General features: G+C 37.9%; 1 protein-coding gene across 1 annotated transcript; it reads right to left on the reverse strand.

Annotated features, from left to right (window-relative positions):
- Positions 1 to 14,956: 14,956 nt before the first annotated feature.
- GEFmeso (Guanine nucleotide exchange factor in mesoderm) lies at positions 14,957 to 36,584 on the reverse strand. Its single transcript, XM_017635727.1, has 9 exons — positions 36,563 to 36,584; positions 35,142 to 35,144; positions 32,375 to 34,577; positions 30,248 to 30,442; positions 26,089 to 26,254; positions 25,856 to 26,009; positions 25,029 to 25,171; positions 24,593 to 24,809; positions 14,957 to 18,174 (listed from the first exon to the last, which is right to left on the reverse strand). The coding sequence occupies exons 1-9, from the start codon at positions 36,582 to 36,584 to the stop codon at positions 15,719 to 15,721; spliced, it is 5,559 nt and encodes a 1,852-aa protein (XP_017491216.1). The 3' UTR covers positions 14,957 to 15,718.
- Between the last annotated feature and the right edge of the window lie 35,505 nt (positions 36,585 to 72,089).

Consider the following 72,089-nt stretch of genomic DNA (forward strand, 5'->3'; position numbering starts at 1 on the left):
CCGAAGCGCCCTTTCAGCACTCTGAGATTTTCCTTCGAACTTTGATAAGGAGATTTCGGATGCCATTGATGGTCAGATCATAGAGCTATAGATCCTTTTATATTGCCAAATGGCGCATGGAAAATGAGACCTCCTCTCATAAATACTCAACGCGAAGCTTAGACAGAAGCTCTTCATCTAGAATTACTTTGAAAGAAATCTCCAACCTTCTGCTTCGAGCAAAGATAGCAACTCTATGTAGTATTGCTTGGGTTAACTGAAACCTAATACAAACAACCGAGGAAAATTAATTACCAAATCCGAAATCGGCTCCCTATGAATCCGCAACTCAACGAGTCTGATAAGTATTTAGGCTGAAAACGACAGCAACTAGTTTCGGTATAAATGAAAGTGCAAGCAACGCCTGCATGTAATAAGTAAAATGCCATCCAAACCAGGCGCTGTGAAGCTATCGGAGGATCACATACCATCATATCTCATCTTATCTTTATTCACCACAATTCTAGCAATAAATCAGTGGACATCATTCATAAAAAGTGCACTTAGGCTCCGACTCGGTTTTCAGTACAAAATCTTGAGCTTTAGGTCACTCCACCAGTGCAAAAATTGAGTCTCCTTTACCTTCCCTCTCCTGTCGAGGGAAAGAAATTGGTAACCACCATCCGATTACCAGAGAAGTGAGTCTGCAGAAAAACAGAGAGAGCATCTATTCTTGACACCCGGTAGAAAACTTATGCTATTTGACACTAGGTTTCAATATCGCTGCTCTAAAAGCTTGCTTGAAAAGTGTCAAAGTTTCCACCAAGGCGCACTGTTCGCGGTATCTTTTCTAAAATACTTCCTCTCCCTCATAAATTTAAGAAACTTGAGGAAACGCAGTTCATTCACTACATTTATAATATTTCATTATAATATTTAACTGTTGAATCTTTCTTCCAGGAGTTAGGACCTTGTTTTAAGGGCGTAGCCTTTAGCAAATAAATATGATACATTATTCTCAAGCTTGGTTATGTTTATTGTTTGGATACCATCACATATGTATGTATATTAGGGCGCGTCACTTTATATGAGAGTTTTTCGGATATGCGGGTAAGGTATCCTATACGCCCTCTGGCGGTTGTTTTTAGTAAAAGTAAAGTCCCGTAATTCCTCATCATAAAACCGCCAATATTATAAAAATTCTTCACGACACTGCAACAAAGCTCGAAATTGATTTCAAACCCATGGTTTCTTTGCCAAATATGCTTAAAATTTCACGTAGAATATCCTCTGCCATTTCCGCTTAGTAAAAAAAAAAAATCCTGCCCTAATGTGCAAAAGATCGATTCATTCAGCGCTCAAATTTCAAAAGCTTTTATAATAACTCAGCGACTGCCAATCAAATGCCACTGCTTGTTGCATGTAAAATGTGCATGCGCTTGCGCAAATTGTGCAAAATGCAAATCAAAAATAACATTTGCTTATATCAAGCCATTGAACTGTGTTACACGCGTAATTGTGATTTATCATAAATTGATATGTTTATTGTAAATGCGCATAAAATCGATTTTAGTAAAATTTTATTGAAGGCAATTTTTGGGTTTCCAAAATGCCAGCTCTGTGTACATTGTGTGTGCACATACACACCTACATACATATTTTGCAAGTATTTGATATGTAAACATAAGTTTGCGATGCAAATGCATTTGTATGAATTTAAATTTACATGCCTTCGTAGCGAAAAAGAAGAAAACGCTGATACTTGCAACAATAGTGGAAAAACATGCATGTGAAAAATAAATAAAAACTTTACAAATATGGCAAAATTAAAGGCTAAGTTATATTTATTTTATTGCAAAATTTTATTTCAGTGCTTTCCCGCTTTTGTTTGTGTTCAAAAATAATAATTGCACACAATGAGCATTGGAAAGTGTGTAGCATTGCAATGCGGCATATTAAACGATGCATACAAAAACAAATATAATTTTATAGGCATTTTGCATAACCATTGGCCATTGGTGTCAATATAAGTATTTGTACAACAAGCCGATCAGTGCACAGCTGCTTCGTATTTTGGTGTTGTTGTTGCTAATGTCACAGCTCCGTCATCTTCATGCTCAGCTGGGATTTTTATGCAGTGGTTTTTGTTGCATTGTGCTTGCAAGCCTTATGGATGTCGGCTAAGCTGCGCAACGAACAAAGATTTATTGCCGGAACTGCATTCATACTCATACATAAATATTTACGTAATTATATTGCGAATGAATGAACCCGTTTAGAGAACTTTGTATGTTTAGAAAAAAGGCGCTATGTATTTTAATCGATTTCTGTGTCACCTCACAGTTGGTCCCATTCTAATGTGCTTTAAATCCGATCATTGGATGATGAAGAGATTAACGATAATCTTAAATTTTTATATGAAATTTGAAGTTGGATTTGTTTTTTGATTACAAATTACTTGTTTTTTTTTTTACAAAATTATCTGGGGAGTTGTAATTAGATGAAATCCATCATATATGTAAATCAAAAAGTGAATTTTTGTATTTTTTAAAGTTATGACTTTTTGCATTTCAACGATGCTATTTGTTGCGTCTTTTTGCATTTCAGGAGACGATACGCATATATTTCCAACATTTTCGCTAACTAAATTTCTGAATAAAATAATTTACATTGAATTCTTCTAGCTCTCTTTTAATAGTGTTTTTGTTTTTGTTTTCAATACGCCTTTCTCTTGCTGCCGTTGATGATGTCAGCGGTCAATTTCTCCGCCTACAACACAGCTAAATTTAAGTAAGAAAGCAATTTACTGATCTTAAAATGGAAATGAATTTCGTAATTTACATCTGCTCAGGTTTCTCGAATATTTTAAGCCTTTCTCTTTAGTTTACTTCGTAGTTGGTCATTTGACACACCACATTTGCACAAATTTGGTGATTAATTATAATGTTTGTATTCAAGTTTTAGCTTATTATATAATAAAAATTTTTGCAACATTATTGAGGTGAAAAATATTTAAGTGTTCGGAAAGTAAGTATGTCAATGGGTTCTAGTGATTTCCAGTTCCAGTTTTCCAGTTTTCTCTTAATATAAAGCATGTGCATACCTCTTTAACTTTCAAGAAATCATTTAGAAAATGTTACTCTGCAAATGAACTTAATGTGGGTTAAATAATATTCCCTTAGATCTAAAATCGCTAATTAACTAAAAGTGAAATGAGAAAGCGTTTCCTCATTGCAGTGCGGTGGCTGCATTCAACCGTTTATCTATCAAATTTTCATCGCCTCACCATTTGTTGCCAAATTTAATTCCATATTAAGTGAGTTGATGCATTACATATATTTTTTTGTTAATAGTTTATCTCACCTCCCTTGCAGTAAAAATAAAAAATAAAAAAATTTCATTCAAAAAATCCATTTTCACTTACATTTTCAACAGTGGAAAAGCTAGCAGACAGTTTGTTGTTGCAAATGTATTTGCGGAAAGCACAAAGAAAACACGCTTACCAATTTCCACGCAGATAATTTTCACTCAATCTCAGCTAAGTAACTTATTTCAGACATCTAACCACAGTGGCGTCAATCCATCCAGACAAAGTACAAATGATGATATCATAGTTGTATGCAGGTAATAATGCAGCTGGTAGTTGCGGCGGAGTTGTATTAAAGTCGAAGGCGGAGCAAACACGAAGAGCCGTGGATGGGGTGCCAACCAGCGCTACAAAATGTGATCCGAAACACGTATAAATTTACCTGCATATGTTTTTATGGATACATATATATATATTTCTTTCACCGGTGGATAGTTTTCAACATATTAATTAAAACTTACAACTGATAACATTTAGCGATATACAGTGGATTAACTAAGGAAAATTTCAAATAAAATCTGTTGCATAGGCTATAAATTTACTTCTTAATATTATTATTAATTTCGGCTACAACCATTCGCCGATTTCCCTTTCCCTTTGCAAATTTCATGCAGATATTTGCATTAAAAGTGTAGGCTAATTCCTCTGCTTAGGGTATTATATGAAAAAAAAATATTATTAATTTGTTGTATCTCCATAGAGGCGCATGGCCTTTCACCACGCTGTTACACGCTCTAACCGTCTCCAATCGGGACCAAATTTTATTTATGATATATGCGACTGTGGTATTACCGATTGAGGAGGTGAGACTGAAAAAAAATCGTTCAATTGATTTTTAGGGATCACCCTAACAGAGATATATCGACAGGACCTTTCCAAAATCGAATTTTTCAAAGTATTTTGTATATCGTTATCGTAATGCTAATCGCAATTGTAAGTTTCTGATTCTTCGCAAACATAAATTGTTGCAAAATTAAAAAAAAATATGTATTTTTAAGATTTAAAATTTTAAACAATTAATAAATCTATGGTAATGTAAGTAAATAAAATGGGACACTGTAGACTTATCGAGTGTTATATAATAGCAAAAGCGCGCTGCCACAGAGTGTACATTTCATTTGTTTATCGTACAAAAAGGCACTTCCAAGCACTGAACGTTGTGGGCATTTCCATGCCGGTCTCAAAACATACTCTTGCAAACAAATATTTTCTATCAAAATCGCACAGCTTGAGTACGGGTATATTTCCTTTCAGATCAACGACTTAACGCACATAAGCATGGCGTATGTATGTAAATACAAATACGTACCTATGTGCATGAAAAGAAATATTTCACTCTTACTAGTAGCTCTGCTAATTATTATGTGAACCCAACGAAAAAGTGATGGCAGACATGTATGTACATACATATTTATGTGAGTATGTACGGCTGATTTATGTGCTTAAAACTAAAGCAAACAAACAAAAAGCAAAAAATACAAAACTAACATTTCATGTGATTATTGCTGTTGGCGCCACAGCAGTGTTAGAAGGCCCACAACTGAGGGGGCGTATTCCCCTCTGGCCAAAAAAATCCCGAAAGAAAGTTTACTTGTAAAAGAAATAGTTCGAAATTAATTTATGCAACTAAGTGAAATAGAAGTGTATGATGTGAAAATTTTAACTCTAATTTGTTACCCGAAAATATTGTGAAGCGCTTATGTTTTCACAAGGCATTGGCTTTGTGCTGTTTCATGTCTTTAACAATTCTTTTATTTTAAATTTCAATAAAATAGTACATACCAAAGCGAAAGGAATAGTAATTTGTTTCATCATTTGTCATATTTAAATAACCCAAACGCTTAGGCTAATATACTTATATACATACATAGTTACATGGAAGTATATAGGCACAATGTAAGGTTTACTTAAAATGACTTATTTTCTTTTGTTATTTATACCATTTCCATTAATTTTACAAGATTTTATTATGTTCACCGGTGTGTAATCAAACCTTTCAATCAAGCTAGAGACTTTAAACTTTAAGCTTAGCTCAGAACCCGATGGCAATGCAATATAAAAGATGAATTAATCTTCTAGATGGCGCGTATGTCGAGATATTTAAAAAATCTGTATTTATGGACCGATATTCATTCGGTTCATATTTGAAATGTATGTATATTACCCACATGAAATTTAATAAATCAACAAAAAAATTTAACCGATAGGTAGCGCAGGAGTTGATATATGGAAATAAATAACTCCAAACTAAATTTAACCATCTGATGGTGCGGGGGTGGATTTTTTAATGAACCACTAATAATGTGTGTCTATAGAACGTTTCTTTTTCTCAATCGTTAACTTATAATTAAAATTATTGGCTAACTAAACAGCAATATCCGCAGGCCATCAGTTGAGAATCTATAAGAGCTATATATTTTCAGTTGTGTTCGGGCGTTTTTCAATCAAATTCTGAAATAGGGCGTTTTCGAACCGGCTGCCGAGATAAGTCGTTCTTCCACTCAGCCGTCGATTTACTCACAATAATTTTCCAAATAATTACATGCTATGTACATATATGTACGTTTATTAGCGTGGGCCGAAAATCTGCTTTTTTAGAATTTTGATTGGTAATAGCAAAAATATGGTTCATTATGCTCTAAAAACTACCTGTGTGAAAGATGACAATTTTTGGTCAATATCTTAGACTCGTCCAAGTCCATCAAAGTTCAATGTGCTCAAAACATAAAACGTAATAATTACAATTAATTAATACATTTTTTTTTTTTACTAAAATGGCAAGTACTTTCGAAGTATTAGTCCTACATAATTTGGTATATGGACCTTTTTGTAGAGAATCAAAATAAGCTAAGAATTTTTTTTGCACTTGAAGATATTGACCAAAAATTGTAATCTTTCACACAGATTGTTTTTAGAGCATTATGAACCATATTTCTGCTATTACCAATCAAAGTTCCAAAAAAGCGGATTTTCGGCCCATGCTAATGTTTATGTATAAAACCTTTGGTGATGGAGAATCTCTTAAAATGATAAAATGGACTCATAAAGTGGAAAAATAATATGATCAGTAAATTTTAATTTATCATTTTTACTTCACCATTTCATAGAACGAATATTGGTACCCAGATATGAGTTTTTGTTATATACGTAACTCCTCCAGCTAAGTTCTTAAGGTCACACATATTTCACTTGCATAAAAAAGTCATATTGAAAATCAATTTAGTGATCGCCAGGATGCAATAGTTGGAGATTCAAAACTGTCAGATCCCCGAACTTACATAGCACCAGCATATTTTCTGATGGGATGCAGACATATCCTTAAAAGCAATTGACTAAGCATGTGTTCGAAAGTCATTGCTTCCCGGGTGTCTGTTTGTTGGAAAATATATGTGAATAATAGTCGCACCAGGAAGCGAACTTGTGATCTTGATATTGAAATATACTATAGAAGAATATAATGTATGTTTTTACATACTTTAAACATGTGATTAGCCATTTCATATGCTCAAAAATTTCAGAATAATTAGAGTCAACACGAAAGTGCGACGATTTTATAAGAACTACGTTAAAAATTTCGATTTGAATTTTTTTTCGTTACCATCAACTTAGGTAAAAATCAGCAGCCAATCAATTTTCTGTAAGTACCAAAAAACTTTTTTTTCGGTGAAAGTTGTAAAATAATATACATTTTATGATTCGTTGGGAAAAACAGTAACCCATTTTTATGCGGTGGGTGAGACATTTTAATACTCGTACACATGCACGTACAAATGTACATAAATACATACATACATATGTATGTAAGTATAGTAGCTGCGGGCACTTTTCAACAGTTACTGCTAGCCATTAAATTTCCAAAAATTGCTTGTGGCAATAAATTGCTGCAGCTGTTGATATTTGTTTGTAAGGTGATAAATGTAATTCAAAGTAGTTAAAAAACGATTAATGGCGTTAGCGAATTGTAATGGTCATTTGCAAATATTTACGTTTAAATTTTAAAACTTCTGCATTGGCGCACTCAAGTGCAGCAGCAGCTAGCTGGCCAGAGTTTGCCTTGGCCACACTCACAGGCGGTCATATGTAGCAAATGAACTTGTGCTCCTATTTATAGTTTACGTACATGCATACATACCCCCCACACGGCAGTAGACAAGTGACTTGTAATCATTTGTCAAAATCTTTTTTTGCTTACCATTGCTACACAACTGTAAATACATCTCGCTCATTTACTAAAAGACTGTCCCAACTCAAGAAAGGAGGTTTTTCAGGAAACGCGTTCAGAGTTTTAAATTTGAAACGAAATTATAGAAAAAAAGAGCTGCATATTGCCTTCTTATTTGGAAACGGTTTCAACCTGATTCATAAAAAATTAGCTTAAGTTTTGGCTCAATTTTCATACTGAAGAAGTGGGTTGAAGTGCAAGAATTTCTACTGAAAATCAAGTGGGAGTTTAAGTTCACTTTTTATGCATAAAGCCCGAGAAAAGGCATGACAGAACGAATAATTCTACAATACTTGCTGAAAATTTTCATTTTAGAGTTATGACAGTTTCGTAGCAACTGAGCGATATTTACATAAATATGTAACCGGCTTTTGCCATGAACCCGCATATGCAACCGAAAAAGGGTGATTTGAGTTTATAAACATTTTTGTCGCAACTAGCAATGTCAATGGCAAATTTGGCTGGTGTTGCAATATATATGTACATACAAAAGTACAGTGGCTGTATTTCGTTTTTAATATTTCAATTTTTTTTTTTCAAGCCAAAATTTTTTTTGATATACTTTTATAAAAATGTGGCTAATGCTTTAACAAAAAACATATAAACTACACTTTCGAAATTTATGTATACAGAATTTAGAAAAAATCCCAAAATTTTTGTCTAAATTTCGAGCTTTTTAGCCACAATTTTTATAAATTTTTCGGGTATGCAATTAACAGGCTTAAAAAATTTTAGTAAAAGAAGTGCAAGTCTTTCGCGGCTAAAAAATCGCATTGATTTTTAATAATTTTTTTTTGTTGACGGCTTTTTGCACTTTCTTCCATATAAACATGAATTTCTTGTGGGAGAATATGCGCAAGACTGTTTGCGAAAAAAATAAATAAAGTCAAGGCCAGTTCTCCAAAATTTTGCTATTTATATGAAAAAACCGAAAAAAAGTCAACAAAAAAAAATTTTTTAAATCAATGTAATTTTTTAGCCGCTCTTATTTTACCAAAATTTGATAAGAAAAAATTCAAAAATTCTATTTGAAAAGCCCGAAATTTAGATAAAAACTTGTGGAATTTTTCTAAATTCTGTATAAAGTTTGAAAGTGTCATATTTTTATAAAAAAATATCAAAAAAAAATTTTTAGCTTCAAAAATATTGCAAATATTAAAAACGAAACGCCATTCATCCACTTTTGAGCGCCACTGTATGTGTGTGTTTATCCGCCTACATATTTGTGAATGTATTTGATTGCTAGGAAAGAAAGTGAAATTCCGGCACTTACTAATTGGAACCAGTTGTCACTAAACTGTGTTTTCTATTTTTGTTTTGGATTTTTAATTATTTGATTTGTGCAAGTTGGGTTTAAAAGCTTAATTTGCATTTAGGTCTTGATATAAATATTTTTTATAATGAAGCAGCACAATATTTATATGTAGATAAAATGTATACGATTAAACGACTTTCTTGCAATAATTGCTTTAACCAAAAATTATGAAATGGCAAGCGAGTTTATTAACCTACATATTTTTCAGTTATCTGACCACGCTTTGTCGAGTCGCGTTGTGAGTGAGCCTAATGACTTGAGAATGTGGCAAGACAAGCCATTATGTGAAGAGCGTTCCATAAGCCAGGCTTAGATAAATTTTAATTTAGTTAAATATAAGCAAAATTTTTTTTTTTTAATTTTGTTGCAGTAATTTTTTTGGTTATCAGGCAACCACGTTATTTCCGTTTCAATCTTACAAAATATTAAGTGACATAAGGGTATATGAAATACATTCAAACATTCAAATGTACTCCCACACCAGATTTAATTTAAATAAATACTCTTACAATTTTGGTAGTTTCTGACTCGAAACGAAGCAAATTTATTAATCAACTTGTGCAACATGTGCAACTTGTCAACGAAATATGGTGCGATGTTGACTTACAAACTAATATTGTATATGTATATATGTATGTATAACATACACGCCACGGCTGGTTAATACGCTAAATGGATGTGTGTTGCTTAAATCGTCATCTGGCGATTAAATTTGTAATTTCAGTAAAAGCAAACAAAAAACAGTTAACAACGGCAGCAAAAAGCGTCTTACCATTTCTAAAGAAATGGCTTTGTTTGTCTTTGTAACCAATTCGTTTTGGTTGTTTTACGTAAATTTCGCGTTGACGTTTTTGGAATGCTGCTGACATATATATTTATAATTTTTCACTTCTTTAAGATGGAGTAGGAACAGAGCGAAACTAGCTTAGCGATAACTTAAAACTCTATGTGTATAAAAGTTGCCAATAGTTTGGCTTTTAGTGAGGTATAAATCAGCAGCTCGACGATATGTGTGTATATGTATGAACTTTTTAATTTTTGCAAGACAATTATGGCTTATGATTCGAATAAATCTAATTAATAAAGTGTTAAACAAAACCTGTGAGTGCTCTTCGCAGTCACGAAGTTTTTGGTGTGAAAAAAAGTTTTTTATATAAATTCACAAACTCACCGAGTTATAGCTGGTCGAGGACAAAATAGTGTAGAATTTTTGAGATTTAAGGAGAACTCGATTATTTTAAAGCCTGATAGCGGCCCTAAAAATGGTCTTTAATTTTGAAATTATTGAAGACTATTTCATCCATCATTTATAAAAGCTAATAGGCTTACTTGGCTGTAACTAGAAGTTTCTGGAGACGACTAAAGGTTTTTATTTAATACCCACAATTAAATTATTTTAGCTGTGCAGGAGTTATATCACAAAAACTTGTAAATGAACAATCAGTGATATAGGAGTTATAGCTTATGCAGCACCGATCTTGATGATTTTCTCTGTGAACTTTGTACGATTATTTAAAAATACCCGGCTCGGTTTGGGCCGTCCAAATGAAGGAGTTTTTAAAGTAAAACTCTACATCTGAACAATCTGTTGTATGGAGGCTAGAGGTTATCGCGTGACTCGCCCTTTGCCAATTTCACTGTAATCTTAATGCTGAAAACATGTGAAAACTACGCATAAATTGAATTATAAAAAAATCTCATATACGAACAATCAGTTGTATGTTCGTTGTATGTTTGATCGTTGTGTGCGGGGTGGGCGAATGGAAAGGGGCGTGGCATCTTTCACACCCCATTTTAGAGAGGGCATGAACCGCCGTTTACAAAAATGTAACTCCCGACTGCCCAGGCCCTTTACACATACTAGGTCCCTAGGGAGCTCTTACAAAAATGGGACAAAATAAAATATTTTTACTTCCATTTTTGCATATTTGAGTAGATGAAGACACTGGATTGAGTCCACCACACAGATGGGCATGGCTAAATCTACTCAGCCAGATGATCTGATCATTTTGGCAAAGGGCCACCCCATTTGACAATTTTTTTTATCCCTACACAGGGTTACAACAATATTATTTCTATATATAAATATATAGGGTGTTGTTCTTCATACAAATTCTGAAATGAGGCGTTCTTAAAAAGTTTTCTGAGTAAGGGCGTTTCCGAATTGGATTCCGAGATAGGTCGATCTTCCACTCAGGTAACAATTTGGAATAGTTATTTGATTTTTTTCGCGTTTGCCTTTTCTTGTTTCCTGTATTTTTTCGTTAATTGCAAAATATCAAGCCGACATTACCATATCGCAATCAATCAGTCAGTCAATTATCTTGTTTTAATTAAATCAACATTAATTTGCTGGAAGTGTTGGTTTATCAACTTTAATGAATGCGAAGTGCAAATTTCGACCAATTATCTACGGTCCGAATGTAATCAATATTTGGCTTACATCTGCATATGTAAATCTTTACTAATTGTTAGCGATCAGATGCCAATACGTCAATATCCATCATTACAAATAAGCATAAAAGAAATAAAAAAGAAGAAAAAAAGATGTAGAAGAAGACCACAAATAATCCGCGGCATAACGCATCAACATGTAGCCAAAGTCAGCGTCTGCCAGACGGCTATCAGCACCAAACAAATACCAAGCTTTTGGCTGTGATATACATAGCAATTTCTATAAAAATGATTTTTAATTTGTTTGTTAACTCTTTCACCGAATTTGTTTTGCATTTGTTCATCATCTTTTATTTCATATTTTTTTGTTGTTATCTTACTATATTGATTTTATTAAATGGCGTTGGTGTGGTAAGAGCGCTCCAGCAATGACCGCTGGCGACGTCGTCGTCACCAATATCAGCAGCAGTGATGATTTCCACATCTCGAAGACATCCGACTCGTCGCATAACGGTCTGGCGCCACCAATTAAATACTTACATTTGAACCAGACAATCTGGTATATTAAAAATGTCAGATCTGGCGTGGCGTCAATCTGTAGCTGTCTCTATAGAAACCGGAACTAAGTGGAGTGGCATACCAGCAGGATGGAATTAAGGGCAAATGTCAATGAAATCGCTTTTTTGTCATACCGTTTAATGTAAGGTAGACGTTTTAATTACCAGGTTGCGTTCTTTTACCCAGAGAAGATTGGTAGATAAATATATGAACAAAGAGATTGCTGATACATATATGTATATATGAACTGCAACCAGGAAACCTATTGTGCCGTCTTATTGCTTGCACATTCTCGTTCAGCCTCAACTACTTAAGGAAATCCAATAGCCGTTTATTGACCTTGATTGTACTTATATCATTTGCCCACAAGCTTTATGACCTGAGAATTACAGATCTTGAGTTCGTATGAGTATAGCTGATACGTTAACCTATATTGAGTTGTTATGATATCTGTTAGAAATTTTATCTCAAAAAAGTTAATAGGCTTATCAAGTACATATATTCTTTCTGCAATCCCGTAATACCTCTTCTTCCTTGTCCTTCTTTGAAGCTTGGTTCTAATGCTGTTCTCTATTCTTTCTTATGCTCTTCCGTGATAGTCAGTCATCCGATTGCAAAGAAGTCTTTGGGTTCTTCTAGTGCAGTTTTTTGGCAAGCATATCTACCTCTTGGTTCCCTTTTATGCCCTTATGGGAAGAAATCTAGTGTAAGAAATTGTTTTCCGCCAAGTATTTGGTTTATTCATGCGCTGGAGATTTATGACGATTTCATGCCAAAGAAGAGAGTGCGGAAGAAGTATTGCCAGAACTTTTTGGGCCGACTGGCTCAATTGGCCAAAAAACGGCTAAAATTTTTCAGCTAAAAGTAACTTGTTTTATTTTTATTATAAATTCATTAAATTATTTTTGGGAAAAAAACCAGTAGTTTATATTGAACAAGCCGGTCACTTTTTAAGTTTTCAACAATTTAACTATGTAATTTTATTTTGATGTCCATATATTCGAAACGTTCGCGTTTTTTTAAGACCTGCTCACTCTCTACACATGCTTGTCAGAGAGCAATAATAAGCAACACTAAAGGATGTTAGCACCATAATTCAATTATTCAAAGACAATCATGCCTATTACGATATCCGACGGATGCCATCCGCGCGGATCTAATCTGATTCTCACTGTCATAACAAGCGAGAGTGAAGTATTAGATTCGTGCGAATGGCATCCGTCGGATACCGTAATAGGCATGATTGTCTTCCCAGAGGGTTTTGCTTCACAATGAAATTCGTTAATTTTTGGGAAATTAGCATCCTTAAACTTCGAAATATCGAAGTTTCAAGAATTTCTGAAATTTACCGTTACATAAGTGGGCGTAATTTTAGTCCGATTTCAATACTTTTCAGCGTTTTGTGAGTTTGGTACATATTGGTCGAACGGTTACCAAGGTACATATATGTGATCATAAGTGGGCGGTGCCACGCCCATTTTCCAAAAATTTATAATGTTCTTATTTTTCGCCTGAAAATGATTGTAAATATCTATTTTGAGTGAATAATCTTCATGAGTTAATAAAATATCGCAGTTTTTGTATTTCTGAAAATTACCGTAATATGGGAGGTAGGCGTGGTTATTGTCCGATTTTGACCATTTTCAATACCATCCGTTCTACGCCGAAAAGTAGTACATACACATACCCAGTTTCGTTACGATATCTCAATTTTTGCTCGAGTTATCGTGTGCACAGACTGACGGACAGACAGACTTGGCTTAATCGACTTCTCTTTTAATTCTAATCATTTATGTATGCCTGTTACAAACAACCGCTATTTGAACAGAGTTATAATTCCCTTGTGCACAAGTGCGCTCGGGTATAAAAAAAACAGACCATAACTACGTCAGATATATGACTTTAATATTTTTTTGGTAGACTATCCTATGGAAAAACCCATATATGTGTGTATGTAGTACCAAAGAAAAAAAATCCCCAAGCTTTGCGCAAATTGCAAAACAAACGTTCGGAAATGCATCATCAAAAAAAAAATGGAATAACGAATGGAAGCAAATATTAATCTTCGTGTGCACCCTGCAGCAGTGCCAACGAAAATAGAAAACTTACCATATGAGGCTCCTTGTGTTAGGCATTGTAGTTTGAGAGCAACTGTTTAGCGGAGACATGTTCCTCTATGCACAGTTTGTCATCCACTGTTGTTGCATTTTGAAAGCTGTCGCAATAGTAATAGTAATAGATTTAAAAATTTACTTAGAAATTATCGGAATAAAAAGTACTTAGTTTTATAATTAATTAACTTACGTTATATCGATAAACACTGTTGTGCATGTGAGTATATAATCACATATGATGTACATATGTATCTATGATCATTTGGGTGGTCCAAAAAAACTAAAGTCGGAATATTAATGCTCTCACCCCCTAGGATATTTCTACATGTTTCGAAAAAATATATCCCTTTTTTATTTTATTTTTATTTTTTATCAAAGTGTTTAGAAGTAGAAATGGTATAGAATAGAGATGGGCGCGAGATACCGGGACCCGCAGGAACCACGGTACTTATTTAAAAATGGCCAGTATGGTCGGTATCGGGAATGTCTGTAAAAGCTTTGCGAACGGGACGAGACCAAAATCCTTTGACGCGAATTCACAAAATTTTCCTTAAAAACGCTGAATAAAATATGAACGAAAACGAACAGCAAAGCAATACAAAATAATCGGGAGGTACCAAATATTTCATTATTTTTTTTATTTAAAATTAATATGAAATACGTATGAATTGTTCTTAGTAATATATTTCGGGACCAACGGGACCCGCGGTACAATTGCGAAATACATTGAGGTGGGTGGATTTTCAGGAATTCTATACCATTTATATGAAAGGTTGTTTTTTCCATATAAAATAACTACCTGGAAAACTTTGAGCGCTTTAAACGACTCTAAATATATTTTGATTTCAAAATAAAAAAAAACAGGGGTAAATTTCTTATGACTTTACTTTTCCACTTGCATTTTGGACCATCCTAATGTATTTTGTATTTTGAGAAAATGTATTTTACATTCTCAGTTCTAATCGCCCTTGACCTCCCAAATAAAACAAACGATTTAAACAATTCGCTAAATATGTTTATAAATACATAAGTATGTGAGTTTTTTTTCAATTTTTTTGAATTACAAATCTCTTAAAAACAGCAGATATCAAATACAATCGATATTTTATTAAGTTTATTCATTTTTCGCGGTAAACGCGTATATATATATGAATGTGCGTCAGATATTTCCGTATCGATCGGTTATGTCGAAATTTTTTAGTTATGCGATTTTTTTATATATTCACTTAAAAGCAAATATAAGTTCTGTATCAGACAATAACAAAAAGTATATCAAAATAAGAAAAAGCTTTATAATTAAAATGCATACATATTTTTAGGTATACTATTTAATACTAATGCACAATAAAAGCAGCGAACTCAGAGCGTTTGGCCTTTAAACTCTAATAAAAAATAAAATAATTTAAATGCTATACAAAATGTACAAATGCGAGCGAGTGTATGGATAATATGTAAGTTTTTGTAAAAACGTTCTATCGTTGTTTATTTAAGTATAATTTTTAAATGTGGCTTCAAGTATGTAGAAAATAAAAATATACTGTAAGCATATTGTTATTTAACAGTTAACAAAATGCTTAGTAAAATTTGAATAAGTTTTTGATTTAATACATTTTCCTACTATAGAATTTTTTGCTCTATTCAACTAATGAAATTGTATTTTTCATATTTCTCCAGTATATTTAAATTCAGATCTACCAAATGTTTTAGATTTATTTTATGGCAACGAACTGCACAAGTCTTCAACAGCCAATGGCCGAAATCAGCTCCCTTTACTTATTGAAGTTGTCGATTTGTTGCAACACCCAACTGCGCGACGCTGCGGCGCTCATGTGTGGCGGACAAATTACAACGCTGCTCGGCTTACCGCCAAGGCAGTGCGCCTCAGCCGCACTCAACGGCGATGGTGGCATCTCCTTGCGCGGCGATGTCTTGCTGATGTTCACGCGCGGTATACCAGTCGGCTTTGGTGGCACTTCGGGGTTGGTGCGATAACGTGCGGGTGGCGGTGGTGGAGGTGGACTGTTGGGTCGCTTGACGCCATCGCCCAATTCATAGTCTGTGCGTTTTTCATTGTCATCGCTGTAGATAGCCGAGTCTCGGAAATCATTCTCCAGGCAGGCTTCGACGTTATCCTCGTACACAAAGTCAGAGTTAGCGCCATCGCTGCCGGGCGTTGTACCAGCGGCGCGCTTGTGATCGCACATGCTGTCATTGGATGAAGTGAGCGAGAAGACCGAGTCGCGTTGCAACGATGCGTCCGAAGTGGCGACGCTTACGGTGAATAGCGTGCGCGGGTCTGCGTAGTCAACGTGCGCCATGCGCTCACCCACCGCTTCGCTACCCTGTCGATGCAATATGCTCTGCCGACACATTTCCGTTACATCGGAGACGCGTCGCTCGGGCGGCTTGTTTGATCGTCCGAAACTGAGCGCAATATTGTCGATGGATTTACGCGCGCGTGGCAGCAATGAATTATGCGAGGAGGATATATTTTCGTGAGTGCACTTGTTACCCAAGCCGAGTGGGGTAGCGCTATGAGCGCCGGTGCTGAAAAGGCGCTTCATTAAGTTCTTTGGTATGGGGCGCGCATAAATTGCTTCGCTGTTGGAGTTGCAAGTCGTATAAGAGATCATTGATATATTGCCTGCCGAAGAGCAATCAACATTAATAACAGTGCTCTGACTGTCGCGTTTCAGGGTGCACGTAGAAGAGGAGGAGGTGGAGGTGGAAGTGGACGAACTCGTGCTGTCACGTTGTTCTTGTGCCGCGTCCGGGATGTCGCGACGCAGTTGTGTCTCGCCACAGCTAGCACGCTCAGCGACCATCTCGCCGCCCACCTGCTGTAGTGCGCCCTCTGGTGAGTACACCAATGTAACATAGTCCGACTCGGGACGTGGCGCCGGCGGTGCTTTCCTTTCACGCGGCTTACAGTGCTGCGCTGACTTGGAGCGCGCCATCACCGGTGAGAACTTGTAAGGAACGTGTACGTTGCGCAGCAGTGACTCGTAAATTGGCTCCTCATCTTCTTCCACTGGCGTTGTAGGAGTCGCATCCTTGGCCATGGCATGTCTGCTCTCAGGCTCGAGTGGTGGTGGTGAGCGCGATGGCGGACGTGGCGGCAACTCATTAATCAATGGATAGTCAGACGACTCAGGGCTACCTGCTGCGCTACCGCTGCCGCTGCCACTACCGGCGCCTATGCCATGTTCGGCCGCACGCTTGCGCTGCTGTTTTTTCTTCGCCATGCGCTCGAACTCTTTATTCTGTTTCAACAAATCCAATATAATGTCGGCATCTTTCTTCTTCAGCGTTGACAACAGCTCCTCGCACTGCTTTTCCAACTGCATTTGTATGCTGTCCAGATTTTGCGTCACCGTTTGAACGTCCTTCTGTTCGCTCACGTGTAACTTCTTATCCTCCACTTGCAGATTCTCCGTGGACTCGGTGATCTTGAGCTCTGTTTTGGGCGCATCGTCGAACTCACTTAGATCCATGTAGAACTTGCATGTCTCCTTAGTTTTGCCGGTGCGCTGCTTCTTCAGCGTTGCTATGCGCTTCGGTATAGTTTTGTTGTTGTATTGCTTCACCTCAATCGACTTGCTGGATTTGGATTTTCGCGTATCAAGATTTGTGTTGCTACCATGCAGTGACTCGTGTTCTTCATCCAATTCATCGCATTGGAAACTGATGCGCGGCACCGACTTGCTGCGCTCTTTTAATGCCTTCAAGCCGAATAGCGGTGACTTGGGTGAGGCGCAAGCGCTGCGACGTTGGTCGCGTAAGATGCACGAGGTTCGCTCCTCCTTGTCCGCAGCATCATTTTCAGGATTCAGTTCCTTCACGCTGCCAGCGTTTTCTGCCTTCATTGTGCTCACTGATCCGTTACCTTCGTCTGACTTGCCTTTGTTCTTGATAGCCGCCGCGAGTTTGTGCAGCGCTGGCAACATATTGTCATCAATGCTGTTGGTACGCGTCAGTGATTTGGTCGATTTGGCGCCGTTTGCCACATCGCTAGCTGTTGTTTTGGTCGGCGACTCGCTTGCCTGGTTTTCGGCAATCTCATTGAAACTGTCAAAGGACGTTGAATTGGAAACAGTCTTCCGCTTGAATTTCGAGCGATTGCGTATCTCGCTGCGTCGATACTGATTGCGCCGCTCCAAGTACACGGGTGTCGTCGAGGTCGAGTGCAGACTCCATTTCCAGGTATTCTTATCCGGAGTGCGGTCTATAATGAAGAAATTGAAGAGATTTTTTAAATTTTCATCTTGGTATAGTTTATAAAATAAGAAAAGACAATAAAAATGTCATGGCAGTTCAAAATTGCACAGCAAACGCGTAACAAACAGCTTGTTTTAGAAGAAAAAATATTGCAATTTTTTTACTCAGTGCAGAGGATATAGAAAACATTACTTTTGTGTACATGAATTCAGCGACGATGCAGGTGAGACATTTGTATGTACAGAAATAAATATATATTAAATTTAATTTAAGATGTACATTTGGCAGAGTAATGACCCCTTTGCAAAATCCAAGTAAGTCGGAAGGATGCTGCTGCAACTGAAAGATCTGGTGGAGCGGTCGACCTGCGACATAATCAGTACAACCCCTAGCAGTAGCAGCCGTGACTTTAAATTGTGAGATGAATTCCCAGGACGCAGCCATCAGACTAGAGCATTTTTTCAGTTTATAATCCTTTTTTAAAGCTACTTTATCTTTTATGAATAAAGCCATTAGCTTTTACTAGTTCAAAATTTTCTTGAGACAACGCAGTTCAGCAAAACCAGAAGCAGCTTCCAATAAATGCGATATGTGATTCAAAATTTATATATAAATAAAAAATTATAGTATTTCATTATTTCTCAAAAAGTCCTCAAACATTGTCTTCCTTTAGGTCTTATGAAATCCCCGACCTTTTTGTTCCGGAAGTATTTTGAACAGAAAAACGGAGTGGATAAGGAGTTTTATAAAAAAGGATAGATTCTTGAGTAATACCCTTTGTCTAGCAGCAATTAACCCTCACTAGTTCTTAGGGTCAAAATATTCCACTTTTAAATTTTGAATCCTATTTTCCTAATTTCCTTGGGTCCGATCAATTCAGGTCCGATCAATCTAGTTTTTTACCTTATTTTTCAGCTAAAAATCAAATCTACTTTACCATGGCATCATCTTCGCCCATGCCAGAAGGAAGAGAAGGACGAGACGTCCAAGGATCTCTTCCGAGTGCTGCCCCCGCCATGATATCAAAATCGTGCTTGGCAACTTCAATGCCAGGGTGGGCAAGGAAAGGATCTTTGGCGCCACTGTCGGAAAATTCAGCCTCCACGACAAAACGTCCGACAAGTGGTCGAGGCTGATCGACTTCACAGGGGCCCGAAACATAGTAGTGTGCAGTACTAAGTTCAAGCATAAAAAGTTCCATTAAGCTACGTGGCTGTCTCCGAATCGAAAAACGAGAAACCAAATGGATCATGTTGTGACAGACCGAAAGCACGTTTCCAGCGTTTTAGACGTACGTCCAATCCGAGGCTCAAACATCGACTCGGACCACTGTCTTGTTGCAGCTAAGAGACACACCCGCCTTTGTGCAGCAAAGAGGTGCGCCTAAAAATACAAGGAAAACTTAACTTCGAAATGCTGCAATCACAACAGACAGCAAATGCTTTCGATATCCGACTCTCGCATCTGCTCTCAGAGAGCACTCTTCAACCAACCGAAATATGCGAGCAGAGGAATCACATTTCCCGCTCATTAAGTACCGCCGCCAAAGAAACAGTCAGATTTCAGCCAGCCCGAAAGAACAACTGGTACAATGAGGAGTGTCAGGAAGCTGCAGAGAAAAAAGTTGCCAGATACAGGGCCACGCCGCGTTTGGGCTCTAAGCGAGTCATGAGGGACCGTTATAGGGAGATGAAGAGGAAAAGGAGACATATTTGCCGCAATAAGACCGATCCCCAGAACGTACTTGAATTATGGAGGGAACACTTTTCCACCCTACAGAGTGCTAGCAGCACTGAAAACTGATGACGGAGTCAATGCTACACCAACTGACCCTGACGACGTACGAATGTGGTCAGATTAACACATTCCCGACGACTGGAAATTAAGTGTGCTCTTCCCAGTCCACAAGAAAGGCGACGTCGCCATACGCGCCAACTACCGCGAGATCACAATTATCGGGTATATTGCGTGAAAGCCTGAAACCCACATTCACCGAACTGATTGGACCTAATCAGCGCGACTTTAGACCTGGAGAATCCACCATAGACCAGTATTCACAATACGCCAAATCTTGGAAAAGACCCGCGAGAGAAGGATCGACACTCATCTTATATTTGTCGACTTCAAAGCCGCTTTCGACAGCGCTAAAAGGCAGAATTTGGCATACCCGCCAAACTGAAACGGCTATGGAAAATGGAGTTCAGCAATACCACCAGCAGTGCCAGAATTGGGAAAGACCTCTCCGAGCCGTTTGATACCAAGCGGGGTTTCAGACAAGGCGATTCCCTTTCATGTGATTTCCTTACTCTGATATTGTCCGCTCAGAAAAATTTTTTTACGAGAGCGTGCAATTGCTGTCGTACGCCGATGATATCGACATGATCGGTAGCAAGAAACGCGAAGTCTACAAAGTACGGCAAGTATTGGCATATTTAAAAGAATAAAAAAAGCAGTTTAATTTTAGTAATGATGACAAGAGTGTACAGCGAAGATGATTCAAAATATGTAGCTAAATGAAGGCACTCCCATTATACCCAATTTAGCAGCCCATGAAGTGCTTTGCGTATCCTTTGTGTAAACCTCATGCAATTTTAAATTTTAAGGCAAAAACTATTTTGATTTTTGATAACTGTTAGTTAATTTAAACAGAACGTGTGCTTCAATGAAGTGAAAATGAGTGATTTCTTAGCAATGCAATGACAGTTAGTAAATTTACAAATTCAGCAAATGTTAATACGCAAGTCCAACACTACATACTTGTACATACATATGTAGCGAACAAGCAAGCAACAACAATCGACAACACCAACAACATCAAGCTAAGATCAATATATGTGTGTGTACTTACTACTTTTTTAAATTTAACCCACGAACTGTTGATTTGCTCTTTATGCGAATACTTTTTATGTTGTATAAACAAAATTTTTAACTACGACTTTTAACGGTTTTTAGCAGTTACATCTATGTAAATGTTAGTTAATATTGTGTGACCAATTCATTGAACCGTTAACTTTACTACAATTTTACTATTTGTTAAAAGATAAGAAACGAAACAGTAAAACAGGAGGATAGGATTAGCGTTGGTCAGCAAAAGCTTTGCAGTAAATTACTAGTTTGGCTGTTCACAGTTGACAAAGTCTTTTTGGTTTGTAATTTTTAAGCATTTTGGCTTTATAGCAATTTGTTTTTTTTTTGTTTTAAATGTATGTATTTTAGTGTTTTAGTTTGCTTCAAGTAGAAGCGTGTCGCCTAAGAAGCACGCCCACCTTATGCCACTGTAAAAGGAGGGAGAAATAGAAAAAAGCTTGGGTAAGAACATAAAACTGGGTAAGTGTTAGTGACTACTGATATAAGAGGTAATAAAATGCATATCGCTTATACAATTTTTTATTTTTTTTTTTGGGAACATAAAACAAAAATGGGAAGGCATGGTTGATGTTGCAATGTGAATTGGGTGAGCAAAGTAATGTTATATAAATATGAATTAATGCGGGTTACACAGGTCGACAATTTTCAGACACAACGACTGGACCATCTATTTCCTATGAAATTTTTTGCGCTGAGTCCAAATCCGGTGGGAGGATTTCGCCAGCACGCAAGGTTTATGAGATACTCAAACCTAAAAGTATTAAAATGACCATTTTTGGCAAATTTCAAACACTGATATAATCGAGAATACATACGCATACGATATGGGCATACTTAGGAGAGCCCAACGAAAATCTAACGACTGTACGCGGCACCACCATGGTAGAATGAGAATCTGCCATATAAATTATCTAATTGGCGTGATCTCCCTACGGCAGAACTTTTACCAACATACACCGAAAAAGTTTTTCATTTGCGACAGTACTCTCTGCTGTTTCATATTTCCAGTCTCAAAATAGTATAAACTAAAGACTTAAGGCACAAACTTCAATCGAAAGTATTGACATTATTTGAACGTGTAATTTGTGATATAAAAAAAAAACTCGAAACTTCAACTGGTCGGTAAAATTTTTATAATACAATATATCCCTTTAAAACTGATTCGGAAGCACGAATTGCATTCCAGGGTGGGTAGGTTCATGACGTCTGGAATAAAGGATTGTTTTTTTTCAGCCCAAGCGCTTTATTTCCGTGGCTCTAAATAAGCGTTTGCTTTAGTGAGGATGGATATATAGATAAATTTTAAGATTAGGTGTACACCGCGACCTAGTACCTCTACTACGCGACCTCTACTCTTCACAATACTTCTTCTAAACCCAAATTCATGCGTAAGCTCAACAGTACTTTCGGGGATAGGGCGTGAATGTGCTTAAGCTGCGGCCACATTGAGCCTAAACTACTCTCCCGTCTTCTACAGACTGCGTCACATTCGGTGAGGATGTGCAGAGGTGTCTCGATGGTAGAGTTGCAGAACCCGCAAAAATTATTTGACCATATTCCCAGCTTATATAGATGTCCTCTTAGCCTGTAGTGTTCTGTAAGGATACATGCTATTATTCTAAGCTTCTCCTTTCGGAGGCTAATTAAACTTTGGAATCTGCTTTTGTTATACCCTCCTGGTAAGCTCTTTGCCTGACGCATTCCTTACGAACTATGCCAGTTTAAATCACTCATGGTGTTGCTCTCCCTCCTAAGATCCTCCTTTAAAGTATTGGGACCCACTCCTAGCATTGGCTCGGGGCAAACTGGACTGATGACTACCGCCTCGTTACCCTCCACTCCCTTGTGGCTAGGTATTCACGCTATCTTGATGTTATTGTGTCTACCAAAGGAGCTAATCTTCTCAATGTACTCAAGAACTAACGATGATTTGACCTCATAGGAAAGATAATTATGGTTCTCCCGTTTCTATACCCTCTACTCATGGTTGTCTCCGCACAAATATAGATGGAAATATGCTCGGATGTTTCCCCATAGGAACATATATCCTAGCCTTGGGTCCGACGAATCCAGCCCCTATCCCTTCTGGGTTATTCGATCCATCTGCGTACCAGTACACGGACCAACCCTGAAGTAGTTCCTCGAAGGTGGAGACGCTCTTCCCAAAAACTATGGTTATGCCTATGCCATCTCTAGGGAACAAAGCTAGTGGGAGCGAGAACCCTAGCTTCTCCATATTCCTGGAGCATATGACCTTACCTTTTCCAAATCTCTCTATCGAAATGCAAATAAGATTTCTTTTTGTTATCTACTCTATGGTTATATGAAGTGGCTTAAGTTCGAGGTCTACTTTCAGCACCGTCGTCGGGCATGTCGCATCGTTCCACTTATGCATTTGTTTTAGCATGGCTAGAGTAGTTACTGAAACCCAAGCTACCACCCCATAGGTAATCATTTCCTGTACGAGGATATAAAGTAATAGGTGCAAGAAAGAAGGGGAAAATTTCAAAAAAAAATCAATTCCTTCCGGATTTAACACCTAATAAAAGTCAAATAAAATAGGTTTAATTGCAAGCATTCGAGACTGTCACAAGATTTTACGTAACATAAATTTATTGCGATCCCAGATCGACCATAAAAATGATTTCCTCGACACGACTTTAATCGCAAATTAATTTCTTATTTGAGTATGTTGCATGTCAAAAGCAAACACAAACAATTGCCATGTGTGCTAAATTTGCACATCAATTTTCCAGGCTGCCAAAAAAAAATACAAAGCCACCATGTCATAGACCAGAAAAAGGGCTTAACTCAGCACGCTCATCGCCAAAAACTATAAATCATTTATGTTGCATGTCAAAATGTGCCAATTAAATATGTGTGAATTTCACTGTGAATGCTTACCTAAAATAAAACTACAGTTTCGATAAAACAAATGCATACTAACATGCTCCAAAAAAAAAATAAAGTGTTTTCGCGACACACATTTGTTGGTTTTTCCTCTTTTGTGCAAATAAGTGTCCCCATTTTTTTTTTGTGGTTACTGACTTGGCATGGAAGCGCCGCACTGACGCCGCGACAAGTTACAATGAAAGGGAAAGCTTTTCAATTTAAATGATCATAAAAAGCAGTAAGGTATTTTCTTGTAAAAACAGAAGGAGCGACAAAGCGCTGACAGGCCACAAGAAAAAAGGAGAGTGAAGTTATGCCAATACCAAAGGAATCTGAATACGTAAGCGTGTGAATATGCATTTATGTATGTATGTATGTATGTACATATGAGAGTGAAAATGTTTTACGTTGCATTGAATGTATGACAAACTCAAAGGAAAAAATTAAACAAAAATAAAAAACAAAAACACCCGAAAAACATGACAAACTACCAACCAAATAATTTCGGTAGTTTGCCTGCCAACAGTGGCAATGACAGCACTTTATGCCATGTGGCATGTTGCGGCATGCCACCCAACCCGCCCTACTAACTGAACTAAAGTTCATAAGTGAATATGTATGCATATGGGAGTGTGTGTGTATGTTTGTATTTGAATTTTTCGTACCTTCCTCGTCGCCCAACTTGTAGACCAGCTCCTTGGCGCGATTCGGTATGTTGTCGAATTTCTCGAGTATGACTCCTTTAATATGTTGCGCCCAAAGACGTTTCTGGTCACGATTTTTGGCTGTCAATTTGATTTGATTACGCGGCTCATGGTAGGGTATTACATAAAAGCTCGTCGGTTCGCCGGGCAAATGTTCGCTTAGCATTAGATTATTTTGCTGTGTGAGCGAGAGAGTGAGAGAGAGAGCAAAATAAAAGAGCACAAAGGAAGTACAAATAAAAATCAATAAGTAACTATGCCAGCAAATAGTAAATCTAAAAGTTAGAAAAGAAAGTATGCTGCTAAAAATGAAATGGAAATGGAAGTCGATTTGGCAATGACTTGCACTTACATAAGTATTTGGCTTACACGTAGGGCTTATCTGATTGTCACTTACGTGTATGTAGCTCTTGAATTGTAGACGATTATCCTCTTTGGGTTTGGTAATGATCAACATTGTGTCGAATAGGAAGACCATGCGTGGCTTATTGTGCTCCATGAGGAGACCTTCTTGGCGTAGTTCGCCCAAAACGGTGAGCTCTGCAAATTTGGTGGGAACAATTTATTTAGCTCAATACACGTATACAGTGACTGAGACAAGTGTTCACATTTTGATTTTTATAAATATTCACAATGACTTTAAAAAAAAAATTTTTTATTTTTATAAAAATATTGTTTATGCTATAACCAACCCCACATAAATGAAATTTCAAACTTTATATAAAATTTAGAAAAAAACTTAACAAATTTTAATCAAAATTTCGAATTTTTTAATCTGAAATTTTTAGAACATTTTTGGGTAAGCAGTTTGGCCGACGATAAAAGTTTTGCAAACAAATTTCAGAAATTTTATAAGTTGCACATTGTTTATGAAAAACACACAAGACCGGAGACAAAAAAAAAAATATTTGTTGTACAAAAATTTTATGAGCTATAAAACGGCATACGCAAAGTTTTCTAAAATTAGGGTAAAATGTTTAAAAATTTTATGAAAAATTGTTGAATTTTCCGAAATTTTATATAAATTCAGGCACTTTGATTTATATGGACAATACTTTTATAGAAAATTAAAAGAAAAATTGGCATGAAGGACATTGTTAATACTAAAAAAAATTTACTTTTTCGAGTCTATGTATATGTAAGTAGATACAATTGTCTAAACATAAACTTTTGCAATTTAAGTATGTAAATACAAATAAATTTCTTTCACTTCAACTAACTCACCTGGTCCTAACCACCCATCTAATATGCCGGAGAGTTCTTTAACTCGAATTTGTTGCTCCAACTTACGCTTCACCTGATCGATATTACGCGCCACTTGTCGCATGATTTCGTAGGCTTGCAACACTTCCTTCACATCGCAATGTTTACGAAGGTTCTAAGCAAAGCAAGGAAAACCAAAATATTTACATACATACATATATGGGAAGTATTAATAGCTTATTATTTCAACTCACGTCCAATAGTAGATGATATTTAAGTATACGTTGCACTGGCTTCAGCAAATATGAGCCGAGTGGCAGCTTGTGTTGCAACATTTTTTGTGTGGACGTCAGCAGTGCGTTGGTGTGTGTGGCCTGTAACAGTTTGGTCAACAGTGATATGGCTTCAGGATAGCTTGTACTGCAAAGGGAAGGAGAATAATGATGTAAATAAGATAATCTTTAAAGTACACAAAATGAAAGTAATAAAGAATTTTATGTAAAATAAAGCATAATTTCAGTTCTATAGGCTTTGTTGTCTTAGTTTTAAGAGATTTTAATTTTTTCACTTTAAAATAAAATCTCAGTCGCTTGTATAATCATGTGCACTTTTATAAGTTTGGCCCGTACAATCCACGAAATATCTTACAGTCGATATGTAGGCATTTTTCGGATAAATCAAGAGGGGACACTAACACAATTCAAAGTCTATTAACAGAAAATCGGTGAAAATTCCAGCTCGAACACGCTTATATGGCCCATACCATGGATCAGCCTAACTGGCGACTCCTCACGCAGCTTAGTCCATAATGAAGTGCATCGAATACTGTGTGATCTACTCAGATTTAACACTCTCCTCTGGTAATGGCATCTTTAACCAGGTGGACAACATTCTTTCTCAGTCACTCGGAAAACTACTTTGGATTTGACACACCTAAAAAGGGGGATGAGCGTTCCTCTAAAAAACTGGCAGAAGCTACATTCTCCACTTTCATTATGGCTATGGCACCACTGAGCTTCTCTACAAAGGAAGTGCACAGCAAGTTTAATCTCATCCACCAAAAATTGAACGAAACTGTCACCTGTTGCAAGAAAATAAAATTTCGATTCCTCTCACTTGAGTCAACTTATCTGGGAGACCTGCAGTGAAAATACTCAGTGGCCTTCAGTAGTGAGTTCACCTCTTACCGAAAAGCGTCTGATCTCGGACTTAAATCTTTGCAATTTGTACTCGACCCTTTACTGAGATAGAAAATATTCTGAAGATAATAGGCGGCATAGATCCAAGAAGTGAAGAAAGTAGGATCCTTAGGAATCATTGGGAGTACGTCCTAGTCGCGTTAGTAAAAGTATAACTGTAGGCTAAAGCAGAATAGCTCAGGTCTGTTCCATCATATGCTGGTTAGTATTTTGAAACAAATTTCCATCATCCTTTGTCAGGTTTGGCATGGAGACAAACCTGTTTCGGCGTTTTTTATCTTCAATGTAAATTTTCATTCTCACACCGTGTCGGAAAAGTCAACCAAATAAATATTGTCGTTCCGTGACGATAGTAGATTGGAAAAGTGGTTTAAAAGTGCCATCGTCATGGGCAAAGTATAAGAAGTCTACCGGGCAGCTCGTCTAATAGTCGTTGCGAACCACAGTGAGAGCTGGGATAACAGTCATGTCATCGGATTCAGCGGAAACCTCGGAAATGCTCCAAAAGTTCAACCTGTACTTATCTACACGCAACTACAGAGTAGTAAATATAGAGCGAACGAACTAAGCAGCAATGCAGATAGCCCCGGAAACCCAGACTTTCTAATGAAGAGTGAAAACAAGGACAACTATGTCTTCGGAATGCCTACTCTCAAAAAACCAACAAAGCCAAAAGCGAAGCTCTAGTGAACTACCACCATTCGTGAAAATAGTAGAGCAACGCAGCGATCATGCAACGCACGACGTAGAGTGCAAATCTAAGAGTGAGCCGCGCGGGCTCAGAACAATCTTTGATAAAGCTTTCATCGCTCTCAAAGCTTTCAAGCTCCTTACTATGGTCCCAAGTGGTGATCTTCATATAAAACAATTTCATTACACTGAAGCAGCAATTTAGTTCGTTAGCTCTCAGGTAAAATAGATATCACTCTGGTCCGAGAGCCATAGTTAAGACTAACATAAAATCATTTATCTTAAGGTCATGTACTTATTGAGGAAATATTCGTCAATATTGTGGAGCTCCAACTGCGAAAATATTGGATGAGCTTATTTTTACCAATCGCTACGCTGCAGAAACTGGCGAATAATGGAAGAAGATGAGATCATCGCAATGGGGCAATACTTAGATGAATAAACGAGGTTACTTGCTTTAAAGTAAGATACACTTTTTACGAGTATTTTTTTATGGCAGAAGTACCATCGGGGGCTTGCCATTGCCTGCAGGGGGGCGATGGCGATTAGAAACATCCGTTTTTTTATTCTCGGACCAGGAATCTAACCTTGGACCTACGGAGCTTAAGCTCGAAATTTAAATAGCTTTTACAGTTCTCTGGTGACAGTAAACGCCATTAACCTAGAAGTTTGACCCAAGCCTTCAAAGCACTGCAAGTACATATTCTACCGTTCCACTCAATTATTTTTCATTGTCATAGTTGCTTAACGCGAATTCACTTATCGTCAAATAACTATCAAAAATGACATAGAAATATAAAAATGCCAGCCCCTGACAGGGTCACCAACAAGCAAAAGTTTCAAATGTCAACTAAAGTGCAGTTGCAATACCCACCGCGTGCAATATGCAAAATAAAACGTCAGCAGTAAGAAAAATACGCAAGTATAGCACATAAATTGCTTTGACTGCGGGAGTCAAATACCAAAGTGACACAATGACAGTCAAGGCGGCCAAAGTGAGCGTGAGGGTGACAGCACTGGGTGGCAGCAGCGGCATTGTTGGCAACGACAAAGAATGCAAATCATGAAATCATTAAATCATCAATTTCGTATTTTTGTTTGTGTGTTTGGCTGCCACTTTTGACTGAATTCCATGGCACTGCTGCAAGTTCCAGTACCAGGTACACGAAACGTGTGTTGTTTGCCTGTCAGTAACTGCCCGCAAGTAACTGACATTGACAGAGAACACACAGCAAAAACGTCGAACTGATAGCGCACAGCAAGCACTCCCACAAAAAAAAAAAAAAATCCACATTTTTGCACAGTTAGCCCAGAACTGTCCGAATGGGTTATTGGTAATGTCATCACTTCATGCAGCGTATCTACCTACCTTTTGTAGCTGAGCATAGAACTCAACGATGATGAAATGTTGTTTGTGAATATGGATACATTTGCAAGCACGTAAATCTAAATAAAAAAGCAGCAACAACTACAGCGAGTGAATAATCGTTGGCGTGCTTGACAGCAGCTAAACTTCTAACCAGCAACCAATCTGCAGCCATCATCCACTACCCTAGCGCGCTTTCGGAGGCATCGAACAGCGAAGAGTCTGTCTAACAGGCACTCAACGCCTGTCTAACTGTCGTCGGCCAGCCGGCCAAGCTCACCGAATCGCCTAGTTACTTGGCTGCATGACTGGCTGTTGGACTCCTTGGCTGGTTGGCCGCTTGCCAAATAGCGTAACTGGACTGTCTACATTTGTGGCTGCGTGACTATCTGTATTCTACTATCGTTCGTTCGTTTGCCAGTTCGCTTGCCACTATCTCAAGAACTAGTACGAGCTTCTTTCGTCGCCGCTAAACAGTCACCTATAAAAGTATGCGCACGAAGCGAAACCGTAAAATTGCACTTCTTCTGCTGCTGCTGCTTCTTCTTCTTTCGTCTAGCTTGTTCTCCAAATGAAATCAAGATCAGCGTTATTTTCTTTTGGTTTAGTTTTTTTCTTATTAGTTTCTGTGGCATTTTTTATATATATATATTTTTTTTTTTCGTTAACACGCTTCTTCCACTTTCATGCCCTGTTAACTGATTAACTATGCTGAGACATTGCTCTACTGATTTCGCGGTTAAAATTGCTTCTATGCTTCGTGGCTTTTGGTGTGCAAATAAAATTTAATTTAGTGTCCGTTCAAGCGAATAGAAAATCTCATGAATTTTAAATAATAAAATCAGCGACACGAAATTGGCTAGCCAGTTGAGCAAAATCAGATTAGAACAGCGACAGCAAAGCAAGAATAGATGCACGCGAGTGGCTCTCGAAAGACGTTTGGTAAATAATAAAATAAAATACAAATAAAAGTCAAAACAAAAAGTGGCGCAGGCTGCGAATTATTTTTGCTTTACCTTGCTTGGCTGTTAAATTTAATTGCTGTTCTTTCATTAATTTCTAAATTTTTATTGCTTTCTTAATCTTGTTTTGCAATTCATATTGATCTATTTTCTTATTAATTATTTCAAAACACTTTTGCCACCCATTTTCACTTACCAATATGTTGTGTATACATCAAATCTTTCGCGCAAATCTATAAAACATTTGGCTATTTTTCCTGGATCCATACCAGAGTTGATTAGCTGCTTCAGGAGCGTCGCATTGAACTCATAAATCTCTTCGATATTGGCGAAGAGTATTTTCAGTTCGTCATAACGGAGGCAGGCACGTTCTTTCCAGTCCGCTAGATACCTGAAAATTAAGTTTACACGTGAGTTAGTAAGTTGAGCGTGAGCAATTAATTAAGAATATTGAGGGCATTCAAATTTGCTATTAATGCCCTGACGAGCAGAGAAAAAATACTCATTAATTATAAAAAGTTTAAAATAATTCCTTAAATGGTATGTTAATTCGATACCAAGTGAAATTATATTATATTTTTTATTTATTTTATTTATCAGTTCCAAAAGATTTCGGCGTAGTTAGAAATCCTTTAAACTTATTTTAGTCATTATTTTACATATAAAAAATTTAAGACATAAAATATTGCGATGCTTAACATGCCTTGTGAATCCCCTAAATATCTAAGTTTCTAAATATCCCTGAACTCGTTTTTTCGAGAGACACGAAACTACGGTGTACGCAAATTCACTTGTGAATTAGTCTGAGAACTCAGAGCGACAAGAAATAATGCAACTTTCCTTTAAATTTCAGAGTTGTTATATCAGCATCTTGTGTCCATAAGGACTAAGAGACTCACTCACAAGCAGGTGCTAGACGTTGTACTTGCCTCGGCCAAAAGGAGTATTGCAGACGAAATGCTGAAACGGATATTGAGCTGTGACGCGAACGTGCATCATTGTTCGTGGTATAGCTCAGATGCTCAGTCCGTTCTTGAATTTATTAGCAAAACAGTTTATTTTCTTGATCTGCGAAATGAGCCGACTCTTTTATCAGTGAGAGAGTTAACAAGGCGTCATAATCATAAAATCATAGCATTTTGCGGGAGATTTTTTTTTTGATTGTACACAAATGAAACTAAAATATTGCAATTTCGTAATTTTAATTTTATGATTTTATGGCTCATGACACCTTGTGAATCACCTAAAAAGAGGTGAAGCCTTACACTTAATCAATTACTCGTCTATGCTGCATGTCGAATTTTTCTCTAACTAAAATCTACTCGTATCAAACGAGGTATTCACAGATATGGAAACCCGAACCACCAACTAACCAGGAACACCAGATAAACTGACTGGAATTTCTTCAATCTTTACATAGAGCAGGATGTAAGCATGTCTACGATATCAATTACATACTTTGATCTTGAGTTTGATTCAAAGCCAACTCAAGGCGTCTTAGGTTCAGTCTTGGAAGAGAAATTCCGAACGAAGGTAGGAAGGACGGAGAAAGGTTAAGGTTATATTCACACCCAAAGAGAGAAAAAAAACTCCGAAAATTTTCCATAGGCATATCCCCAGCTTTTTTAAAATTAAAAACAGACAAATTAATTCATTTTCACATCATACCTATCTAAAAGTCAAGCCCTGTTTGAAATTAAACATACTTAATAATCACGGAAATCTACTATTGCTGCAATAGGAATTGAAAGGTTTTGTAGTCCAAATATATAGCCGGTTGAGCGTTTCATGTCCTTTGGTGTGCGTTCGACAATACGTCATACGTCTATTATATTCAAGGCTATGGACGAGATGTTCTATCTTCCTTAATATGAACCTTGGTAATCGATGAACTCCTCTAAAATTGGAAAATGACTGAGTCATCTATGTAGGGGCCTGGGATGATGACACAATTTCCTCCAGTTTAGAGATAGCCCTAAATTTAGCTAACCAAAACTAAAGCCACACAAATTGGGACGAAATGTTCTTCTTACAGCGGTTGCATATAAAGCTACTAAGACATTTATGCTGGTCAAAGAGTTCATTTTAATATACTGATGCATCCAGCTCGATTATGGCAATGCTGAGGAAAGCATATTTGGGCTTAAGTTCGAAAATCCAAGCCGGAAAGGCTGGAGGACTCTACTGACTTATTTGGTAATAGGGGTCTGCCAAAATTTACGCCAGATTTTGTGGGCAGGCGGATGAAACCCTAGAGCGTATTATAGGTTAAAAGCCGCAGCGCTAGTATTATTCTCTTAAGTAATAATTACATATCACTCACCCTCTTATGACTTGTCCCAAGTCCTCCACAAAGCTGCGCTCTGAGTCGACTATTTCCAACATGGCACGCTCCAGCACCGTCATGCCGCTATGCGGATCCATTAGCTCGTTTTCACTTTGATCAGCCAAGCTTTCCACGCTCGCCAAATATGAGGTGGCCAACTTCCCATTCAGGTGGTCTGAACCCGAGCTAGAGCTGGAGGAAGTTGAACAAATTGACGACGATGAAAGAGGACGATGCTTAAGCTTAGCAATATCTGGCAACATTGGGCCACCTTTACGTGACTCTTTGGGTGAAAATTTTGACTTAATATCAGTGAGGCGATCTAGACTTTCTGCCGACATTTTGCTTGCCTCTTCGAGCTCTTCCAACTGCTGTGCTGTAGGCAGCTTAATAGGCACTGCTCCACCCAATGTGTTTGCCTTTGCAGCCAAGCTTTTGCAGCGTGCATAGGTGAGCATTGGCGAAGCGGAAACAGTAGATGCGCAGGCTGCCGAAGAACTGCGTACCAAAGGTTTAGAGATCACTGGCTTGTTGATAGCTTCGATGAGTTCAACACTCGTCATTGACGAGTTCATGGTATCCTTATCATTGAGTGTGAGTTTCTTGAGGTCTTGTGTGAGCAGCGGATAATTTAAAGCCTCGACTATATCGCAGGGGGACAACGGTGCGGTGGCGACAAACTCCTTAGTGGGTAACGGAGGTGGAGTGCTGAGCGGTGAAGGGACATCGTTGTTATTGTTAATTTGATTTGGTTGTTGTTCCAACCGGAGTGGCAGTGTAGTTGTAGGTGACGCTGGAGGTATTGTATCATTCGCGACGGTTATCATTTGCGATGTTGTAGCTAATTGCTCCATTTCGATCAATTTAATACTCTCTTGGCGTTCATAGTTTGGCAGTGATAATTTGTATGATGTGTTGTTAAAGTTGAAGGCGCTTTGCGGTTCTGTAATAGCGGTGGCTGCATTGTTGTTCTTATTGGTCGGCGTCACCTCACCGTCAACAGTACAACTGTCTACGCCCGGTATGTGCACCACTGCTGGGGTGGGTGGTTTCTTCAGACCACGCGTCGGCTTCGATTCGGCATACGACTGAAAGCTGAGCGCATCCAAGTACTCCGAACTGGAGTCGAAGGTCTCCACAAGTTCGTTGCCCGACTGCGTTAGCTTGCCGGTAATCTTGGAGAGCGGTATGTGCGACAACTTCACCTTGTGCACGCCATTTGGCGTAGACGTCGCGCCAGGCGGGGACGCTTTCTTGATATAGCGGTGGTGTGACGCTGGCGAGTTGAGGGGGCTAGTCAAGTGCGTTGGCTGCTGCTGCTGCAGTGCGTCAATGTCAACTGTTTCTACGCGCTCGGCGTCGGAGTGGGTTATGATGCGCTGCACGTTGGGCGAGAGTACGCGGATTTGATTGCGATGCTTGCTGGGGCTGTTAAGACTACTGTTGCTGCCCGAGCTATGTGCCAACGGGGAGTCCCGCGACAAACGCGTGCCAGACGGGCTATTGATGCAGGCACCTCCGCCACCACTGCCGCTGCTGTTGCTGCGTTGACTACACGATGACGAGGACGATGAGAGCGAACTGAGACTACGACTACTTTGACTGTAACTGTGTTTTATGCTGTGCTCCCGGCTGCTATTGCTGTAGGCGAGGTTAAGTAGTGCAAGCGTAGTGCTGCGACCGTCGCTGATGCCACTGCCCGCAAAACCGCTCAATGAATTCGTGGCATCGGGCGACTGTTCGCCCGATTGACGTTTATGTGGTGTTGACAAATATTGTTGTGGCTGCTCCTCACTTTCAGCGTTATAGTAGGACGTATTCTTGTTATTGTTAACACTGCGGTTGTTACTGTTATTATTGTAGCTGTCTACATTGTAGCTATACTCGCCGCTTAGCTTTTCCTCCAAACTGAAACTTGAGCTGCGACTGCTCTTATTACTGAGCGTTGACGAGTCGCTGTGACTGCTCTTCGTGCTTGCGGAACCGTTAGAATGCAATTCAACGCTGCTGGCGTTCTCTTCGCTCTTGTGGCACCGCGCGCTGCTATTGTTTTTGTTGTTATTTTCGCAGATTTTTAAATTTTCGCTGTTGTTGTGGCTGCCGCCGTTATGGTTGCTACCGCTTTTGCTACTTCCATCTAGTACACTTGTCAAGGTGTCGTAGATGCCCAGCAGCGATGGTGCCAACTCTGTGGAGCTGCCTGCAATGAGAAAGGGGAAAAACAAAAACGGTTAGCATGGCTGCAACGAATGGCATTAGCATATACGTAGAGTTAATGAACATGATTTGATAATGCTTTTCTTATGCAAAAATTTGCATACCAGTGTTGCCATGTAGACGAAAAAATTGACAAGAGCGATTGCTGAGGTACGCTTTTCGATAAAGTTAATGTTGAAAGAGATCAAACAAGAAGAATTTTGGCGCTTTTGATAATAAATATATTTGTATTTTAAATTGGAGTTGCCACCCATTTAAAAATATGAAGTAATATTTCAAGTTATATTTTGCAAAATACTGCAACATGGACATCAGACTCTTACATATTTTATGGAGATCTATCCAAACATATTTTTAAATAGGGTTGCCACTCAACTGAAATTTTAAATATACCTACATATGGAAAAAAATTTCACAGAAATCAAATAGTATAAGGAGAAGGCAGCCTCAATTTAGCACTAGCTTTAACAACGTTGCCACCTAATTAAAAAATTGGGTTACCTAATATAAGAAAATATAAATTCTGGCAGAGAAATATTTATGCAACCAACTGTGTTCCAAATAAATTTGGACAAGCTTGCCACCTTATTGTAAGTTGAAAATTTTTTTGTCTGGTTTAAACGATAAATGTTTACTTATACAATAAAATTATATACAGATGTAAATAAAGTTTTAGAAACCAAAGTTGTATGCTTTTTGTAAATGAAAATTTACATTGAAAACATTTTCAGATAGGGTTGCCAGCTGTTAATTAACTAAAATAGGTTGGGAAATTTAGGTAGACTTTATACATATAAACGAAGCAGTTTGGAAATATTTCATTAAAAAATTTAGTAGAGGTGCCATCTAAGAAGTAATGACTCTGCGGAGTGTAGCACGAAACTCGAATGCCGAATTTCCACTAGGCTTTGAAATGAAAAACATAGAGGCATTTAAAAAATGAAATGTGGAAATTAGTTTTATGACTTTGTTTATAGTAATAACAATAATATTTTTTAATGCTGAAGATTGTCATTGAAATGTTTGCCATTTAATTCCGTTTGGAAATCCAGCATAGTAATAGCTAATAGATAACATAATCCCTAAAAGTGATACTATTTTCAGTTAAATTCACACAAACTTCGGCATACTAAACACGGCAAGCCACAAGCGGTCACCTTACCCCACATGCCACTGCAATGCAACTGACTTTGCAGTGTTTTCATTTCGCTGTTTTACGTTATTTATGTGGCATGCATAAAATGCTCACCTGATTGCCACAAACGCCAACGTAATTTCCCGGCATTTGCCATAATTTTAAAACATGCACCAGCCAGCACATTTGTGGCAATCAGTCAAGCAGTTAGTCAGTCAGTCAGTCAGAGATGTCGATAATTTAGGTGCCCACATATGCATTCAATTGAGTTGCATGTAGCATGCTACATGCAGCACTTGCATTTATTTAGTGGTAATTTCAACTGAGATTTTGCGTATTGAGTTGTTGGTCCTTAGGGCAGCAGTAAATTTGAATCAGAACAAGGAAAGCAAAAAGTGTAACTGCTCGTCCCAGACTAAATATGTATGCAAGGAATGAACATTTGATTGATGGCGGCAAGCGAGCTGACATGACAGCCAAAGTCCGAGCGAGGCAGATGAGGCTGATTGGCAGTTGAAAAATAAGTCAGTTAGCAAATCAAAAAAAAAGCAACTCGAACGCCACTGAGCCCGTTAAAAAGCAATTTCATGCGCGGTTATTATTTATTTGTATACTTTTGAAGCGCTTAGCTTGGCAACTTTGTAATATAAATTGTGGGTCATAAGCAATCGCCAGCAGCACATGAAAAGGCTGTACTTATAAGCTGCAAGCGTTTCACTGAGTGGAGTACCATTACACACATGCAACATGCAACACATGCAAAATTAATCGATAGCCAATGCACGCCAAAGTATTCAATTAATCAAATCGTACCTGGTTTTGTGCTAAAAGACAAAAGTCCTTCAACAAGTTCATCGTTCTGTCCATTGACTTAACTGCTTCCCTTCCATTATAAATAGGCATGCATAGGTAAGTACAAATGTAATTGATAGTGTCTTTGAAGACCAGTGCGGCATAACTGCTTCAAGTTAAATCAATAATAATAGTAAATTGTTTTATGCTGCATTGGCAATTTACGCTCTCACGCATGCAACTATGAATGGCCAACTATTCATTTGAATGAATGATCCTATCAATTCCTTAGCCAACGCAATATGTCATTAATCGTTTTACCTACTTGGCATAAGGGCTCGTCATTAGCCAATCAATTTTTAAGTGAAATTAGCTTACTGACAATCATTCTCTATACAACAATGGTAAGGTAACTATTAACGAGACGCATGCTAAATTATCAAGTCGGAGTTGTAGTTACTCAACCGGAGGGTGGTATTTAGGTGGAAGGTCGCTGTAGTGCTAGAAAAAGTAGTAAAAGACAATTTGTGCGAAGTCTTTTTATTTATAGCGAACGAAAATTGGAATACATAAAGGCACTCAAATTAATTTTGTTGATGGATTGATTGAAATTAGAGAGCCTCGTTTCTCAAATTTGGGAAGTAGTAGTAGGAATATTAGTATAAGTTGAAGTAGTAAGATTAGTAGTGGCACTTGATATTAATAAGTGCCCCTTATCGTGAATTTCGCCCGAAAACTGAATCAGTTTTTTGTTTTTTTCATTCGCCCGTAGTGAAAACGCGGACCGAATAGTGGACGATTTCGGGCTAAAATTAAACTCATGATAAGGCTGAGTTTGTATTTCTAATGGTTAGGATTAGTGACAGAAGTGCCTAAAAGTATTTGGAATATGTTTTGATACCTATATTAAAAGTATAAGAATGCCAGTAAAAATGTAATGAAATTAGCAGTAAGAGTGTCAGTATAAATACTGCTATATTAGTACTAGTACAGGTAGTTACGGTAGATAAATTAGTAGTATTAAAGTAGCAGTAGTGACTAGAAATGGTAGTAGCATTGATAATAGTATAAATATAATTACATACTAATTAATAATAATTATTAATAATAGAATTAATTCTGTCAAAAGTTGTAGTAGTGGTATTAGCAATAGTAATAATGAAAGTATGAGTACATATTTGTAGAATAGGGACTAGTAGTAAATTTAGTAGAAGTAAGATAAAAAATAGTATTATTAGAATAAAAAGTAGTAGAAGTATAATAAGTAGTATTGGTAACATTTGCAGCAGTAGTAGGGGAAGTTATAGTTAGTTCTGGTATGAGTAATGGAAGTGGTAGAAAAAGTATTGAAAAAAGGAGTGTATTAGAGTGAATATAAATAGGCATATGTTAGCATATCTTAATACTGGTACTTACAACGTAAATGGTAGTATTAATATTGGCAGAAAGAGGAGTGGTAGTAGTAGTAGCAGGAGTATGGACAGAATTAGTAGTATCGCTTCTCTTTACCGCTCAAAGCAATAATTCCAAATGAGCGTTATTACACTTTTTCCGTAGTAGAAATTTGTCAAAAAAAAATCCAGAGCTATCGAAATCTGCTGAATGCCTATTTCCTTAAACCCAATTTCTTCTTAGAGAGACAAATTTCGTTGAAATCATTTAGATTACTAACTGTGAAAACCTCTGTCAACTTCTTTGTACAGCACCCCAAGACTTGGTGCTATTTCCATCAACGAGAAAGTGAACAAGAAATGAATGTAAATAGAATTACTTAAGCGAATCAAGTTTGACTGAAAAGACGAGGCCAAGACGGTCTCATAAAGAAAGTAAGAAGAAAGTAAGCTAACTGGTGTTGCGTTTTCTTTGACCTGTGATCGAGATATATGACACTTGCAGGGGCAAACTAATTTCCAAAAAATTTAAAGAGTTAAGGTTCAAATCTTCCCAATTCTTGGCTTCAAAGTTGATCCAGGAATTGAGGTCTCTTCTTTAAGACATTTCAAAAGCATTACCATGAGAAAGAATATGCAAAAATTATGACTTTCGTTTTATTCCACGCCACAATAAGCAATCACATTCACAACCAGTAGCAGTTTACGAGAGTTAACACGTCCGTGACTTCCAGTTACGCGTTAGGTGCTGTGCATATCAGCTCATTAGAACTAATCTAGCAATTGTTCTGTAGCTAAGCCACAAATAAACAGTTGTTAGGCAGCAAGTCGACAACAAACTGACACGTAGGCCGCATGCGCAAAGACAACAAAAGTAATAAATGTAAATGTGAAGCAACTCCACTACAGATGTGAGTTACCTTTTGCGGTTGCATGCAGCACACACACAGTAGCCAACGGCAACTCTAATTGCAACATTGACGTTGCCAGCGATTACAGACAGCCGAGTGAAGCGAAGCGAAAGGCGAACGGACACTCTGACGGCTGCTGTAGAAGTGGAAGTGGCAAGTAAATTGAAAACTTTACGCCGTTGCAGGCAATGCAGATGCGCCAATTTACAACTAGCACTCAAAGGCTGGCAGTTAGTTGATGCTTTCAATACATATGTACGAGTATACGTATACTACATGCTTAACTGTACATACAATTCTGGCAAGTTTTGAAAAACTTTTGACAAATGCGAAGTTTATGTTACGAATTTATGTTTCTGCCTGCCGAGCATCTGACCGCCTGGCTGAATGACTGAGTGACTTACTGCCGGACGGATTGACCAAGCCATAAGCAGACTGAGTGACTGACTTACTTAGTAATGCACTAGCGAATGTTTTCATGCTTTCAACTTGTTAACTGGCTGACTGACTGACATTGATTTGCTTGCATATAGGCAAAACTAATTCTACGCTTCAGTTTTTATTAGTTTTGTTTTAGCTGTGTTTTGTTAAATTAGTTGCGGCAAAGGCCTCCTGCACTTCTCATTTTCTCATTTCACCCGGCAACATAGTCGGCAATATTGCGTGGGTTGTTACTTTCAAGCAATTCAGTGGTTGTGCTGCCACACTGACGTTTCGGCCATGCGTCTGACCCACTTCATTTCTTTATTTAAAATTTGTGGCAACTACCTGCTCGTGTTACACAAGACGACGGCACTCGCATAAACAAACTTAGCAGCAAATTGACTTATGGCACAAGCATGCATCTGCACATATTTATTAATGTATGTATGTATGTATGCACTCGTTGGTGTGCTGGTATTGGAGTGCACTTTTTAAACGCTTTTCAGACAAACTCCATTTCAAGGCTTGATGGGTAGACAGGTTCCGGAGCGCTCAAACAAGAATGCCTGTCATCACGTCACGTCTGCTTGCCTACATATGGACGTACATACATACGTACATTCTATGTTCACTTACTTTTGTAGCCAAGTGGGCAGGTGTGCTACGATATTTGCAGACAAAGTATCAACTACATATGTTGCAAGTGTTTCACACACACATATGTATTTACACTGGCATTAGCGCTGATTTGTGGCATGCTCTATTTATGTTAAATTAATTGCTCCAAATGTTAATTAAAAGCCGCATTTTGTTTGATTGCAGTGAAATTTTGCTGAAAGTTTGTCTCCGCCAAATGACCGTTGCGAATGACTGATTGATTGATTGAGTGAGCGTTGATATGGATAATAAGAAGGCGTTGGCAAATAAATACTTAGTTTGTATTAGCACCGATTGCAGGCAGTGGCGGTGAAAGTTTGCAGCGCGTATTAATAAATCCAGTTTGTGATTATTTTTTTGATGATGATTTCGAGAAAAAAGTTATTACTTTTTTTACGAGATCCTCACCCTTTTAAATTGTATCATTTTGATTTTAATCCACACAAGGGATTTTGGCATTAGCTAGTTGATAGGAAATAAATATTTGTGGAGGAGGAGAGCGTTCACTAGGTGGCGAAGGGTAGAGACATTTTCGTATTTACTGTCAAAATTTGTCGACCGTGCATATTTATGTGTAAATGCTATGTGGTTGATAGGCAAGATTTTAAAACAGACAATAGACTCTATGGTCCTCATAAAAAGAAAAAGAAAATTTCGTGAATTCCCTATTCTAGTTTAAGGGCTCTTTCCAGCTCTTAAGAAAAACGAAAAATTCATATAAAATGACGAACAAAAATGGAAAAGAAATTTTCTTCTATCAAAATTTCTTAAATCAGTTTGCAGCTCTCAAGAAAAAGTGCATTTTCAAACAACAGAAATAATGGAAAATATTTTTGTGATTTTTCTTGAGAGCTGGATTCCAGGCTTACAAAAAAAATTGAAGAGGATTTGGCGTATCTAATAAAAAATTTCGCCTTGCTATATGCTCAAAACTACCTAATGTAAGTTTCTCTATAACTTTTTTATTAATGACCTAATCTTTGGGATTGGTTTATGTTTAAAAGGTACTCTTGAGGACTACAGATTTCTTAAAAATCGTGAGAAAATTAAAAGTATGACAAAATATTTAGTTTACGGAAAATGGACTTAAATGAAGTCAAGTGGAAATCTAGATAATTTATTTGCTAGTAAAGAATATAATTTAGGTCAACGGGATATTGAAGAGATGTATGGTATTTAAAAAAATATTTTTATCTCCGCTGTTCACAATACTCGGACATGAATTTTTATTAAATCAAAAACCTTCAAGAAAGCAGTCCAGTTTAAATTGTTTGTCCGAGATCTAGCCTATTAAGGACGAAATATTAAAAAAAAATATTATTCCCAAAATATCTCTCTATACTTGGCATGCTCTGCTCTTAAGAGCAGCCTAAGATTAATGTATCCACAGCACCGCTTCGGGCGGACCGAGTTGGGGGTGGAACATGAAAGAAGGGACTCCACAGATAATTGAGATAAATTTTTTCTGTGCCCAAAACGTTCTCTAACAGAAATTACTCACCAAAATTTTTTTTAATAGATCTACAGACCAGGATCGGGATTTTTCAGGGAAGCTTACAGATTTACACATATCTAAAGTGGTTTTAGGTCTAAGATCAGTGTAATGAACTTCGTTTCTAAAAGACGTCTCTTCATAGTAAATACTATGGCTGAAAACACCGTCCATACAGGAATATCGTAAACCTCTACGGTGTCTCGGGTAAGGAGATATTTTGCGAGAAATAAAAAAGCAAAACGAATGTGCAGGGAATTGATCTGAGTAAGGGCTTAGGGGATCAGGTTATCGTGTGTAATTTGGCTTTGGATCGATAAACGGAAGCACAGAACTGGCAACGGCTATTGGCTAAAGGACAGCAGGCAGCTGAATGCAAAAATGCAGTGTAGAATAACAATATGGGTACTAAATCAGATAGAGAAAATTCGGCTTAATTCGAAAACAATAAATTTTTTTGGTTTACAAAAACGAATAGATATTGAAAATGCGCTTTTAATAAATTTTTGTGTTTTTAAGTTAATAAAGTTTCTATGACGAAATGCTTGCCTCTATTAGACCTAAAATGATAATTTTTTTCAAAAAATAAAAACAGTTGAAAATTTTCAAGGACATTTAAGGACAAAATTTTTAAAGGACATTTTCCATACCCATTCGTCCTTATGCACCAAAAAAATTAATCCTGTTATAATTCCACAGAATTTTTTCATTTATACGATACCTTTATTGTTATCCTATATTGCCCCGGATTTTTTAAAAAAATTTTGAAATAGCAATATTTTTTAAATTTCAAAGCCCTTTCAAAAAACTCCTGACGTCGGAGAGGAAAACTAAGTACGCAGTTTTACTATAATTTAGCCATAGTTTCGTGAATATATTAACTTTTTTGTCCGTAATATTGACTGTCGCACGGTCAAATATACAATTTAATTGTTCGCACTACTTTCTTATTTACAAAATATTATAAAAAAAACAACAATTTGAAATAGCAAACAAGTTGTCAAATCCACTCCGATGACCAATGCGACAAGTTTACTATAAAACAGGCGCAATTAATCCCATTAAAATTATCAGCTCTTAAAAGCTGACTAATTAATAAAAATGCAATCGGACAGAGATGATAATAAAAAAAGTAGAGAAAAATTAAAAAATAAAAATCACAAAAAACCGCTCACTTTGTCATGAATACCAAAGAGAGTTACATAATTGCAATGCAATAATAACAACAACAACATTTCGATTGCCAGCAATGGCTTATCAGCAGCATAACAGCCAAGCAGCATAACAGCCAAGCAGCAGCCAGCTGGTACGCTGGGGACACACAACAAGCCAATTGCAATATGTTCCGCGCGTGTTAAGTGGCGCCGATCGACACTTGACCAGCACGACGCCTCATACGCTGGGTGAGCAGAAAAATGTAAAATTTTAATTTTACAATTTTAAGGCTTTTTCTTTTTTTCGAGTCGAAATTTTTTTATTGCTTACTTTTTCCACACACACTGCTGTTTACTGTTGTAAATTTAAATGAATCAACATTAATCCACAACAATAATAGTGTCAGCCATAACAACAACGCGTGCGTGCGAACATAAAATGCAACAAAACTATGAGCGATGATAAAATCAATAAAAAAAATTGTAAAAAAAAAAACACTAAAACTCCATAAAAAAAAAATAAAGAAGCATAAAAATACAAAATAATGCAAAGCTGGCAAATGGAAAACTAAAACGAAAATCTGTCCGGCGCCGGGCGTATTAATCACTTACACAGCACAAAAATGCAGCAGACAACGAAAGCAACAAAGTAGCTGCATAGAGGCAGGCAGGCAGGCAGACAATACAAGCGAACAGTCACTGGACGGACATATCGACGGCAATTCCTGCTTATCGCTTGGTCACTGCAATGTCAACGACCAAGGCAACGCATGCGACAATCGCTCTCGCAGCGCCAAAATGGTAACAAAACGCGCTCCCCTTTCCTGGCTTTGCGCCGCTCCTGAGCCACCTTCACCATTCACTCGGCATTTATTTTAAGCTGACATTGCTATTGCCGCACACAGTACACACAGTCATGCTCGCAGTACACGCACAAGAGCGACATACATAATTGCTGCTGGCTGCTGGCTGGTGGCTGCCGGCTGCAACAATTGCCGATATTACGCCACATTGCACATTCCATGCATAAATTGCCAATGTCACCGCGGCGATGTGTAGGCGCGCAGGCAGTTGGGGGCGCGAGGTGCTTGTTACTCATTGAATCAGCAGAGCAGATGCAGATGGCTGCAAAGTGTATCCGTCGAATGACGTGCTCGCATGCGTGAACGACGAATTGTACGCATGCGCAGCCACATGCAACATTGCAACAGACGCGATTTGTTGGAACACAAGCTTGTGTTGCACTCAGTCACTCAATCGACAAATGTCGTCAACAGAGCAAGTGAAGCGGCAGCATGTCAATTAAGCGATGGTGGCGCTGGTGGTGTAGCAGGCGTTGCTGTTGTTGCTTTTGCTGTTGCTGTTGCTGGTGACAGTGAGGCCGTCGTTGACTGCGCAGTGACATTTTTATCACACGTCTGTGGGGACTGAGAGCTGCAGCATTGAAAACACACACAAAAAAGAGGAAAAAATACTGCGGAAAATGTAGATATAAAATATTGCCTGTAATTTATAATGCGAGTACAATTTAGACAACAACGCCAACGTCACCGTAGTCACCAACGCCGGCGCAGCTGCTGAACTGAGTTGTTATCGGTGATTTTCTTTCGCATCTTTTTCGCCTTTTTCTCTTGCTGCTTGTTTCGTGCATTTATTTTTGGTTTTGTAAACTGCAAGTTGTGAAACGCTGCCAAACCCGGCCAATCGATCATGTCACATGTTGCCATGGATAGATCAGAGACGGACGATCACTTTCGACTTTGTTTTGTATGCTTATATGCACATATGCTTATATAATTTATGTATTTAGTATTGAATGATTCCTAGTTCGTCTAAATTAAGCGATCTACCAAAAGTTAAGATGTCATCATTATGTTACGATATCATGCGCATAACTTATGAGGATATTGCGGATTTTTGAGTACTCGGGTGTGAGTCAGTTCATAAGATACCCGTGGCTTGAGTGAAAAAATTATAGTTCGGTAGTTTTTTAAGCTTTTTCATTGAAACACATTTTTTGATATTCGATAGTACATATTCTTTCAGAAATATTAGACGATGCTTTATAAAATAGGTTAGGTGGCAGTCCCGTTTAACCGAGGCTCACTTAGGCAACTAGGAGGTTGTCCTTTGTGTTACCACATTCTAAACGGCACTCAATACTTAATCGTAAAACGACCGAGCCGATTAAGTAATTACGCTTTTGGCTAATCTGAAGGGCCCAGAGCTATTAAAGTCGAAAGAGCCAAATTACTTCTACCTCAGCCTCGCAAGTGCTGGGCACTTAAGAAGGTAGTGTTGAGGCGATTCCACCTTGTCATCCTAGTATGCTCAGCCTTACTGCTTGAATACCAATTGGACACGGACGCGTTAAAACCTCCACCAAAAGTGAGAGCTGTATCTTTATGAGTGTGAGGAGTGCCCTTGACCGCCCCCTGTCCCCCCTCGGCCAGAAAGACCTTGCGATCGCGCTTGTCCTGGTTTTCGCCCAGCGCTTGCTAAGCTGACATGAGGCCCATCTATCCAACAGTGTACCACAGGTGGTAAATGGCACCCCAAGCCGCTATTTACCCGGCGATAGCGTTTCAAGAGTTCCTTTCTTGGCTAATTCGTCAGCCACACAGTTCCCCACAAAGTCGTTAAGACCTGGAACCTAAATAAGCTTAAAACCGAAGTATTCCGACGCGACCGAGAGTGGCAAGTCTGCTGCCTTAACCCGGTTAGAGCACACCTCCAACGTACTCAAGGCCCTAATAGCCAAGCGGCTATCTCACCTCCCTGACTGTCATGCCTCTCCGGAGCAGTGAATCTACCGCCTCCTTAATAGCAGCCACTTCCGCCTGGAATACACTGCAGATGTACGGGAGCCTGAACTTTGTGCTGATGGAAAGCTCTCGACAGAAGACCCCACCACCAACCCTGCCGTCCAGTTTCGATACATATGTGAAGAAGTTCACCGTTCCTCCTCCTTAAAAGTTAAGCCCGGACAGACCTCACGTTGATATTTTTAATGCATACAAAATACGTTTATAAACGATATCTTAACTGTAGAAGCAAGAAGCGAATTATATTGTTTTCGAGCTTTTGAAACGGGCCAAATGAGCAGAAAAATGTCTTTGGTTACAATCCGAATAATTCGGAATATGTGCGCTTGAAATTCCTCAAATATTTGCGTAAAACTTTCGATTGCGTGCGACCTGAGTTGTTTGTTATGCGCGCAAAAATATTCCGCAACAATTGCAAATATTTAATTGCATTTCACGAAGTGTATGAAAAATGCATTGGATAAAATGCTGCAGCGGAAAAATAAATGAAATCGAGTTGGCTACTGTTGGGAAATATCAAGCCCAACGCTCTTTTTTTTTTTTGAAGGAATATTTGCAGAGGTAAATATTGACCCAAGAAGATACAAAATACATTTATAATGTGGAGTAAAATTTGTTGCGCTTTTTATGAGTTTCGTTTGGTTGGTGATTGAAAATTTATCACCCTTCAAAATGAGCATTGCAAAGGAAAAAAAAAAAAACGAATAGGCATTTAAAGGGTAAAAAATACCCATGGCGCACATGAGTACTTCAGTGTATTTTTTTTTTTTTTTAATTTTTGGCAGCTTTAGAAATTGAAAAAGATCAGCAGAAAATTACCTGTCAACCCCCAACAGACAGGCGAGCTGACAGAAGAAGCAAAGCCACAAGCGATACGCAGGTAAAAACTGCATCAATTTAACGATTACTTTTACGCGCCATTGCAACCGTGCTTAAATTCATTGGACTGTTTTTTTTTTGCAGTCTTGCAAGCAAATTGGCTTACTGACATGGCACAAATTCATAAACGCATCCGCCTGTATTTAGTACCTATGGATTTTTTTAATTCCGTGTACTACTCACTGCTGCTGTAGGCAATTTGGTGACAACCTATTTTCTCGTTTGCTTGCCAACTACTGCTTCATCTTTCGCGCCTGCAGCTACTACCTCCAATTCGGCTGTTACACTTCATTTAACAACCAATTTTACTACCTTCTGCGGTTGAACTTTGCTGTTAGCAGACTTTTTTTTTTCATTATCACCGCAGCCGTACATTTGTAGTTGTTGCGGCCTCTTCATTGGCGGCGCATTCATTGTCAGCCACCGACCATATTTTGTTGTACCTGAACCTCCGGCTACCGTTTTATGTCCCATCCGGTTAAATGTTCATGTGTCCAATGTCTGCGTCGCTAAAAATAGCCTCGGTGCCAAAAATACATTTCGTCTTGAAAGACAGCATTTTTGCTTTCTTTAGACTTTATGCATACGGTGTTGTTGTTTTGTATAATTTTCACCTTCTTCATTTGCGTTGAAGTTTTAAATATTTCCAAATGACAGCTGCTGCCAGCGGATTCAACGTTTTGTCAGTGAAAAGTGAAACTGTAAGGTGATATCGCGAAGACGGGGTCAGTGCGCGGCGGTTTGGAAGCACACATACACTTACGTTCATACATATGTATGTATGTATACTTATGCATATGTGTATAATGCATCTGTAATACTAGTGTACATATGTATGTAAGTGTGCAGACTTAAGTGCATTATGGCATAAAATTTAGTTCCAGACGCAGAGGTTAAAATCCGGCTTTTATAAGAACCGCGTTAAAGCATCGCTTTTGTGGCCATAAAGTTAATCGGTTAATTTTCTAGTAATTAAATTGGCTAAACTTTTTATCTGTAAAATAGGCAATTTTCACTGATTGCAACATCGATGGCTTCGAAACCTCATAATTTCGAATTAACACAAACACAACTTCATTTTCTTATTTGGCTAAGGCAGCCCAACTAGCTGATACCCGCACTTCCCTCAGTGGGTTTTTGAAATACATGCAGCAGATTTTGAAAGCTAAAAATGCAACTTCGCCGAATTTAAAACCAATGTCCCGTAGTTACAGTTGAGTTGAAGTCATTTCTAAAGTTAGTTGCAATTTTTTTAAATGGGATATCTGTCAAAAATAGCTGTAGTCGAACCAAAAATTTGGATTTCCGGAAAATCTCGACTACAGAGCCTTCTAATGAATTCATTATTGGTAAGCTTATTTCTCATCTTATATCGACTGCTGAGTGGAAGATCGACCTATCTCGGCAGCCAGTTCGAAAACGCCCTATCTCAAAAAAACTTTTAAAGAACGCCCTATTTCAGAATTTTATTGAAAAACACTCAATCTCAGAATTTGGTTGAAGAACGCCCTATTTCAGGATTCGATTCGAAAATGCCCTATCTCACTTCAAAATATATTGAAAATGTGCTGAGACAGGTCGTTTTTGAAACGAATTCTGAAATAGGGCGTTCTTCAACGAAGAACTGCCACAAAGATATTGTATTTCTCCTTGCGCATTAAAAATCACGAAAATGAACTTTGTAACTGAAGTAGAATTCGATAAGCTAGTAGAGCTTAATGGATTAGCAACGGAATATCTCTTTTCAATACATCCATACAACAACCAACGCACAAATCACTGAAAGAAGCAAATATTTGAAAGGTTGCCAGAACAAAGACTGCCAGCAAGAAAAATAAAAGCTTCGGTGAATTATGAAGTAGATAGAAATGCATTCCCTATCGCAAATATTTCACAGAACTGCGCAAAACTATCGCATTCTTCATCATTGCTAGTAACTGAAGCAATAATTTCCATTCACGTTGAGTGATACGTAAGGTAGGTTAGCTATCAAGCGCTGCTCAGAGATGAAGTGTCACATTGCTCAAAGGAGAGCTGATGCGGAGTATCCATGGATGAGTGAGCGGGTCATTGCATTGCATAGAATTGTGTGTAAATTACTCAAAAAACGGAAAGTGATACCAAGTACCAGCAAAGGCAGTAGTGGCCCGTCCTGTCGTTGGCTATGACAATAGCAAAAGCAATGAGATTAGCAATTGGCGTGCAAAGTAAACTGAAGAGCTATGCAGAATGCATTCGCAATCCAATGAAGGCAACAACGATTGCAGGCCTACATATTAGAGCTGTGGGAGTGTGGCAAGTCATTCGATATATGACTGTGTGAGAAATGTGGCAGCGGGTGGTAGCCACGTCGGGCTTTTGCTACCACCATTGACGAGGGTACTAGGCAAACACAAAGCTGTCGGTGGTGCTACATTTGCGTGTACTTAAATATTACTAATGCAGCAAAATTCTGACATCAACACCAGTCAAAACTGATAGTACTACGTAACTTTGTTTAACTGCAACCACAGTCATGGCTGTATAAGTGACAGCACTGGCAAATGACAAGAAAGCAATAAATAAATTCGTTTCAACATGCCGACGATGACAGGCGAGCGATATGAGAAAATAACATGACTCTAACGCGGTGCACTGGGGAGTGCGCAATTTATTTAGTGGACGGAGAGGGATTCCGGAATGTGCATACATAGACAAAGGGTTGGCCCGTTTGAAGCCTTCTCTCAATGACTGTGTGAAATTACTTTTAGACGTGACAATGCATATAGAAATATATCTATACTAGGACTTATGCATATGTGTACATTAGACCGTACGAAAAAAGTCTAAAGTATTTATATCTTCGGCATTTACGATCGGACTGTAAAGTATGTTCTGATCTACAGGAGAACATTTTTTTGTTCGAAAATGCATTGACCTCAAGTACCCCGCTCTGGTCCTTAACCACCAGATCTCAGTTCCTACCACCTTTTCGTACCACCCTAACGTCAGTAATTTAAAGCTCTCTAAAAATCTTGCAGAATGAATATAAGTGTCCCGATAAATGTAAAGAGGATTTTTTTCCGAAATACCTTGGAAACATACTTTAGAATCAGGGGTATAGGCTGAGCTTTTTTTGTTTGCTTGTAAGGTGGTACTGTCTAATGTACACACATACATTTACTATATTCACAATCTGTTTGCCCGCAAATATTTCTATTGTATACGGGCTGTCAGCACTCTGACAGTAGAACATGTCACGCTAGTTTTGCATAAGTTGTGCATTTACACAGGCAGGTATGAATGTCCATATGTACATTAGGGCTGAAAATCCATTTTTTTTGGAATTTTTAATATTAATGCAAAAATATGGTTAATTGTGCTCAAAAAAAATCTGCGCAAAAGATGAAAATTGTTGGTCAATATCTCAGGCTCGTCCAAGTTAATCAAATTTCAAAGTGCTCAAAAATTTGCGATCGAGGTGAGTTAAAAAAAAATTGTTTAAACACTTTGAACTTTAGTTGACTTGCGCGAGCCTAAAATATTGACCGAAAATTTTCATCTTTTTCTACATGTTAACAATAAAAATTCTAAACAATGATATGAGAAAGCATCTGTGAAGTGCAGAACATAAGCGCATTCAAACGAATAAATCGGCAACCAAAAATGTGTTTAATGTTAACAAAAATGTGGTTGAAATAACCAAATCATTGTTGCAAATATCAACCAAGGCATTGTTAATATAAACCGAAAATCACTTTCCTCTCACTTTAATGCCTTTTCAAGTTTGCATTTGGTAATATTGACCAATTTTTGGTTGATTTTTTTCTCAGTGTACTTCCGATTAAAATAATGCACTTCCGGTCAGCTTAACCGACTTTCGGTCGAAACCAGGAGTGGGTAATACAACAAAAAAATAGAGCATCCCCGACTTGAGGACTCATATTGTTTTGCTTTTCAACAAAAAAAAAAATCTACCATTTTAGAGGGGGCGGACGGAAGGCCTTGGAAACCCTGTATATCTATTGTCGATATATTTGGTTTCATTGCTGTATTTCTGTGTTCAAAATCGGAATAAGATTTTCAATGGAGGGCGAGAAATTTTTATTATAAAATTATAGTAATGCTGGATTTCCATTTTGCATTAAATGGCAAAAATGACAAATGACAAAGTCGGGCATGGCATTTCTTTAAATGGCATACATTTTTTGTCATTTTAATGCGTAGAGGAAATTCGGCATAAGAAGCATGCAATTTGAAGCGGATATCAAGTAGTTAATTGTCAAAGTCATAAACTAGCGCATTTGACATTTTAATGTGAGCCACTAAAAACTCATTAATGTGTTCCCAATTTTTCGCGCATAACTACCAAAACAACACTATTACAAATATTCATACTTACAAATATGTGGGTTAGTAAGCGTATCAAGGTCACAAAAAACCATTTCCATACAGCAATTGGTCCCCTTCGGCACAATCAATAAAACTAACACCAGCCATTGGACCAGAAATATGGCTGCAGTGAAAAATACAGTAGCCACAAAATCAATTAACCTCGAAAAAAATATCGCAGCTATAAAATTCAGATTCGTTATAGCCACAGACATAGTTGATTAACGGATCCCAATATAAAAAGCATAAATTACGAATTTTATTACAAATATTAAATGTGAACTACGCGATTTTTTTTTTTTGTTATTGTGTGGTAATATTATTTAATTGAAATCGGGGAAAAATATTCTGCTTAAAATTGTAAATGAATTTCGCGAAAGAAATTTACTTTGGCAAGTTATTGGGAAAACCTTGCCTTTCACTAAATAATGTATATCGGGATAAAGCTCGGCACGAGGCTGAAGTTCAACGAGCTAATGGATTATATTTTCGAGAAAGGAGCCAAGTAAGTAGAAAATTACTACTGGAGTGTGTTTTGAAATCTGGGATCGTCTACGATTTTATGGGATAGGTAGAGGCTTCCAACGAGGCTTCACGCAATCGAAGAATCGAATTTATTTACCGGCAAGGTGCACTTGGGCTCCGCTTTGTGGAACGAGCACTTATGATGGCTGGGTTTCACCCTATCTATATATTGAACAGGATAGGCTCTGTTCACCACTTCAGGCTTTACCGTTTCATCAAGCAATGAACTTTTGCAGGAAAGTGCGCTCTAAAAGAGCAACGAGAATGATGAAACTCATCTACGTATATACAATCGGGCGTTGAGCTTATATAAGCTCATCGCTGATATTGAACACTGAGTCGAAAGAGTGCGCGGAGAGAGTGATTTCAAGGCCACCCACCAATTTACTAGTCACGACTGTTTTCGGCATTATTTGTACATCGCGTTAAACTCAACGATGGTGGTCCTTGTAAGAATTGTTGCTCCTAAATTTCCGAAGCATGTCCTTTTTAACTGGCCACACTTTCGTACGGAGAGAGCTTATACACTAGGCATTTAATGAAAATCCGAAACCAAACGAAAGAAATCTAAAAGCGGTTATAACCAGATAATAACTGGGAGACAGAACTTACTATTGCAGACATTTTTCTTATACGGCTATTTTTATGCTTAGGGAAGACCGGGTCCGAATTTTGTGCAACTAGTTATTTATTTAAAAAATTTATTTCAAAAAAAAATGTGTTGGCGCATTGAAAATATATATATATATATATATATAAATAAACCGTGACTGATTTCCTGTGCTAAGTGAAGAGCAGGACAAGGAACCCAAGTAAAGGCATTTGAAGCCATTTTAAATAATAAAAACAAATATTTTCTTACGCCGATATGCGTGAGCAGCCTTCAAAGTTCTTCATTAGAGACAACGAAGCAGGTATAAGCACCTCCGCTTAGTGGGAGATTAAGTGCCAGAGATAGGTGGCGGCGACACCAAGCAACGAATGTAAGTGCTTGCAAGGAGTCTGAATGGATTGTGGCAATTCTCGACTATATTTGCGCGTAAATATTTTTTTATGATTTGTTGCTTTTATTTAAGCTGCTCTGCAAGCACATAAATCATTTTAAGACAAAGTGCATTTGTGCGAAAGGCGACAAAAGTGCGACATAAAAACGATGAAAAGAAAGAAAAATAAAAAAAAAATTAAAAAAATTTAAAGTGCATGCAAATAAGCTTAGGCTGGGGTGTATGCAGTGAAGCGAAATGGAAAGTGTAAAATCTGGCGGAGGACGGACGCATTTAATGACAGGATCGAGGCATGAAGAAGTGAAATATTAGCAAGTTGCAACGCATGTGCTACATAGATAGGTGGGTAGGTACATGGCTAATGAGCAGCTGCAAGCGAGAAGTGTACTTCGTACAAAGTATGTTTCCATATACATATATGTATGTATGTATGTACTGACAGCGATTTTGAATACTTGCTTTTTTTTTTAGTATAAAGGTACATATATATAAGTATGTTTATATGTATGTAAGTATGTACATGCAAAGTCAAAGATAAGAATATTGCACATTATGCATGCCACTTAAGCGGCCAAAGCTATGTAAAATAAAAAGCAATGGCAAAGGTTAAAGTATTGCAGTAACTTGAAAGAATTCGCCAGGGGGCTTGTTTATGATACCGAGAAAGAGGTGCTAAAATGTGGTAACAACCAAATTGACGTCAAACGCTGATGGAAGGAATTAGCTGACAGCTTTCTTAAGGAACACACTCAGCATTCAACACTGAGACAGCCAGCCACCTTCGTCGCAGCTAAAGCTAAACGAAGCCATTTTTACATGCATTGCTTTTCATATTTTGGTCTACTCTTTTTTTTTTTTGTTGTTTGTTGCCGCCTGTGGCATGCAGCTAAATTAACCCCATCCACCCGTGTTTAGTGTGTTCACACACTAAAACGAATACAACTTACTGGTGTATGTTCTGTATGGCACACGTCCCTTTCTGAATACTCGACAATTTTCAAGTGTTAGCGCGAAAAATACTGTAAATAAATTGTTGTGCAATGCCAAGAGCGAAGTCAAGACAAATACAAAAAAAAAAAAACAACTAAGCTCTTAAATGTTGCGGCAAACAAGAACGACCTGATAGTCTGTCAGTCAGTAGAGAGGACACACTCTAGAGTCTAGACTGTCAACATTTATTGCTGCTTGACGTTTATACATACGTGCATTAGGGTGGAATTACAAAATTTATTATATTTGAAGACTTCCATCAAAATATTTCGGCAAATTATTAAGCTTTACGTGAGCTGCCCTTTTCAAGATATCTTAAAAAATAATTTTTATTTTTTTTTAATAAAGTTAGGTGTTAAATTTTTTTTTTCAAAGAAATCCCCTCAGATGATTTAAAAGTCTAGGCTTACAAAGGCTGCATAAATTTCTTAAAAATTTTATCAGCTGAATTGAAATAATTAAATTTTTGAAGATATTTTATCTGGTATTTTTTTAATTCTTTTAATATTTTCCCGAAATAATTTGGTGGAAGCTCGGTGGAAAAACAGTAAATTTTTTTTTTTTGGCGAGGCACCCTAATGACTGTACATGCATATGTTGCACCTCAACATTCTAGCATAGGAATTTGCTATGCTTTTCAATGGCAACATGCTACAGCCATTACAGCACAAAAACCCAAATGGGGAAATTTGCCATGTTTGTAAATCAAAAATTCAACACTCACTTGCAGCGCGCCAGCATTGGGCAATCACTGGCGAGGCAAACAGCCGACGACCAGCTGCGGCCGCGTGCTGACTTTGACATGACGAACTGCCTGCCTGCCGTTGGGGCAGCAGGCTTCTTACCTACTCTTAGTTGCAATTGTCGTGGCAAGTTGCCACTCCAACGCCATCGCCATCGCCGCCATTCATATTCATCATGCAACATGCGTTAAAGTGTTTGCAATTGCTGTTGTTGTTGTTGTTGTTGTTGTTGCTGCTGTTATTTTGTTTGCAATTGCTGTACTGTAGTCTAGGCAAATAAACTTGAGCGTGGCATGCGCTGTGACGTTGACTCCAAGCAATTCCTTTATCCAACCATAATCGCTGTATTTAGAGAACAACCAAGAAAGAGAGTGCGCGCGAATGTCGTCCCGCCATGCTATGCCGTGTCAGACTATTCAAGCATGGAATTTATGCCCTTTTCCGTTTACAAGCAAATTTACCATAAATGTAGGCAAAGGTAAGAAACAAAGTGAAATAAGAAAATGTTAAGGAATAAAATAAAAATAGTCAGTAAAAGCCAAGAAGTTCCACTAGCGGCGACGCAACGGCAAAAACGTCAAGGTACCTCTTACCTCAAGTTGCACAATCAAACAAACAAACAAACTTGGAGGTATACGTTTTTTTCAGCGTTTTCATGCCACACATAATGGCTTACTCGTGCGCGGCATGCATATAAGCAATACATTGTGCCACACTAATGTCACAGGCATTGATGCGCAACAGTCAGCCGCCAGCCGGCAGCCTGCCAGCTTAGGCGTCCGCTTAAAGCAAGCAAATCCTTCAGCCGACCGCCAAAGTTGTACGCCGGAGATTTCACATCTTCTATTTCTTACTTCTAAAGTTGATGAATGGCAAATTGCTAGCAAAGTGAATTCAGTCAGCCTGAGATATGCATACATGTCCATCCATACTTTAATGGAATTGTCACAGACTTAAATATGCAGTTGGCGGATGTTGGTTTGCTTCGTTTAGCTCCTGCTGTGTTCTGCTTTGCCTTATATGGACCCGTTTTGCATTTAGCGCTCATAAGAGTGTGAAAATAGCATTTCACTTAAGTATACATATGTACAAGTATTTACGCACAAGTTCTAGGAGAGTGTTTTAACTTTTCGGTGATGGCGAAAACGCTGTAAAAAGTAGCACTGCGCTGAGCGACACACACACTTCCCCATATGCAATTGATCTGTGAAGAGAAGGTGGCAAATATTTATTCTCGTTTCAAAAAGTCGCCATAGAGTAACATAAATTTTTTACGAAAACAAATAGATCTTCGCATAAAACTGTCAATCGAAAGCATACGAAAAAGGAGTATTCCAAAGCAACGGGAGTCAAATAAAATCAAGAAATTGCAGTAGGCAATTGTCGATGAGAGAGTCTGGTGCCAAGCCAAATTTAAGCAGTGACATTATCATCTCGTGCGAATTTTCCACTCCTAAAAGATGCTGAATTAGAATTCTTTGAAAAATATAATGGCTTCTTTTTTTAATTAAATTATATCAATCGGGCGCATTGCACGTGAAATCGAGCGCAAATTTATTGCGCCTTACGAAAAAGTTTTTTAAATAAGCAGCTATGTACTTAATATTGATTCGCATGATTTGACTAGGCATAGCATGATATATGAGTCAACAACTGCATGCCACGTGCACTGTCAAGGAAGGACTACTTTTTGGCGATCAGTGTAGATCTCAATGCGAGCATTGCGAAACATCTTTCCAACTCTGACAGGAAATTATTTTTAAGGATCTATTGTGCTAAACCCGACGTACAAAACTGTACAAATACAAATACATCTTCAAGGAAGTCGACGCACAAGACGACCAGCTCATACCTGGAGTCGCAATTTTTATCTGCCATCTGTCAAATAAACTTTTCACCATGGACGCTGAGAATAAACAAAATATTTCAAACTACATATATGTCTTGCCCACTACATATCTTACAATGGGCTTAAGGTATGAACGAGAATCCATATTTTTCGATCGAAAAACTGTAGTTCTTTTAAGGAGACTTAAAAAAAATATCCATATTCTTATTTAACCATTTTTTAATAACAAATATTTTTATTGGTCCCTCCGTTGCATTTTCCAGGGATCGAAAAATATTGATTTTCAAGAATTCTATACCATTTCTACGAAACATACATTGGAAAAGTTTGAGCACTTTGAGCGACTACTAAATATGTTTTTAATTCAAAATAAAAAAATAGGAGTTTATTTGTTCGGTATAGAACAATCCAAGGGGGTGAGAGCATAAATACTCCGACTTTACCTTTGCGCATACATTCTTTTCGGACCACCCTAGTACGTCCTCTTGCAAAAGACCTTAAAGTGCCAGAATTGCTAGAATTGTCCTGTATATACAGGAGGATTATTACTTCGGCCAACGAGATGACTTTTCTTCGAAAACAGATTTAAAAAAACATAAGTCAACAAATTGAACAGTGTAAAACTAAATGATTAAAGATTTTAAAAACTTTAAACATCTTAAGCAAATGGCAACCTTAACATGAGGAGCGCAGAATTAAGTAATTGCCATTTTAGATTTTCTTTATTACTAATTAACGGTTTTTTCAAGAAGAGACTGTAATAGTAAAATGTATAATGAAAATTGCTTATATTGAAACGTTATACGTCGACCTTTAAATTATTAATTTTTTTAATCTTTTTAACCAAAATTATCTGTAGTATTTTCCAGCTTAAATGATTTACATGCATCCAAGGCATTGACCTCCAGATGCCACATAATCGCGGGGCGCAAGCAGCATTTATGGCAAGACAAAGAGCAAATAAATCCTCCACCTTCTCTAAAAAAAAAAAAAAATAAGCCAAAATAACTTTTAACCAAAAATAAAAGTTAGCAGTCATTTGAAATGACAGTGGCGCAAGCGAGCTGCCATCTCTTAGTCGTGCCACTTCTGGTATCAGCAAATGCTTGCTTTGCATATCCAGGCGACAATCTTTGGTGCGCATGCGCTTTAACGTCTAGTAATAAATTTTTCATTTTTGGAGTCATTGCAGTTGCATTGCTGGCAAATTTAGTGCTACGGCGGTGTCTCTCGATACGGATAAGTTTTCATTTCGCACAGTTTCTTTTGCTATTTTAGAGCTTTTGGCGGTGCCTTATTTGTGACAAACTTTTATGTGCGAAAAAAGCAAAAAAAAAAAAACATGCATCCACGTAAAGTTCAAGGGCCCCATTGCAATAGACTGCCGCAAACAATGAAAGCGAATGCGAAAGAGCTACATACATACAAACATACATATATACCGTAATATAACAGTGAAGAAGTAAAATTTTAAGTACATAATTTATTTCCCAAAGCTCAAGGTTACGTTGCTTCGCAGAAGAAAGAAGTGTAGCGTAACTTGCGGCGGCAACATTGATAAGCGGCTAGCGTGCGCTTTTTTGCGATTTTAAGCAGAAGATAGAGAAGCTGCATTAGAGCCGCGTGTAGCCATATCCGCTTCAGTCCCAGGAGCTGCATTAGATGCAGTGCCGGATATACGACGATCGGCGCCTTTTAGGAGGCAACAATTGGCAACACTGGTAGAGGTATGCATTCGAATACATTGAATGCTTTTTTAGTTTTACTTTTTCCGATAAATTTGCCGATAAATTTGCCGATAAATTTGATTTATCCAGAGCTACTGGGCGAAACTCGGCTTTTATGTTTTCCATCGAAAGAAAAGCTATAACCACTTGAAGAGTTTCGAGCAGCAGCCGTTATCATGTCGCATTGAATAAAACCCTTTTACATCATTTCGGCGGAAATATTTGGCCGACTCGGTTAATCTCCTTGAAACCTCATATCTGCAGAGCTTGGTAACTCAAAACATGTTAAGTTCTGTGGTGCAATAGCAGAACTTCGAAAGGCCAGGTTCATCGGTTATAAGTACTTTCGATATTAGAGAGATAATAGCCTATTTAATAGAGCATCCTACATATATAAACTTAAAAAAAAAACTTCGTACCATCTGCTTAGGTTGGATTTTACTGGCAACCTCCGTACCAGTACATGAACGTCAGTACGTTCGTTTGTATTAGCATTGTTCGGGGCCGTATGACTTCACAACAGACCAGACATTAAATATCTTGCGACTTCTTTAATCTAGTGTCGGAGAATATACTCACTTCGAGTTGCAGAAGAGAAATAGGAGAGAACTTCGCCTTATTGGAAACCAGCATTAAAAACAATAACAATGTTTACCCTAAAATCAAAACCGAGAATCGTCCTCGCCACAAATGCTACTTTTGACTAAGTAGGCCACTGAGCAGTAAACCCAAACTCGGAGATTTTAGGCGTCTAACAAAAGCTAGTGCCTAAAGGTATGCCAAAGCCCCAACCAAATTCAAAGCACATACCCACAAACATATTCAAAAAAGCTATTACTCGTATGAGAAGTGGTGTCGCGCATTTCCAAATATCGAACATAATTTCGCCCTGAGTCAGCGCCCAGCATGACCTAAAACAGCACAATGTCCAAAGTAGCCGGAGCATGCAGAAGGCTTCTCAATGTACTGGCATCGAAAAACTCCTTCACTATTTTTGGGTCCCGGACACAGGGACATTACTGGCAACTGCACATCTGGCAAAGAGAGGGAAGGAAATATACAAAGTCAGCCTCTAGCCTCAAATTACCAAAAGGACAAAAAAGGAACAATAATATGCGATTTTCCTTTTACTTTTTTTGGACCCATCGGCGAAAGTGGCACGAAGTGATAATTTTGTACCCTTGTATGTTCCCTTGCCCCGTAGGTACGTATGCAGCTAGTTAGGTCAATATCCTTTGGAATCGGGTTGTGTCTACTAGGTAATTCCCGTAGCCTCAAAGCTTCGGACGCAGAGAATTGTATTCCGCACTTTGCTTCCGAAGCAATTGAAATGCCAGCATTGTTGATTACTCTTGTGGAGGCTTGGCCATCAGAGCCACACTGTGTAGAGCAAAATAGTCCTAACTTGCGCGTTCTATAGCCAATGCTTGGTGTTCGATGACAGTCCCACCTCACAGCTGTAGAGGGCTTGCTTTGAAGGGAGAGTTGTTTGAAGTAACGGGTGTACGAGACTTTTGTCAATGTGCCAATTTTTTTTTTTTTAATAAATTGTGACAAAAATAACGGTAAAAAGTAAAAATCGTATGTATATCTCTATTAATTTTCGCTGTCACCTACACATATAAGTTTATTGAAACGCTTCAAGCAATTTAAATTGTAGTGTTCCGATTCCAATGCTTGAATGTAAAAAAGTATTAAAAATGGGTTAAAAGTGATTTAGTTAAGAGTTACATTCAATTGGAACACTTCAAGCATCTGCCGGAAAATATTACCAAATTTTGCTTATGTAACAACAACACGTTGCATTTGCGTAGGCCACGTAGTTATCTGCATCAGCAATTTAAGCGCATGCGTAAGTATCCACATAGTTCCTTTTTGTTAATCAAGCACAAACGTTAATCTCTAAATTCAATTACGGTGCATTAATCGGCCGACAGCTTTTCACCTACACAGCGCGCAGTCGCAAAGTCGCTTGCGTGAGTATGTATGTATGCAGCTCTGCGCGCTCTGCACGCGACATGTGGCAGCAGCAGTGCGAGGGAAATGAGTTCATATCGATTCGGTATCGATTACAAATCAATGGCAATCATTATTAACGCAATCAAAAGCAATTGAGTGAGTGACTTCCTGCTCATAACGGGTCTTGCAATCATCGCCAGCCACGCCAATAAGTACTTGAATAAATATTGTCATATATGTACATACATAAATATCAGCTGCTTCCTCATTTGCCGAACGTTTATCTAATTTCAGTTCATTTATTTTCCAACATTTGGCATGGATGTTGGCATATTGATTGGCTCATTGCTTTGATATGCAAAGTGGACCCTTTGACGTTGGTGAAGTGGTGTTTTTGTTTTTTTTTTTTGTATTGCTACTGCGATTGTAAGTGCGCTTGTGGCACACTTTTCAGCCATAACAGCCCGTCCCGTTTATTTATGCTGCATTTCTCGTAAGCTTTTGCGTGGGTCGCTTCGACTTATTAGTGCTGCTTCTATATGAACGCCGTATTTACTGCTTCCTCTTTACATTCGAATTTATTTGATTTTTTCTTACACTTTTTGTAGGCATATTTTTCTTTGTGAAAACCAAGCGGAAAAACTCATTTTGGCAGCTGTGTCACTGCAGCAAACACTTTATGCACTTCATCTTGTGCCCAAACGCGTATCAAATAGGTACACCAACAACAAAAAAAAAACGCTTAGCTATTGCCTCTTTAACGCCCTGCAATGTACCAACAACCAAACAATGACATTGCAGGAAATGCTGCTGGCTGCAACAACGCGTCCCTACTGCGTGCCCAGCGCGTTTGTCTTCGCGCGCGCGTTTCGTGAAGTGTTAACGACTTTAGCCTGAATTTCACTTTTCATTGTCTGGCGAGTGTATTTTTGTGTCACAAATGCATTCGCTTTGCCTGCGCGTGTGTGTAGGTGTGCATTTTGATCGATTGCTGCCGCCCGCGCCGCTCTTCAACCCCACTTTAACCGCACAGCCAAAGCTTTGCTCTGCTGCTTCTTCTTTTGCGTTTAGCTTAGCTTTGGCTTAGCTGCTGCAGATTTGGCATCGTTCAGATGAACGCACGTGTGTGTGTGTGTTTTTGAAGGCAGTTGGCGTGGCGCCTCCATAAATTTAGGCCACTTCGGTGGCACAGCTGACTGTGATGGATGGCAGACAAGGCAGTCAGTGTTGGCATGCTGTGGAAATGTGATATGAGGGCGTTGCGATAAGTTACGTCAGCAACATAAACACGTACATATGTATGCATGTATGTATGCATGTGTGTTTATAGAAACACAAATATATTGCGGCTCCAAAACTTTTGTGGCATACATATTAGGCTGATGGATGTGTGGGCTTGTGCCCTGATTATTGGCGGTTATTACTTTTGCCTTGAGGTAGGTCCTGTCGGTGCAGGAAATTAATTGTGTCAGATATCTACTTTCTACCCACTCTCGAATGTACAAACATACATAGGTATGTACATATGTATACTGTTATTGAGCAAGCACTAGATATGTATTGGTTTTTCATACAAGAGTTTTTGTTGTTTATATTGAACTAAAATGTTCAGTTAAATGAGAATGAATTCATTGCGGGTACACTAGGGTGGCCCTTAAATGTAGGAAACAAATTTTTACATCAGATTTCCCAAACCTCAACCCCTTGAGTGGATGCTACTATAGTAAGTAGAAGATAGCACATATAATTTAAGGCGTTTCGTACAGGCGGCAAAGTTCAGATTCCTCTATGAAAAACTCAAAAAATTTAAATATTTTGTTTTTCATCTAATACCCAAAATCGATACTACCTACCATAGTCGAAGATTTCATATATAAATTTTGGTCCCAATTAAAGTCGGCGTGTCGCATAGTGGCCAAAGTTCAGGTTACGCTATGACTCTAACCTTAACCGACTCTAATGGGGACCAAAATTCACTAGTTTGATATGTCAGCGCTGTATACTCGTAAAGCTAATGTAGAACTGCTACCACTTAATTTTCGAGTTTGTTGCGACCGCTCCTGGGTTGTACGGGTGCCCCAGAGGTCAGTATTTGGTAATCATGGCTCTTATCCTAACAATATTCTTTCTTGATCTGCAAGAAGATCTTCCCGTCATAGTTTGGACAGTTCTTCTCTGTGCATAGTTTTCTATTGCGTGAAAGCTTAGCCTATTCATCGTTACCGCATATGTATATATGTTCCTATGATTTTGCGCTAGTGTTGGCAGGGTTAAAGATTTATTTTCAAAATGAAAACTTATTTAAAAAAATATCGTCAAAATATTAAACCGAAGATATCAAAATGAAATCAAGATTTAAAAAACGCATCACTATGAAGACTTCTGGTAGCACTTGACGATATTATATGGGGCTTCAGCGGTGTGGCGCGACGCAATGTGGACCGCCGTGGTATTATGCACTTTTAAAGCAGTATACTATGTACGTATGTATGTAGTATGTTAAATGTGGATTTTGCCTATTTTTTCCCTTGAAATAGCCGTCACTAGCAACAACTCCACCATTAATGTTAGCAAAAGGCCTTGCCTGTACGAGGTATGAAGCAGGAGCTTTGCGAAGAGATAGACGGCTGTTGAAGTTTTTATATCCCAATTTCAAACATTATTTGGTAGTTCTCGGCCACTGTAAGTAACCGGATATGTCGAGAAAAAAAAATTGTGTTCATTTAGTACACACCTGAAGAAATACTTTCGCTCAAATTTTGACAATATTTTATTCATTTGACTGAGCATGTGCATCCTTTCTACTTTATTTCCAACACTACTCGTTTATTATGTTCAAATGCATTAAATGTAGTGAATTAATATAGAAAAATGATAATTCCTACAACTAAGCAATTACGTGAAATCGAGACAGAAAAATTATATTAGAAATCGAAAACACGCAAAGACGCTCTGTGTTTGTAAGCCTGAGGAAAAAATTGACCGACAAGCTACAAACGCCAAATGTCAAGTACGATTACTTCACTTCAAATCGGTTAATTGAAAGTCGGCTGACTGACTTACAGACTGACTGACTGACAGACGGAGTCTGGCTGGCGTGCTTGTTGGCTGCTTGATTGCTTAACTGCCCACCGTCTCACACACCGTACAGTCACTTAACATTAGCTACGATTGTGATGAGCGGCTGGCTTAGCCCGCCGCCACCAGCGATATCATTAGCGGCAACCAAAAGACACCGAAGAGCAATACCACCGCAGACAGGAAAGAGAAGCCAAAGAGTTGCTGCTGAAAGTGCCAATGACAATGTTGGCCGATGAAAGCCACCGCAGCAGCAGCAGCGGCAGTGGCGGTGCTTCACCGATCGCGCCAATTATTTGACTCATTCAAATGGACACGCTAAAATACATAAATAAATAGTTGTGGACATGAACATGCCAGCCATGCGACGGAGCACTTTTACTTTCACGTGTGAGAATGTTGCAAGCAACATAAAATACTTACTTAGTATGCATATTGTTGCTGGTAGACAGGCACATATATACGTACAAATGTATGTATGTATGTATGTATGTGGCTTGTGATCAGCAGACAATTTATTGAATGTATGTTGTTTGTGTGCTTGTGCGCATTGCTGTGTATCTGTCTGGCGGCATAGAAAGTCCAGTCCAGTCACCATCGCCGTCGCCGTCGCACAGTCAATAAAGGTCAAATCAAGCGGTCTACATGATTTTGTTTTTTTTTTGGTATTGTTATTGTTTTTGCCCGTTGTCCGTCTATGCGTCTATGATTCAGCTGAGGCTTATCAGCTGCACGCGCGTGATGTATGGCCGCTTAAGTGGCGGGTTAATGATGTGTTGCAGCAATCGCATTGGTTTGGGGTCAAAAGTTGGACGTTGTTGAGGTCAGTAAGAATGCGTGGTAATTAATCACGCAGGAATGGTAATGAAATGCTTTCGTGTTGGTTTTCAAATTTGGGAATGGAAGAATTGTTGAGGCACTTAAGTTTTTATTTTTTGAGGTGCATACATTTGGGTTTATTGAAAATGAAAGTGGTCAACGAACGAAAGTGGTAAAGTGGAGGAAAAAAGTGAAAGAAAAAATTATGACCTTTGGCGGAGAAAAAAGTTAATTATGGATCTCTATGCATCATTTGGATAGGAATTAATCCATTACCTAACAAATATTCTAAGGTGGCGAAGGAAGAGGAGTTAGACAGTTTTTTCAGAAATTGTATTTAGATAATTTTTTAAATTTATTTAGTTTGCGTTAAATATGTGGCGAGCTTCAATGTTCTCATTAGAATTCTTTGAAAATTTTTCCTAAATTGCAATGTCTATTATTGTTTTTCAGTAAGTTTTTTCACAAATCACTTTTCGTTTCAGTATGCATCATTTCTAGAGAACTTTTTTGCTCTGAACTTTTAGTACAAAGTATCTAATATTAGTGGGCCGACAAATACACGATGCCTTATCTAAGCCCTCAGGTATCAAATCATAGGCTTGAGTAAATTCATAGTTGTTGAAGCCTTTAACTTTGAAAGAGGCTATCTAGCTCCGATATGGCCCTGCCACTTGATTTTTTTCATGCCGACGGCCAAAGAAATATCTCTAAATGAACCAACCAGAAAGAAAGTGGGGTTTAACCCCTGCAAAGCCGAATTGATATTTTTCCCCACATAAGCAAAAGTTTCAGACATTTCTCTGCTGAGTGTGCAGAGCGCTATTTAGAATCTTTTCTCGGAAACGAAATACTACCAAGGTATCATTTTGTATTCAAAGCTGAGTTGGAACAAGGAGAAGAGAGTTAAGGATGGTCTGGCGGCTTACATAATCTTAGCAAAGGGATTTGTCGCCATATATCATCTCTGAATAACGTCCATTGGATAGCATCAGACCATAAGGTCCTTGTCTGGTGGAAAACTCTGTTAAACATAAGGAAAGAGCAAGAAAATAATTGAGAACATGTCGTGGCATATCGGTAGCAGTGAGCAGCGTACCTCAATTTGAGTCGGAAATCCGTACTGACTATAAAACCCGGGTTTGGGGCTTCAATACGAAGGTATTTTTATGGTTTCCGATGAAAGAAAAATCGGGCGTAGGCCCACAAAACCAGTCTTATCGTCTATCAAACGACTGCAGATTTCTAAGCTGAGAATTATGCTAAAGATAGTCAGGTTCCCGGTGGAAAAGCATTAATAGCTAAGCTTTGGTGCAAATAAGATCCGTGCTGTGTTGACATCACTGGATTATAGGCCAAACGAGAAGACTGTGATGTTCCAGAAAAATTATTGCCGCGTTTACATATAAGAAAATACGGAAGACCTTCTGAAATTCAACAGATTTGCAATTCTTAAGAGTTCTTACCGAGATCTTCATAGGACCAATAAGTTATCTCTGCTGTAGCTGCCATGGTGATAGTTGAAGCGACTCAAATACCCGGTAGTTCGTTTCTTCAATAATTTGGCTAAGACACCGGAGGTGGAGCTCTGTGACCTCCTCAATTTCATTTGTTGTAGCAAGTGGTTCAGCAGTTTAATATCATCTCTTTGCTAACGAGCCCCGGTTAGATAAATGTGTCTCCTGCTGACACTCACCCACAGAGGGCATGCCTTAGGGCTATCTCCAAATAGCGAAGTAAATCTCGTTCGCCAGCTAACTCTCAATTTTCCTAATCATCGATAGTTAACTGCCGCACTAGTGATAACTCTCCATTGTGAAAACGGTCTTTAGGAGCATGTTTCAGACGTTTCCATCTTGAAGGATTTCATATAGATTTTGGTAAAATCCTCAACCATTAGCGTTAGGTTTATACTTGCATACTTTTCATCAAGAAAGTGAATGTAAACAAAATAAAGTCATGTGCTCTCATGTATTGTGCTCTCCATAACGTTAAGACAATTTGTGAGTTTTGGATTCTCATCACCAATAATGTGTATTTAAGCAAAAGTATTACAACGAATTTTTCTCTACTTAGATGGTTTTCTAAGAATTAATGAACCCTTTGCTAATGACCTGCTAACAGCTCAATTTTCCTCCACAATTGTCATACATTCTAAAGACGTGGACATTCAAGAAAAATTCCGATGAAATCACACATTGTTGTCATCAGAAAATAAACTAGAAAAATTCTATTTTACAGACAAATCAAATCTGAGCCGCTGCATAAATCGAAATGTAATGCATTGCAGTAAAGAACTGCTGGCAAACAGCTACTCATTACGCGCAACGAAGCGCGCCAACTCCACCTTCATTTGCCACAACGCCGCGAGACTTGTTAATCATTTCAGTAAATATTTTGTACATATATTGTCTATGTTGGCTGCAATAAATTTGCATATTTTCTATGTGCAGTTGCGCATGAAGACTGGCATTACAGTGGCAAAGTAAATGAAGTTGTCCATCGCTCGGCGGCGACACAGCAGTCAGTAGCCAAGCAAGCAGCCGAGACCTTCAGCAGTGCAATAGTTCAACAGTTAAGTTCAATTGCATTGATGCGCTCAGGCGTCGTTAACATTGTTTGCGCACACATCTCTCTGTAAAGATGCGGATGTGTGTGTATGTATGTGTGACATGCAATCCTTCATATTTATTTGCCTCCTATGTATGTAAAATGAGCCAATTAACCGCAAACAAAGTTGTGGTCATAGTCGTACCTTCATAAGTAGCGGGCCATAATGAGCAGGCAATTGGAAGACATGTTTGCGCACACACTATTTATGTGCATATATACAGATATACATACATATGTATGTTTGTAATGGTGTCTGTGTTTACCAAGAAAAACGATAACTTAATATACCACCAACAGTTAATAAGTAGATTAAATATTTGTGTATCGTTGACAAACAGTCTATGGAACTCATAAATCACAATGAGTGCAAAAAAAGAACGATCAGAAGAAACCAGTTGTTTTTATTGTCATACCCATATGGAAGGCATCTTCAATGAACTGATTCTTGTTAAATACGGTTCAAGATACTTCATGCATACATACATACTTGTACATAAATGAATGGTACACAAACAGATGTGCTAAGCTATTCAACACTGGCAGCATTTTGTGGCAACTTACCTGGAAAGAAAAAGAAACAAATATGTAGAATTAGAAAATGCTACAACGAAGTATTATTATTGTAATATTAATTTTAGTTTTCATTCAAGTGAGTTTTCATAAAATATGATACATTCAAGGAAATAATAAGTAAACCCAAATCTAATTGAGCAGATTATTTGAATAAAAAAAAAACCAGCAACACTACTTGAGAATTTTAAAATAGCATAGATGAATAAACACGTGAGTCGCCTATCTAGGAGAAGCATATAGTTAGTAGTAGGCTAAAATGTACTTTCTAACCCCTTACAGAAATCCTCTATATTTAGTATAGCGACGAACGGGCATCGCATTTATAATGGTGCCGGCTTAAAGCAGTTCACTTGAGAGAGGGATTAAACCACAATGGTTCCAACCAGGTGCCGAAATCTCTATGAGAACTATCAAAAAAAATTTCTTGTGGATTTTTATTTTTTGTGTTTTAGGAGATCGAAAATTTGTTGTAATTTTCGAGTGCATAGCAAAAAATGTTTACCACTAAACAGTTATTTATTAGAAATTGAACAGTTATTTATTAGAAATTGATGAGGCGTTTTGTGTTTGCCCATCTTCCAGAATAAAAAAAAAAAAATTGTTGTTTTTTTTATATAAAAACCACAAGTAAAATGTTGATCAGATCAACTGTGACGTTAATCCGGATAAACGTTGCCGTCTGTCTACGCTTTAATTGAAAGCTAACGAGTTGTTCTTAGAGTTATGCTGTTCGCCTTTTAGCAATAATTTTTTTTTATTTAGATAATTCAATTAATTTAAAAAAATATGTACATATGTATGTACATATTTATATCTAAAATTTAAAAGATTTTAAATTAAAAAAAAAAATATTTAAGGAGTTAAATAAACCCCAAAAATTAAATGAAATAAAATATATATATATATTTTTAATTGAAATCTATAAGTAAAAAGAAAATGTAATTGAGAAAAAAAAATAACTAAATTAAAAAAAGAAAAAATAAAATCAGTTTATAAAAATTAAATGATTCAAGAATTTTTTTCTTTTGAACAATAACATGTTAAAACGAAACTAAAAAAAAACTAAAAATAGATTTCAAAAAATAAAATAAGTACTTAAAAATTAAACGAAATTAAAACAATAGCATATAAATTTGAAAAAAGAATTAAAATCAGAAAGAAACAAATTAAATTAAAAAATAAAACAATTTAAAAAACAAGTTTCTAAAAATAAAATGCAATTTAAAAAATATATATTTTTATTTCTAAAACAATGAAATAAAAATCTAAAAATTAAAAGAAAATTAGATTGAAAAAGAGAAAAAAATTAATAAAAATAATTCCGCTGCCCGAGGACTCGAACCTGGAACCATTCACAAAATAGCCATTATTTCAGAGCGAAAACACTTAAAAGGTTTTGTTATAAAAAAAAACTACTCGATAAATTATTGTATTTTCTGAACGATTATTGACAATCGAAACGTTAGTTATAATTTTTATAGGAAATGCTCAAATTATTTTTTTCCGTAACAGATGCATACAATACTTTAAAACAACATGCATAATCGCATATTTAAATATTTTCTCGAAACTATTTTACGATATTTAGAAGCCATGGAGTGTTTTACTACTGCAGTTGTCATCTACCAAATCGTACCCGCACGCCAATGAGCATCGCTCTCCTCCAGGACGTGCTCTCGGACGTTGACATAGGAGACGTTAGTGATGGTTGGGACCTCCAGGATCCGTGCTGCTCTACTGCTAGGCAGATTTCTACACTTTGGGGTACCACCTAGGGTATCAGCATCTGTTTGATGTGCCATCACCATAATGATAATTGTTTTCCCATGAGTGCCAGAGTTGGTGGTAATAATAGTGGATATTCATCATACACTTACTCCCCGAGACGCGCGAATGCTAGCTACAGACTTTTTTTAAAGTTATACACCTATTAAAAATGCCATTTACTTATAAATATATAGCAAATGAGGACATTACGGAACGCGAACTAAATAATAGAATATGAACCATACTAAGTCGACATTAGTGGACTTCCACGCAAAATTATTTCGACTACATTTTTCTCACACCGTACAAAACATCAGAAAGGAAAAGGAGTATCTGCAATGATATAAGAAATAGCGTTTTTTGCTATTTGCTCATTGTTTTCTAGAAAAGGACTTGAGTTACAGTATTGCTTTGAAACTTCACACCAAGTTAATTAACACGGAGCGCGTTAATGGAATCACTTAAGATTGTGATTCAGTGGTGACTGCAGCACAAGCTGCTTCTTCCTGCCTCAATGAGATGAACGGATAGCAATAACACGTTTAGATCCATACATCGGACGACATGGTGGCAGAGAGTGATGCTGCTGGTGCACACTTACAATGACGATGACGGCAATAATGCCACGACGGAGACGAGGTGCCGACATGTAACCTACAAAGTTGCAACAAACGTAAGCCCCTTGACGACTGCTGCCGCACACTGCAAAGGCAATAAACTAGAACAAAAAGGCAAAGAAAGAATACAAACAACAACGAGGATCGAAAAACGTTTAGGATATGCTAAATGCATTTTTTCCGTGTTTGACTGTGACTGCAACACTATGTTGCGGCGCACGGAGCCGATGGCAGTGCAGCAAATTAGAAGAACGAATAATGCCAAAGGGAATGCATTTAGACAAAAAACAAAACAAGCCAAACCAATAAAAAAAACTGAGAGGAGACTTCAGCAAGTATCGATTCGTGCATTCAAGAGTGACCACAATAAGTGGCAAGCAAACATTGCAAGTAACTATCGAAAAAGCAAAACAAAACAAACACAGTTTCCACTCGTAACTGCTGCAGCCGTCCGTGCCGTAGTTGCTTGTTAGCTTTCGAGGAACATCATAAATTTGGCCAGCAACGAATGGTCAGGGCAGACGACGAAGATCGCTGCAACTTGCCACAAACTACAAGTGCTACCTATGATGTTGCCATTAAATTAAAGGCAAAACATTTAAGGAGTTGCACTTAAATGGTGCACATGCCAAAAGATGTGCGAAACAAACAAAGAAACAATAGCAACAAAGATAAGTGGCATTTAGGTACTTGCAACATGGTGAACGAACTACGGAAGGGCGGGCGGTTTTGTTTAGTTGCATTGGATGTGGATGTGGAAACGTTTGAGCGGCGGCGATATGGGCAGTGGCATAGACAGTGACTTGCACTGTGTTCTTAAAGTTAATTGCACGTGCAACAACGTCAAAGTCGACGATCCAAATGACGTTGCAGCGGTCATTGTCATCAGCAGATTGTGGCAGCCAAGCGACGACGAAGGCACTCTTGCAACAACAAGCAGCAGCAACGTGCTTGCCACTTGCTAGAACGACAATAGCAACAACGCCAAAAAGCTACTTGTCACACTGTAATTTGTGTTTTTGCAACTAAATATGTATGCGTATGTAAATGCACGACGCTGCTAGCTGCGGACTGGTGACGGTGATTTATTTTAATTATTGAAAAGTGCCACACGATGGTGATGACATGCAACGCCAAGCAAGGAGGCCAGAGGCATCAAGATGAACAAAAAAAAAATAGAAAAATTAAGAGGAGGCGAAATCGGCAAGAGCACAAATGGCAGGAAACGTGCAACTATAAAAAGTGGCAGCCGATTGCGAGCCCTTTGTTGCCACAAGTGACTGCGCCACTTTTTTGTTGTTAGCACTTGCATTTTTTCTTTTTTGCTGTAACTTCCATAACAATTTTTTATTTTCTCGCTAAATATGTATGTGTATGTATGGATCTTTATATGTTGCAACAGCCGTGCAATTAACAAATTACATGCAACTCACTAACTCTGACTTTGCATCTCACTGTTGTGCCAAATCAAGTTAAGCGTGTGGCATGAAGTATCGATTTGCGCGTATGTGGCAGCTCTGTTGCATTCACTGTATGTAAGTGTGAAACTCTACTCTTTTGTTGTTATGCTAAGTGCTGCTTGCTACCTGCTTGTCGTTTGCAGTTGCAACATGCTCTGCAAACAAGCAAAATCAATTTTCATAAATTGTTCAAACAGAAATCATAAACAAGGTGAGCAATCAGTGTTGCAAGTTGGGCATGTATGTAGCATGTTGCATGCTATGTAGATGAACGCCAAACTAAAATGTGCTTAATTTAGATAGAAAATTCGACTTAAAAGCGTATGTACATACATACATCTGATTTGATTTTGTATCACTTTGGTCTCTAAATGGTCAAACCTAAATAGTTTACACTTGAGTCTTAAATATCACATTTTCTTTATCAATTTTGATATTTTAGAGTCCAAAGTCAAAAGTGAAATACTCCTCCCAGTTAGTACTACATATTACCTGTTCAAAGTGCATTGAGTAGAAATAATCTTAACCATAAGAAAGAACAGTTTCGGCCATCATTCAAAGCTGACCATACCTGAAACACATTTTTTGCCTCACTTCCACAGTCGAAAAGGGTTTGGAACCTAAATAACAGCAGCCGACATATCTGGAACTATATTACAAAGCAGACTTTGTAAACTTCATGGCCATATTACCAGTTCTATTGGAACCTTCAAGTCTTACAAGACTCCAGGTCGAAACAGGTCAAACTCATTCAATTGCAACAGCCATTGGAAAATTGTACCAAATGGTTTATTGTTATAATAAAAGAAATACATCATACACCCACCCTTTCGGAAACAACAACAACGAAAGAAAGTTGTTTTCCTTAAACACATACATAGATATATATGAATAGAGTATGCCCTGCGACTACTAGGTCTATTATGCCCTATCTCCATAAGCTAAGACCCTATCATTAGTCCTGCATCCAAAAATTCCCACAACATCGTGCCGTGTTATGCTGTCAGAACTAAGAATGATGGGAGAAGTAGGCCAATGAGAACGGTCTAGGGGTAACCTAAGGTAAATCTTGCACATAAGTATTATCTATACACTGAGCCAAAAGCACAATGATTTTTCCAACCAAGTTATTGTTTGATTTTTTCATGGTAAATACACCGATTGTAAGAAATGTGATTCAAGTTGAACATTTGAAAATACTTTCGTTTGTATATCTGACTGTAGCTGAACGTGCAGATATGCGTGTTGTTTTGTTGTCTCCCAGCAGTTTCGGGTTCGAATGTCGTCAGAGGTAAACTGATAAAATGATAATAAAAATTTTCGTTCTGTATCTCCGAACTATGAAAAATCATTTGTGAAGTGCAGAACATAAGCGTATTGAAACGAAAAAGTCCGCAACCATAAATTTGTTTAATGTAAACGGAAGTGTGGTTAATATTACTAAATCATTGTTGAAAATATCAACCATGGCATTGTTATTATTAAACAAAAATCACTTTGATTCCTTTTCGAGTTTGAATTTGGTGTTATTAACCAATTTTTGGCTGAATTTTTTTCCAGTGTACATAGTCCGGTTTCAAGAAGGAAAACTAGCATAACATAATTAAAAGAAAACTATTTCGCAGGCCAACTCAGAACTCCATAATACGTAAACGGACCGAACTCCAAGTCGATAGCAGCAAAAACAGCCAGATCTGACGGCTATATGATATATATTTAAACCGAATCTCGGACTTATATC

This window comes from Rhagoletis zephyria, unplaced genomic scaffold (genome assembly GCF_001687245.7).
Source record: "Rhagoletis zephyria isolate East Lansing unplaced genomic scaffold, Rhagoletis_zephyria_1.1 Rzeph_scaffold_00123, whole genome shotgun sequence".
Lineage (NCBI taxonomy): Eukaryota > Metazoa > Arthropoda > Insecta > Diptera > Tephritidae > Rhagoletis > Rhagoletis zephyria.

Bases quoted from the DNA above. Each gene is read 5' to 3' on its own strand.
- GEFmeso (XM_017635727.1), bottom strand. From the start codon at position 36,584: ATGAACTTGTTGAAGGACTTTT. The intron at 25,172-25,855 runs GTGAGTTAGTTG...CCAAATTTGCAG, and splicing joins AGATGGGTGGTTAGGACCAG to AGCTCACCGTTTTGGGCGAA. The intron at 24,810-25,028 runs GTAAGTGACAAT...TCGCTCACACAG, and splicing joins AATTCAAGAGCTACATACAC to CAAAATAATCTAATGCTAAG.